At 42.0% G+C, this 61,398-nt stretch overlaps 2 protein-coding genes across 2 annotated transcripts; one reads left to right on the forward strand and one right to left on the reverse strand.

Moving 5' to 3' along the window:
- Positions 1-13,147: 13,147 nt before the first annotated feature.
- LOC117460966 (alpha-N-acetylgalactosaminidase-like) lies at positions 13,148-24,719 on the reverse strand. The gene is made up of 9 exons (XM_034102626.2): positions 24,587-24,719; positions 24,011-24,167; positions 23,156-23,296; positions 16,863-17,074; positions 16,658-16,752; positions 16,228-16,389; positions 15,746-15,943; positions 14,000-14,140; positions 13,148-13,553 (listed from the first exon to the last, which is right to left on the reverse strand). The coding sequence occupies exons 2-9, from the start codon at positions 24,163-24,165 to the stop codon at positions 13,359-13,361; spliced, it is 1,299 nt and encodes a 432-aa protein (XP_033958517.1). The 5' UTR covers positions 24,166-24,167; positions 24,587-24,719; the 3' UTR covers positions 13,148-13,358.
- A 24,548-nt stretch (positions 24,720-49,267) lies between these two features.
- rrp15 (ribosomal RNA processing 15 homolog) lies at positions 49,268-60,413 on the forward strand. The gene is made up of 5 exons (XM_034102630.2): positions 49,268-49,387; positions 52,498-52,826; positions 55,555-55,652; positions 55,741-55,930; positions 59,846-60,413. The coding sequence occupies exons 1-5, from the start codon at positions 49,288-49,290 to the stop codon at positions 59,987-59,989; spliced, it is 861 nt and encodes a 286-aa protein (XP_033958521.1). The 5' UTR covers positions 49,268-49,287; the 3' UTR covers positions 59,990-60,413.
- Positions 60,414-61,398: the final 985 nt, after the last annotated feature.

A 61,398-nucleotide genomic window follows, 5' to 3' on the forward strand; every position in this document is an offset into this window, starting at 1 on the left:
ATTTAATTTAACTGTAAAGTTGGGACACTGTTCTCAACTTGTATATATTATTGGTAGGAGTTTTACCCGTTTTGTTTGTTTTTTAAATCACACTTCCAATGGATTCAAACGGCAGGACAATCACCTACTCAGAAGAAGCGCTCCTCTCCCTCCGGGGCCGAGCTGGATTGCCACCAAGGGATATACCAGCTATTATACGCAGACACAGACGGGGGACACGAGCTGGAGTCCTCGTGAAAAAGAACAGGGAGAATAAAATGAGGAGATTCAAACCTTACCTGCCCTCCGTAATCATGGGGAACGTCAGGTCGTTGACAAACAAGACGGACGAACTTGCGGCACTCGTGAAAACCCAGAGGGAGTACCGGGAGTCGAGCTTGCTGTGTTTTACAGAGACATGGCTACACAGGGATATTCCAGACTGTCTGGTGGAGCCGGACGGCTTCACGGTGGTTCGAGCCGACAGGGACACGCGGAGCGGCAAGAAGAGAGGTGGGGGACTTGCCGTTTTTATTAACAACAAATGGTGTAACCCTGGACACATAACTGTAAAGGACAGTATCTGTACTCCGGACATAGAGCTGTTGGCGGTGAGTTTGAGGCCGTATTTTCTACCTAGAGAGTTCTCACACGCCATTGTTGTTATTGTTTACATCCCGCCGGGTGCCGCAGCGTCGCAGGCGAATGACGTCATCCACTCCTCCGTTGCGGAATTACAGACACAGCACCCCAGTGCATTTATCACGGTTAATGGAGATTTTAACCATGTAAAAGTCTCCAAAAGCCTTTCAAACTTCAGCCAGTATGTCACCGGTGGCACTAGGAAAGATAAGACACTGGACCTGCTGTATGCCAATGTTAAGGAGGCGTACAGCTCCACCATCCTCCCCCCTCTTGGCAACTCAGACCACAACCTAATAAAGCTTGTTCCCAAATACAAGCCTCTTGTCAGGAGACAGCCGGCTACCACCAGGACTGTACAGCAGTGGTCGGATGAGGTCGAGGAGGAGCTGAGGGAGTGCTACAGGTCAACAGACTGGGACATGTTTCTGAGGGTTCACGGTGAGGACATAAATGGACTTTCCCATTGCATCACCGACTACATCCGCTTCTGTGAGGAGAGCATTGTACCGACCAAAAAGGTGCGATGCTTCCCAAACAACAAGCCCTGGATCAATGGGCACATTAAAGCCCTCTTGAACAGGAAGAAGAGGGCTTTCATGGCGAGAGACACTGATGCGGCTTTCACACCAGCGTTTTTCAGTTTCTAGCTCCGAGCGGGAGCTTTTCTGGTTCAGCTCCGGTTTCCCTTTTCAGCTCCCGCTCTGTTCACACCGCCCACTGGCGCCCCAGAGCTGCCCCTGCTGCGTCATGACGTCACCGTTTACATCGCTGATTTGCCCCCCAACGGCAGCTCACAACAACAACTGCGTCGGGTCGATGATCGTGTTGCTTTTAATCACACGAAGCCAGAATAAATTGAATAACGACTTCTCCAACCTTATACTTTTCTCCAGAGTGCCGTGGTTCATTGTTTATTAATGTGTTTCTGCAGCATTTCATTTCATTTCATTTCAAACCTTTATTTAACCAGATTGGTCCCATTGAGATCATAGATCTCTTTTTCAAGGGAGACCTGCAGTGCTGGCTGCTCTTCCACGGGAGTTTATTCTCCCGTTAGCTCCCGGTTAGCTCGCACTGCAGCGGCCGCTCTAAAGTATTCACTGTCCGACTCACACAAGCAGCTGATGCATATCCCCAGTTCCCCTTAGCCTAAGTGAATGTGTGTCAGTCTGAATTGACACTGTTTGGTATCACAACGCTGTTATGAAAGTTTCTCTGGTATAAAACGGGTGATGTTAGCATAGCAACCGAAGCTAAACTGACTACTTGCATCCGATAGCTGCAACAACACGTCTGCCTCTCTCCACAATGATCGATAACAGTGAACGGATGGTCAAAGTAAGGCACAAATAAACAGAATCACACGAAGCCTGGTTAGTGTTGCCTGACTTTATAAAGTGTGTTTATAGGCACTACTGCTTGTAGGCAGGCATAACAGTCGACCCATGGGAGGTGGGTTTAGTTTCCTGCACGCCTCGACGTAAGAGAGACGTAAGCGACGTCACCTCTTAGCTCCAAAGCTCTTGCCTCTGGACCGACAATTTTTTGGAGCTGGAAATGAAGCGGATTCCGGAGCTAAGAGCCGGCGCAGCTCCGGTGTGAACTGGAAAACCCAGCGCTTTTCAGGCTCTAGCTCCGAGCCGGAGCTGAAAAGGCGCTGGTGTGAAAGGGGCATGTGAGGGCTAAGACTGTACAGAGGGAGCTGAAGAAAGAGCTACGGGCAGCCAAGGAGAAATACAGAGATAAGTTGGAGAGTCGTCTGGAGGCCAATAGCTCTAGAGAAGTGTGGGGAGGGGTGAGGAAAATCACCGGGTACAAACAATCAAGCACGGCTGTGCAAGGGACCCCTGAAGGTGCAAATGAGCTAAACCTGTTTTTCAACAGGTTTGACCATCCCATCTCCAGCCCAACAGGACAGCAGGGGTTCCCAAACCCTGGCACCATTACTTCTTCTTCTTCTTCTTCTTCTTCTTCTTCTTCTTCTTCTTCTTCTTCTTCTTCTTCTTCTTCTTCTTCTCCTCCAAACACACCCAGCTCCACTCCAGGGGGGGCATCAGCCACTCCCAGCAGTTTCACACCCCTAATAATCACCACCGGACAAGTTAAGAATCAGCTATCGAAGATCAACGTGAGGAAGGCCAGGGGTCCAGAAAACACCAACCCCCGAGTGCTCAAGGCGTGTGCCGGTCAATTAGCGGGAGTGTTTCGGCACCTCTTCAGTCTCTCTTTGAGGCTGATGAAGGTGCCGGAAATCTGGAAGACCTCCTGCATTGTCCCGGTGCCCAAAAAGACACGCCCCAGCACCCCAGGAGACTACAGGCCTGTTGCTCTGACTTCACACGTCATGAAGATCTTTGAGAGACTGATTCTGCAGCACCTCAAACCCCTCGTGTGTGACTCCATGGACCCTCTACAGTTTGCCTACCAGGAAAACATTGGTGTAGAGGATGCTATCATCTACATGCTCCACAGAGCCTACACACAGCTCACTGAGAATTATGTTCTTCGACTTCTCCAGCGCCTTCAACACGATCCGGCCACACCTGCTGGCTGAGAAGCTGTCAGTGATGCAGGTGGACCGCAGCCTGGTGGCCTGGATCACAGACTATCTCACCAGCAGACCTCAGTATGTCAGACTGCAGGGCAGCGTGTCTGATGTGCTGCTGAGCAACACCGGAGCCCCCCAAGGAACTGTGCTGTCACCTTTTCTGTTCACTCTCTACACCTCCGACTTCCGCTTCAACTCCGGCTCGTGCCACCTACAGAAGTTCTCTGACGACTCCTCCATTGTCAGCTGCATCACAGATGACAATGAGGAGGAGTACAGGGCCCTGGTGGAGAACTTCATAGGCTGGTGTGACAACAATCACCTCCAGCTCAACATCAGCAAGACTAAGGAGCTGGTGGTGGACTTCAGGCGGAGCAGCAAGAGGCCTCTGACCCCCATCACCATCAGGGGGGAGGATGTGGAGGTGGTGAACAGCTACAAGTTCCTGGGAGTGCACTTGAACCACAAACTGGACTGGACAGACAACACCGATGCTCTCTTCAGGAAGGGACAGAGCAAGCTGTTCTTCCTGAGGAGGCTCAGGTCCTTCAACGTGTGCACGAGGCTGCTGCAGATGTTCTACCAGTCTGTGGTGGCCAGCGTGCTCTTCTTTGCCGTGGTGTGCTGGGGTGGAAACACTAGGGACACTGGCAGGCTGAACAAGCTGGTGAGGAAGGCTAGCTCTGTAGTTGGAGTACAACTGGACAATCTGGAGGAGGTGGCAGAGGGGAGGACGAGGAGGAAGCTCGACAGCATCCTAGAGAACCCCTCCCACCCACTCCACGCAGAGCTAGTGAAGATGAGGAGTACGTTCAGCCACAGACTCATCCCTCCACCACAACGCACCAAGCGCCTCGGACAGTCCTTTGTGCCTGTAGCCATCAGGCTGCACAACAAGGGGTTAATGATGAAAAAGAAATCAAATTAAATCACTGGTCATAAATATATACTGTTTTCACAACCCATGTTAAACTTGTCACTTTAACTTATTATGCACTTTATAACTTAGATGATGACGAAATATGTATATATGCTGACAGTTATTTTACTCTTATTTTTATTTATCTCCTATTTTTATAGTCTTTTATTATTATTATCATTATTTCCTTGATTTTATGTTATTTATTTTAGATTTTATTGATCTGTGTGAATCTTTGCTGTACTGTTTTTCACGCTTACCCTGTTGCTGCTTTTGTACAACTGAATTTCCCCTCGGGGATTAATAAAGGTTCATCTTATCTTATCTTATCTTATCTTAATACGTTGGAGCTTAACGGCGCGTAAAACACACGTGATGACATCACCAATGAATCGACGACTGAATAAGTTGGCAACTAATTTGGTAATCAATTTTGATCGATTAAGACGATTAGTTGTTGCACCCCTACTGCCGAGGAGATGTTGTTGTAGCAGATTCAGCCGTTGGTGCACCGAGAAACGGAACATTATTATTATTATTTTTTTTTATTTTTTATTTTTTTTGGGGAAGAAAAAAGAGAGAAATACGATCATTTAGTCAATAATCATTAAATTAATATTGGGAGTGAATTCCTAATTTATTTAGTATCTGGTCGTGTCATAACCAGGATAATGTGCAGCGACTTGTCATTAAGGAGAAGAAGCCCTACGAAACACCATTCATTTCAGGTAATATTGTGTTGAAGCTTGAAACTGCGTTAGTTACTGAGCATTGTAATGGGTAGTAATTACCCGAACTGCATTAGTAATGCATTACGTTCTTCGTACGCAAGTAATACGTTACTGCAACTCCATACTGTAACACGTTACACCCAACACTGCCTGGAACTCACCTTAACTAAAGTAGAAATGTATAGTGTTGAATTTCCTGTCGGCTCCCAGACCGTAGTCGTGGAAACAGGGGGGATTGACTCTGTCGTCTCCCAGCAGAAGCAACACGCTTCGGGTTCAATAACCCATTTTATCGGAAAGACTGGAGAGAGGCGAGCTCTTCTTGGGAGGTCGTTGCATTTATTTAGCTCTTCTGTTTCGCGAGATAGATTCGCAAGATCACAGACCTATCCTTTTTCTGCTGCCTTGTTTACTTCTAGAAAACATGTATCCCGCTCGCTCGCTCTACCATACCCACGCATAGATGCACGCGTCACGCCCCTCTCTAAAAGGGGTAGCGATCTCGCTCTGCATGACCCTAATGTCATAACAATATAACGAAACATCTCGTGAATTTGTTGCAACTGCCTTTTGCCAGCGCTACCCTGACGCCTGTTTTAGAGGTGAGGCGCAGGAGGGAGTAACTTCAATGGGATGTAGCTTAACCCCTGCCTGCCTGCCTGCAGGAGGGGTTGTGGTTGAAGCCAGAATGGGTAACGGCCCGTACACACTACAGGCGTCAGAAAAGCTTGAAGCTGGGCGTGTCCGAGGCTTGGCGCTTTCTCGCGCCCAAGGCGACCAACAACCAATCAGGAATCTCCCGCCCGCCCCCGGCATACAAAGCAAAAAAAAGCCCGGCTCTTCTTTACTATTGCCAAAATGGATGCCGGTTTTGTAGCAACGGTAGCGTTGGTTTATTCAATGTCTCGCAGGAGGCCACGTATAGTGCGTCGCTGTTGGGTACATCCGATACTCAGAAAACGTCTGCAACGGGGGGAATACCACGTTCTTGTCCAAGAGATCCGCCTGGATGGTGTACTGTTTCAGCACATCTGCGACTCGCCATCTGCCTACGGTACGTTTTGTGTATTTCTACTTCTTTAATATGACTCTGTATATAAAGAGAGAGAATGCATGCAATGGATGAATGAAGTCTGTGATTTAGTTCAGATGAATGACATTAATTAAGATAGCTAGGTAAACGCAGTATTGCTCCCCTGTGTGTGTGTGTGTGTGTGTGTGTGTGTGTGTGTGTGTGTGTGTGTGTGTGTGTGTGTGTGTGTGTGTGTGTGTGTGTGTGTGTGTGTGTGTGTGTGTGTGTGTGTGTGTGTGTGTGTGTGTGTGTCTGTGGTGTAATTGTGTGTCTGGTATGTTGGTGTGTCTGTGATGTGTGTGTCTGCCTGTGGTGTAATTGTGTGTCTGTGGTGTGTGTGTCTGCGGTGTGTGTGTCTGCCTGTGGTGTAATTGTGTGTCTGTGATGTGTCTGTGTTATGTTTGTGTGTCTGCGGTGTGTGTGTGTGTGTCTGCCTGTGGTGTAATTGTGTGTCTGTGGTATGTTGGTGTGTGTGTGTGTCTGTGGTATGTCTGTGTGTGTGTCTGCGGTGTGTGTGTCTGTCTGTGATGTGTGTGTGTCTGCCTGTGGTGTAATTGTGTGTCTGTGGTGTGTATGTGTCTGCCTGTGGTGTAATTGTGTGTCTGTGGTATGTTGGTGTGTATGTGTCTGCCTGTGGTGTAATTGTGTGTCTGTGGTATGTTGGTGTGTGTGTGTCTGCCTGTGGTGTAATTGTGTGTCTGTGATGTGTGTGTCTGTCTGTGATGTGTGTGTGTGTGTGTGTCTGTGTGTGTGTCTGCGTGGCGTATAACTTTTTTTTTTTTTAAATCATGTATATTACTTTTTTCTCAGGTACCTGGCAACCGGTGACTCGTACAGGACCATAGCATTCAGCTATCGGGTCGGGCATACAACAGTGGCTGTCATCGTGAAGGAGGTTGCGGGTGCCATCTGGACCGCGCTGGTCGAGGAGACCATGCCGGTACCACAGACGGAGGACTGGAGAGCCATCGCTGCTGGGTTCCAGGAGCGCTGGAACTTTCCAAATTGCGTTGGTGCCATTGATGGGAAGCACGTGGTGATCCAGGCTCCGGCACATTCTGGGTCCCTCTACTTTAATTATAAGTCCACCCACTCCTTGGTACTGCTGGCTGTCGTGGATGCCCAGTACCTCTTCAGGGTAGTGGATGTCGGAGGTTTTGGAAGGAGCAGCGACGGTGGAAGCCTGCGGAATTCTGCATTTGGAGAGAGCCTCCGAGATGGCAGTCTGCAGCTACCACCTGACACCGTCATCCCAGGAGCAGAGCGGCTGGGCCTTCTTCCCCGTGTCTTCGTTGGAGATGAGGCTTTTCCGCTGCTGGACAACCTGCTGCGTCCGTTCCCTGGACGTCACCTCACAGGAGGCTGTTCAACTACCGCCTCGGCCAGGTTGGTGGTTGAATGTGCGTTTGGCATCCTCTCATCCCAGTGGAGAATGTTCCGGCGTGTCATCACCACCAGCCCGGAGGTAACAGAGTTGTGTGTGAAGGCCACCTGTGTGTTGCACAACGTCCTCCGCAGGAAGACAATAGGAAGGTCATCATGCACACCTGTCGTCGCAAAGTCGAGTGATGAAGCTCCAACCCTGCGCGATGCACCTATGATGGGCACCAAACACGCCACACGCCGATCCATCCAACTGCGGGAGACCTTCTGCTCCTATTTGAATGAGGAGGGTGCAGTGTCATGGCAGCATAACGTGGTGTAGGGTCACCATGGCTCCTCCAAACCAAAAGCTCTTTTAAGAGCTACCCATTTTCTTTAAAGAGCAAATATTCCAAATGAGCCATTTTAAAATCAAACATTGCTAATAAACATGTTTCTTGAATTGATATTATTATATTATGATATGACTAACAACCTTTTTCTTTCAGCCCTGTTTTTACTGATAAACCACTCATAATTTCAATAGGTTTTCACATGACCAATTACAGAAGAAAGCACATTATATATTCCGACATACATGAAGCTTCTGGTATGTTGCAACTGACAAACCACATGAACAAGTGAAGACACAGTATAGCCATAACATACTTGAAATAATGTTTTATTTGGTGAATTTGAGTGAAGTGTGTGTGATGAGTGTAACAAAATGTAATGTGGATCAGTATGTGTGAACAAATTATAAAATTATACATTGTTCTCCTGGTCCACCTCAAAAATGAGCTGGTGTACCCCGAGGCGGACTCTTGCCCTCTGTGCCTTTGTCATCTGCCTCATGGTGGGCAAGAGGCTCTTGAAGAATTGAAAGTCCTCGTCCTCCTCCACCACTGGTGGGGTTGGCTGGGCAATTGGTCACAGCAGACAGCAGACTTCTTTCATTTTTTCTTGCAGACGTTCTCTAATGAAATGAAATGAAATAATAAAGTTAATAAATAATAAAGTGAATTTCGTTAATTTACTAAATTATTCCTCCATTAATGAATGCTATTTTTATGCTACATTCCATGCTGGCTAAATATACTGTCTATGCTTGATAGCTGTGAATCAAATCAAGTTTTATTGATATAGCACATTTATAAACGATTTTTGGTCGAGCCAAAGTGCTTTACATATAATAAAATTAGCCTACAGTAAAGACACTTTACAGCAAATACAACAACACAGATTGTTCAGAATATCAGTATGATAAAAACGACACCCTCTGCATGTATTATGTTATATTATATATTATGCTTATACTTATATTATATATAATATTTTTTTATTATTATATTAATATATATTATATGTTATGCTACATTACTAGCTGGCTAAATATACTGCCTATGCTTGATAGCTGTGCATGTATTATATGTTATGTTATATATTATGCTTATAATATTTTTTTATTAATATATATGATATTGTAGTGCCGAGAGATATGGGAGTCGGAGGCGATCGAAGGTGGTCACCACAATATGTTATTATGCTACATTACTAGCTGTCTGTTCAATGCTAAAACGAAGTAAACTGGATATAAACTGTCCAAACAGTTGAAAACCTACCAGTTTCACCAACTGTCTCTGCCACCTCCCGCCATGCCTGGTTCCTCCAGTTTAGGTCCCGGTAGGTGAACAGAGTACAGTCATACAAGACTGGGACATTTGCCACGGAAATGATTAATTTGTCCTCCATTTTCTGACATAAGGAAAATAGTCGAGACCTGCATACACGCGGTTTGATTGGTTGGTGCTTGTAATGACGGGAATTCAAAAACGGGATTTGATTGGCTGACGCCAGCTTCGAGCAAGCCTCGAGCCTCAAAAGTTGAACATTGTTGAACTTTTGACGCCGATAGACGCTCGCGAGGCTTGCAACGCCTTGCCATGCTACCCACAATGCAGTTCGGCGAATTTTGAAAATATCCTACGTCACCCCATTCAAATGAATGGGCGAAGCGTTGGAAGCCTTTTTTGACGCCTGTAGTGTGTACGGGCCGTAAAGCTTCGCCTGCGATGAGGACCGTTCCGCGTGAAGCCGGAAGCGCCGCATTTGAGCCAGTGATGCCCTCTCGAGAGACTGAAGGCGTGCGTCAATTGTTTGCGTGAAGAAGCCCATTTCCATTAAGCCCGGAGGAACTTCCGTGGAGCCCGATTTCCTTGTTTTTTCCTCCCGCGTCCGGGTTTGTGGGGCGGCCGGCTGGACCCGCTAGCCGAACTGGGGAACGCCGTCTGTAGCTTAATCCGCAAGACTGCGGAGCTGATGAATAATGCCTGGAGCTGGGACGAAGCCCTGCTGCTGCTTGCGCGTTGACGCCTGGAAGACAGCTGATAGAAAAGGGGAGAGCATATATAGAGGGTTTAACAGGTGCGATAATTAGGCTTGTGAATGGAGGGAAGTGATATGTTAGCTAAGGAGTGGCGCTCCCTGTCATCCAGTGGAGGGAGCGAGTATTGCCATGACGAGCAATACGGAGTGTTAGGTCTTCCTGTCTGAACTTGCGCTCAGCTTCATTAGTCAGATTGCTCTGAAGATGGGAGGTGATATTCTATTAATATTCACGTTCACAGTCGGTGATTTTTGCGGGCTGTCTTTCCTGCAACGGCAGTTTTTCTGTATTTCCTTTCTCCTGTAATATGACTTGATCGCTTTAAACTCCACACACTGAGCTCTGATTGGTCAGCAGGCAGTGCTTTCACTGAGTTGATCTCTTAGCCTGCAACCTAACCTGGTCCCGACCAGGTTAGCCGCACAGCATAAATTACCATGGAGATCAAGCCCGCTAAAAGGAGAACCAGCGTCGTAGTACATTATAAATGCAAGCTATTACATTTTTTATAATGCTGCCGAACTTGCTCCTGCTACCTACAGTACAGGTTGATTAAACGGTATCACATGACATGAAAGCAGGGCCGGCTCTAGTCAATTTGATGCCCTAGACGAGATTTTTGCCCCCCCCCCCCCCCTATAGAATATATAAAGAATAAATGAAAAATCTCTACACAAGACAGATGCACTACAAAAACAGAAAGTTATTGACATAGGTAATATACTGTACATGTTTGTGTTGAGGGGTGGACATCACATCCTCTAGGGGGGTCCGGGGGTATGCTCCCCCGGGAAGAAATGTTTGAACATTTTAAAGTAAAATGCATAAATCTGGTGCACTTTGAGCACACAATTACTAGAGACTAGATCTAGGGGGTTCAACTCTAAAACACCCATATGAAAAAGATCGGTTTACATTTTAATAATCAAATAAGTATGTGAACATAATAGGGGTGTCACGGTTCACAAACATTTCAGTTTGGTATGTACCCCGGTTTTTAGGTCGCGGTTCGGTACGTTTTCGGTACAGCAGAAAAAATTATCACAAAACATAAGATATATATATATATTTTTTAATTATTATTAAACTGTGAATAATGTATTCACTCAAATAAATACAAAATAAAATAAACATTAAGGTGCAGCATTTCGATGAACTGAAATAATCTGTATTTGAACTTTACTGTACTAGTACTCACAAAACATAAACTATTAATTTTGGATTTTTAATTATTATTAAACTGTGAATATTCACTCACAGATACAGCCAGGTAGCGCTTTGCTAACATGGCAACATAAGGATATTTGGCGTTTGTAATAGCTCTGGCTCGGTCTAAACTTTTTGCGAGTGGTGGAGGCTTAAATGCTAGTGGGAGTTGGGTTTGCACTTCAGTCTTTTTTATTTTGGTACCGGTGATATTCACATTCGGTGATGCCTTTTCAAATGAGTGTGCAAGTTTAATGTATTGCCAGCCGCGTAACCAATTTTAGTTGAACAATGCCGACAAACAGCTTTGATTCGGTCCACCTGTCTTTGTCCGTCATCCTTGTACGTAACTGCGATACCAAAATGTTCCCAAACTGGAGACTTCAATGATGCTGGAGGATTTTCGAGCTCAACTTTATCTGCGTTCGCCATTTCCTCAAATTACTGACTAAATTTGAACGCATCCCTGTGACCAGCTCTCATAGTATGCCTCTCGTCCAATGAAATGACTTGCTCGCTCTATGACGCGTTGAACCCAATGTGAGCAAATTACTCTGAATGCTGCAACGCAGCACCTGAGATTACTTCCAAAAAGTTGTTCACATTCTCAATTTTTTACGTTTAACTTTATATTCGTTCGGTACACATGTGTACCGAACCGAAGGGCCCGTACCGAATAATTTTGGTACGTGTACCGTTACACCCCTAGAACATAACCAATAACTTACCATAGCCAATAACAAATAAATGTAACTTTTTTTACCTAGTTAACATTTATTTAGTAATGCACATTTGTATTTCTCCAGTTTTAAATGATATTTTTGGTTGACTGTCCCTATAGTATGCCTATACATTGAAATTATTTCAAACCTGATTATCCCAATAATTATAAAGGAGTGCCTTTGAAATAAATTTGTGTTTACATAAATTGTGATCAAAACGTTTGTGACCCACTGAGATAACTTAGAGTAAAGTTATACTCTATCTAAACACTGAGAGAGTCCTTTACATCACTGAGCTGTAGTTATCAGCCTCTCAGTCTGTCAGGAGAGAGCTCCCCTCCACCTTTGTTGTAGAAACATCTTTTTCGTATATCCGTTAGCGCAGCTAGCACCAGGTGCTAATAACAACAGCGCCGGTACCTCGCTCCCACGCTCACTTGCACTTTGGCTGTGAGCTGCGGGCACCAGATAAGCCAACATCCCCCACTTTCATCACTTACAGCGCCCATCGTACAGGGCAAATTAAAAGTGTAACCGGGGTGAAAAGGGTGTTACATTTACTTAATTATGAATGTTGTTACATCAAGGCTGAAAATTAGGATGAGCACCAACGGTCAAAAATGTTTTTCCCCCTCCCAGAGCTGCCAGCGCAGCACCCCCTCAGATCTGGCACCCTTGGCGAACATCTATACCACCAATGCTAAGGACCGGCCCTGCATGAAAGTGAGCAAGGTCATTGGACAGACAAATGACAAAATAATTTAGGTTGCTTGGTTACTTTGAAGACTGTGTGAACCGGTCAATGCCATTGGGACCCCAAATATTTTTTTTAAATAAATAAATATCTTTAAAATAATTTTTTGCTTGGGCCCCTGGCCGGCTCTGAGCCCCGGTGCGTTGCTACAGCTGCACCGTCGATAGTTACGCCACTGGATAGAACCCACAACCTTCTGATCGGAGACCTCAATTTTTGGTGTCCAGCAATCTACAAAGCAAAAAGGCTCTAGACTTGCGTACTTTACTGTGTACGAGCACATACATCTGAAGGACATGTGTATTATTCTCAGAACATTTGGTGTCATTCTCTGTGGATTAATCCGTGAGTGATAGCAGCCGGCAGAAAGGCACTGACCCCAGGCGGACCAAAAAGGGTCTGTGTGGGAAAGACGTGGGTGGACATGGACCACTTCCTCTGCCGATCCCAGGGCACGGAGAGCCCCAGGAGCCCAGCTGGGGCTGCAGAGCAGATACGCAGCTTAGCAGAGACGGTGATATAAAACTACCATGTTAAAACTTGAAAAACGTCTGTAGCTACTGACATAAGACATCACTGGTCAGGATGTGTATCCGCCCTTGTTTTGCTATATTTACAGTATTATTACATTTTTCTTAATTACATATGAACATTTGTAAACACAATTTGTGTCCAGCAACAATTAAACATAATAATAAATGTGCATTTTTATATATATCATCAAATCTGTTTGTTTAGGCAACCTGGTGGTGTCACAGTTTATCTAAATAAAATAAAAACTACTTGAGGCTACTTCCTGTTAGAAATATCACCAACAACGACAAAAATGAGTACATGTTTATTCAACTGAAGAAAAAGGCACTTCTAAACAATACAAAAATACAGAATTCAAAATTATTATGTTTGGTGTCATTAAAATCAGTGCTGCATAATATCTATTCCATAAACCACATTAAGCTGACAATGCTTTGTTTGAGACTTTCAACATTCCAATTATTCCATACAATTTGAGCTTAGCATTTACAGCAGTTACTTCATAACACAATCCTATGCCTCGGTACAGTTTTTTGCCATGTGAGTTTTGAGGTTTTCCTGAGCATCTTCGTCTGTTTGGATGCTTTTTTGGGGTACACGTACCACATGACTACACCTGAGGGGTTGATGGAGAAGGTAAACTCTGTGGTGGTGTTCAGACCCGTCACTGTTGCGCCAGTAAACACATCATAGGCCTAAAAACAAGAGAGGATATTTAGACCTGAAATGGAAAATATAACTTATATTTGATTGTTATATATTTCACCAAATCATTGTTGAACCACTATAAAACAGATAGTAGTACGTTGTTAATTCAAGTGAGAAATGTCACTATTGCAAACAGCTTAGAGATACAAAAACAACGATAAAGAGTAAAACAATCTATACAATATTTCTCAACAAAATACAACATTTAAAAATGATAACTTCCAAAAAGAGTGGGAGAATCTTTACTGCAAATATATACATGTTTGCCTACAAATGCCAAAGGATTTCTCCATAATTCCGCAAAATGAATGAACTATCATAATTTTCCAAAGAATAATAAACTTTTTCTTTTTTTGAAAATAGAGATAATAGAGAACAAATAATTTCAGGACAAATATGATACATAGGATAAGACAAGAAAGGGTGTACGAACCTCATAGTTGCCCGCATCGTAGCTGAGTTTACCCAGAGAGCTGTGGTAGAGGTAGGGCATGTCTGTCCGTCGACTCAGGAACACGAGGGCACTGGCTGACTGAGACAGAGGCCTCCAGTAAACTTCAACATGACTCTTCTCCTGTGAGACAACACACACAGAAAATACAACATCTGAACCTGTTTTTTAGACAAGACACCCTGGTTGATTTTTCTGGGTGCCAAACTTTGACTGCAAATCCCTAAAGGTCCTCACACCTTTTGTTGTTCTACATCATTAACATCAGTGTATTATTGTGAACCGTGTATTATACGGCTTAGTTGAATACTCTATTCCAAATTTCAATTTGGACATTCAAGTGTTCTTAATTTTCACTAACATACCACTGCTAAGGAGAACTGACCGTTGCTAAGAAAGATAAAGGGTCTACAGCAGGGGTGCCCAACCTTTTTTGAATCGAGAGCTACTTTTAAAGTTGCCAGTCTGCCGAGATCTACCAGTCCAAATAGAGAGGCGTAGCCATTACTGACAGCCTATGCCAGGTAAATACACACTTCTACTTGTATAAAACTGACCTTTGTGCGATTAATACTTCATAAAATACTGCAGATCCTTTATCTTACCTCTTTCTAATCTACACACATACAAGTATGTAACTGAAGTTACACAACAGTGTTGTTGATACAGAGTTGGAGTTTATTCACACGTCACTACAGTGGGTAATGTTTAAGAAACATTAAACAGTGCTGCCACATATGACACAGGGAAAAAAGAAAAGACACTGAACCCTTTCTTTGCCATTATATAAAATAGTGTTGCTACAAAAGTATAAATTAGGCTTACTAATAAGACAACTCAGATCTGAAGCTACACAGGAATCTGCTGCCAACGTGCAATAAAAAAGACAACATTAATAGAATCAAACCCTTTTTTGTTGAATTTTTGTAGAGTATAAAAATAAATGCCTTTAAAATAGGATGCAAGCAACACTAGTTTCTTAACCTGAATTGATAATAGACTATAATCAATTTAAGTTTGCATTCTTATACCATTTTGTACAATAATTATAATGAATAAGTTCAAACAAACTAAAACTTACAGCTGATTAATAACGGTATCTAACTTGAAATTTTATTATATCAAAAACCTGTTGAAATGCTTCTGTTATTTTTTTACTGTCCCCCAAAAGCGCGTCGGCAGCCTCCAGGAATGCTTCTTTCACAACTTCGCCATGAAAGAAGACAGACAGGAAGTAAACACCAAAGGGAACAGCAGAAGAAAAAAGACAGGAAGTAAACAGTAACACCGTATGGGCTCCTGCAGTGTTTAAACTTTAAAGACTAGTTAATTAACTAGTCTTTAAAGTTTAAACAAAGAAAATGTGAACAGACTTGGACAGTTACAGAAAACCTGAATCAGTGCTGCTGTTATTTTAAGTTACTTTGCTGTTGCCACAGTTCCAGCCGTTGGTACACAATCTTTCTCAGCTGTAATATGATCATTTTGAAATCCATTAAATCATTTTTAATCAACATTGGGATTAAAATGGTCGGATTCATTAGTATGTAGCGGTGTAATAAGCGGGATAATGTGCAGAAGGGCGATCATTATTGAAATAAGAACACCCACCCCTTCGTGTCAGGATCACAGTGGTCTTTTTTCATTAAAGACCGCCCTTCTGCACATTATTCCTTACTAAGCCTTGTCATTATATATAATCCGATCTGTCTCAATAATGATATTGACCTGCAATAGGCGTCTTCCCTGGATTCCCATGGGGTCCTGGTTTATTGCAATAGCCATTTTGTTTTGCAGGATGGTCCTGGCGCTGTTGTCCAGGTTTCGAAGGTCATTGGACATGATGAGAGGTGCAGCCATTATAGCCCACAGAGCCATCTGAGAGCGGGCCTGGTCCACACTGAGACCGAAGTTTCCAATGATGAGCTGAGGACAGATATCAGAGGTATAAGGAGAGAACAACAATACAGTAAGGCAAAACATTTCGGCCACAAGGCAGTAAACTCATCTGTGAATGCATTCATTGTTTTAGCCTTGTTTTACGTACGACACAAGACTCGACTTCAACAGCGTTTTGAAAAGCACCATCTTCAATTTTAAAAAGCAACATCTTTCTGTGGTTAAAAGGCCTACACAGTGGAACATATTCCAGGATATGTTGCCTCATTATCAGTTTTGTAAAATCAATAATGAAAACAAACCCATCATACCATGTCAGGGTCATTCCACTGTCCAGGCCCCGCAGCCGGCTGCAGATCATCCTGGTTGTTGGAAAACCAATCAACAATACTAAGCACACTGTCCCATGAGTCCTGGATATCATAGTAATTCCTCCACAAGTGACAAATGTCACCAAGGAAAGTGTAGTTGACCTGGTAGGACCAAGGAAGTATAATTTACTTTAAAGCTGTGCACAAAAATATATTGTGCATTTTCCTAAAGAACGATGAAAAACCTATACCAATGCTTATCATTTGATCAAGAACAGTGAGTAAAGTTTACATTTTTTGTCTGTTTTTCATTTTATAGTTTAATTGCAGCAACTGCCTTTAGCATGTCTTTGTCAGAACATTGTCATGGTTCTATTCAAGTCCAAGTGACCCCACAGTTTGAGTTGACCATCATTGGAATGACACTCACATTAGGGGGAAGGCCTCCTACATAGACAGGCCAACTACAGGAGTATGCCATAGGTCTGCCTGTAGCATTCAAAGCCTTGGACATCAGAGGGTAGCCTGTGACACAAGAAAACACTTGCTTAGTGTACGATCTCTTGTGGCTTCTGTACTTTTAAGGTTTTCAAAGATTGCAGTCAATGCTATTCAATAGGTTAGTATGCTCTTACCTAGCATTTGTTCTACAGCATTTGAGGAACAGCCGTCAAACTTCAGATAGTCTACCCCCCAGCTAGCAAAGGTCTGGGCATCAATATCGATTTTATCCAGCGTGGTGCCAGGGTATCCCATACATGTGTGAGTGCCTATGTCTGCATAGATTCCCAGCTTCAGTCCACGGTCATGGATGTACTTAGCCAGTTGTGCTATGCCCCCTGGGAACCTGGAAGAAAGCAAGCACTCACATTGTACATTTTATTGAACAATGGAAGCTGATCATGTAGTGTACAATCAAGGCAACATTTTGCAAATCCAATATAAGCAAAGTAACCAAAATAGCTTACTTCCTGCTAGGTAATATTGCCATATTGTGCCAGTTTCAAATATAATGTGCTTTGAAGCCCATCTATTCTGCACACATGAGTCACCAAGCCCACTGTGCTCCAAGTGAGGGACCATGAAGCACATCCTAAGCTGCTGCCCAAAGGCACTTGGTGAAGGACGATAGTCAGGTCCTGAAGACGATTCCTGAAGCAATCAGTGCAGGAGTTGAGTTGGCAAAGTGGGTCAAATCTTCCAAGCATACCATCACCTTTATCAATGCTGGGTAGGAGCTGAAAGCCGCAACAAGAATATCTGTAGGCAACGTGACCTCTGGCATCTGCTGGTTGACCTTGAGCACATATTGAAGTTTCTAAACCATATCACAACCACCACCCTTCCACCGGGCATTGCCCTTATACTTGTTATGGGATTACTTTGGTTTTGGAGGTATATCCCCAGTACCTGCAGTCAAATGTACTTATTGTAAGTCGCTTTGGATAAAAGCGTCAGCTAAATGCAATGTAATAAAAATACTGATTTTGGTGTGTCCTTGGGCATCCCAGCTAGCAGTTTCTCACAACTTTGGCTAACGTTACCTACAGGTTCTAATAATGTTTTAAAGAAACGTTTGAATCTGATGTTCAAAGAACCTTTTGAGGATGTTTATTATTTCAAATAATGTTCCTATAAAGTTTAAGGTTAACTAAGACATAACGTTTTAACTGCAACATTCAGAGTGAATATATTAAATGCTTTGACAATAAATACATAAAAAAATGTAATCTGTGGAAGCCGTAGTGCTGTAAAAAGTACGACCAATCATTTTAGCCGGCCCAGCTAAAATAACTGGATGGCCTACCTGCCTGTCAGCCTTCCATCTGTGCACAAACTTATCTCGTGCCCTCATTGGTCATGTGCGCGTTCGTGTGTGTTGGAGGAGGGGCTCTGTAAGGAAGTAGCAGATTTTTTCCGGTTGTGAATTTTCAAATTCTAGCGCACTCGAGCTGGTTTCTCCAAAATTACCTGCCCCACCTTTAATGTAATATGTGACCCGCTCGAAATCAGTCGGAAGTCGCAACGGCTCATTTAAAAATAAACGTGGATTTACGTAAAAAACTATTTTTTCGGGGTTAGGGTGTTTTGTTTGATTTTAAACAAACAAAATCGTGGCTTTCAGAATATGAAACTTTTATTTCCAAAATCACACGATAAATACATTTTTGAAGCTTGTAAAGGGACGAAGACAGGCACCTCTCACTCGCAATCTGCTCTTCCGCAGCGCCACCCCCCCTCCCTCCGACTGACATTATGAATGTAAGAGTATAGTAGTCATAGATAACACGGCAGGGTCCGTTACAGGTTGTTTTCATCTGATTTCAAATAAACAAAGTCTTGGATTTCAGAATATTAAACTTGTTTCGGCAAATTCAGATGATAAATACAACTTTGAAGCTTGTAATAATAATTACAAGCGGAGAACGGAGTAACTTAACGTCACTGCAGGCATAACAACAGACGGTGTTTCTCGTGAGTGTTTTCCCCGGGAAACAAACACAATACACACAAACGCAAAATTACACAAACAAACACACACACATATACACACACACTCGTGAGCTTCCCCTCCAACGAAAATATCTTCCCTCCGTAGTATTTTGATCATTTGCTCCACTAATAATCAATCAGATCGATGGATTCCAGAGAAGAGAAAACTTTGAAGGCCTTTTTCTCAAAATGATGACTCTGTGACAGTCATTATATAATGTGACATATTTTGCTTAATATTTGGAGTACAAAAACAATCCTGATATCATTAGAAAGCTAGGAATATCCTCTTTCCAGCAGTGTATACAACTCAAAATGTGTCTTCAGGTCAATGCGACTGATTTCGATAGAGCAGGTCACATATGTTAACAAAGGTGGAACGTTTTGCCTGCAACATTCTAAGGATGTTTTTTGGACGTTGTTGAGGTAACACATTACAGATGTTCTTTTATAAAATATTCCCTCAATGTTACATGTTAACCAAAGAAGAATATTTTCAAAGCAACATTCAGAAAATGTTTTCAGGAGGTTATTATTTTTTTATAAAAACGTTCCTGTGATGGCAAATATTAACACGGTCATGGTCAACGTCAGATTTATTTCTAGAGCGCTTTAAAAAACAAACTTGTTGCATTTGTTTGAAAAGGATGTTTTACAAAATCCGATGTCACCATATTTTCCTTTTGAAAAAAACAAACAAGCACGTAATTCATGATAAGCTGTAAGCAGATATAGTTTGCTGTGGCATGTGTGAGTTCCCAGCTAGACATTTATGGTTCTAAAGTTTGGTTCCCAGAATGTTCTTCTGAAAGGTAGGATAACGTTCTGTTCAGGAATAGTAGGGCATAATGTTCTAACAATATTATCAAAAACATCTTAAGAAGGTTATCAAAAACATCTTAAGAAGGTTATCACCAAACATTTTAAGAATGTTTTTACGTTTTCAGCTGCAAGTGTTTTTGTTGTGTATGCACATGACTCTATTGTCATATTTAGTGTATCTTTATTTAACCAGGATAGCTCTCATTGAGATTAAAAATCTCTTTTTCAAGAGAGTCCTGGCCCAAGAATGGTAACGGCACAGTTTCAGACAGTTTTACAGTTACAGACAATTAAAAAAAACACACAATCACAACACAGTCATACACCAAGTATAGCCAAAGCATTTACAGACACAGCGGCCAGCTTCAAGGTCACTTAAAGTGGCTTTGAGTGTGTTTAATGAGACCAGCTCTCTGAGTTTCAGCTCAGTTTGAAGCAGGTTCCAAGCTTCAGGGGCAGCGTAACTGAACGCCCTTTTCCCAAGTTCAGTACGGACCTTTGGTACAGTTAAAAGGAAAAAAGGAAAAAGTTCTCGGAGCAAAGCCGATAAGATCCTGTGCATTTTCTATTGATGTACATCCTTAGATAAGGGGGAAGAGCACCAAGAATAGCCTTATATATAAGGATGTACCAATGTTTTAGTCTACGCGTGGTCAGGGAAGACCATCCAACACGAGTGTATAGATTGCAGTGGTGCGTCAAAGATTCGAGGTTTGTGATGAATCTCAGTGCACCGTGGTAGACGGTGTCCAGCGAGTGAAGGCACTGAGAAGATGCATTCATATAAACCACATCTCCATAATCCAGCACAGCCAGAAAGGTTGCAGACACTCTCTTTTTGGCCTCATAGGAAAAACAAGACTTGTTTCTAAAGAAAAACCCTAATTTTATTCTTAATTTTTTCAAGAGTTCCACAATGTGTGGTTTAAAAGAAAGCGAATTGTCAATTATAATTCCAAGATACTTATACTGCAACACAGATTCAATCTCCGTCCCCTGCAAGGTGGTGATAGGAGGAAGGTTCAAGACCTTGGGTTTTGCTTTCGAGAACATCATTAGCTTTGTCTTGGCAGCATTTAAAACAAGTTTCAAATCACACATGTTGGATTGTACAATGTTAAAAGCATTCTGGAGCTGACAAAGAGCCTGCTTCGGGGTGGACGCAGAACAATAAATAACTGTATCATCAGCATAAAAATGCAAATTTGCATTCAAAACATTGTTATTAAGACTGTTAATGTAAATAATAAATAACAATGGTCCTAAAACAGATCCCTGTGGCACACCCTTGGATACCTGAAGAGATGTTGAAGTTAAGCCTTCTGCCCGCACACACTGTGTTCTGCATGATAGATAGTTCTCGAACCAACAGACAGCCTTACCTGAAAGACCGATACTAACATGTCTTTGTAACAGTCAGGGTGGGGTTGTAACGGAATACATGTAACGGCGTTACGTAGTGAGAATACAAAAATTAAGTAACTGTATTCAGCTCGCGTTACATTTGAAAAATGAGTAATCTGATTACAGTTACTTTCGTAAACCTGAAGTGAATACATTTTGGATTACTTATTGCAATTATTGGTTGAAAGATTTCCTCACAACATTTAATATTCATTACTAAAGGTACAGCCGAATCATCACAGCGCACAAAACCTATTACCGCCTCAAATGGACCTAAAAAGGGAGCGTTTCAAAAAAAATTGCGGGTCCGCTCAGTGAAACAATAACAGCGAAACATGGAGGAACACAAGTCTGCGTTTAAATCATGTGTGTGTGTGTGTGTGTGTGTGTGTGTGTGTGTGTGTGTGTGTGTGTGTGTGTGTGTGTGTGTGGTTAAAACACATCAGCCACACCGCTCTTTAGCCTTTCTAATGATTCTGAAGGTAAACACAGTGAAGGCGGTGCGTGAAAGGCGGTGCGTGAAAGGCGGTGCGTGAAAGGCGGTGCGTGAAAGGCACTGCGCGCTCCTCTTCTCAGAGGCTGAGTTAACCCTCCCGCTGCCTCCTGGTGCTGCAGAGATTTCATGAAGTGAAGGAGGTTTTCCTTCTATAAAACAGCTGTGGGCAGCAGATACTGTGAGTGTCACGGACATGAATTCATAGATCAAGGCAGACTGGTGCACACACTCTCCTGTTTTGCCAATCCGGTGCTTAAACAAATATAGCTCTACACCCCTGGCCGACATGTCCTTAAAATGAAGTCTGAGTTCGAAATATATCTCAAATAATGTATGCACTGTAATTTCCCAAATAAACATAACAGTCTGCAATGAAATGGTTGTCTCCTGTGTGCTCCACTTCACTTCCTCCTTGGCGCACCGGTAACTATCTCGAAAATAAATAAATAAGTCGAGATAACGGACTTCATATCATTCATATGGAGTGGGGCCAGACTAATGTGAAAGAGCAAATGAAATGGCAGGACAGAAGGCGACACGCCCGTTCTAAGCCGTGTCCCTAACTCCTCACACCCCAAGCTGCATCCCCAAAAAGTGTGTTACATTGTTTCAGATGTGATGTTTCAGTTGTGCTCTTGATACGCCATTAAAACAGTAAAAACACGTTCAGTTTCCTTTTGCTTTTTGTGTCTCCTGTACACCAAAACATACCCATCTGTGATGGAAAAAGAAAGTAATCCCAAAGTAATCTGAATACAGTTAGTTACGTGTATTTTTTAAGACACGTAACTAACTGTATTCGGATTACTTTCAGAGCCATGTAATCAGTAACTGATTACATTTACAAAGTAACCCTCCCAACCCTGGTAACAGTAAGTTGGGGACTGGCTTCAGTAGAAGCTGCTGGGAACATACTGGTACTGAAGCCTTCCGAGTAAATCGCCAGAAGCGCCGACACCTCCTCATCACTCAACCGCTCCCATGTTTTCTTTTGTGTTGCCATAAGTTAGTCTCTCTCCGTTGGCGCGCTGGGCTAATGCTAATAATGCTAATGCGAGCAAATAAAATGGCGGCTTCACAAAAACTTTTCAGAGTTTTACGGGCCGTGGTTTGCAATTCGCCCAGCCAATCAGAAATTGGAACCTTTTACACCCCAGGAAAGTCCCTGCTCTCTAGCAGGGACTAAAAATGGGTGAAAAGGTTCGCAAAAAAAGTTCTAGTTCCAGATCTTTTTGGTGTGAACGCAAAATCCCAGGAACTATCAGAACTATTCCTGGGAAAGTACTCCGGTGTGAAAGCGCCTAATGGCATGGCCAATGGTGTCTGCAGACTTGTATATGTAAAGCATTTTGAGGGGGACAAGGACTGGAAAAGTGCTTTATAAATGCAGTTTGTCAAGAAGCAAGCTGTGCTCCTCAAGCTTACAGTCCAATTGGAAGATCGTCTTGAAGAGGTCTTTGAAAGGAAGCTCAAGTAAGCAAGACTGGTCAGAAACTGTCAGCAGGCTAGATGAAGAACGAGGTGTCTCCCAGTGGAGGATCAAGCTCGCATCCCATTCTTTGGTCAGAGCCCTCAGTGTGGCTTCAAGATGTGGCTAGGATGTGGACCTGTTAACTACATCAAAAGCCCCAATTGGGATGGCCGATTCGGTCTTTTGTAATACTAGATGAAACACAGACATGCTTAATCTCCAATAGAAAAAAGTAGACCAACCTGGAGGGTTCAGGTTGCAGCCTCCCTTGTTTGTCTCTCAGCCTGGACATCCAGCAGTCGTCTATGATTACATACTCATAGCCCAGCTCCTTCCAGCCATCCTCAGACAGCCGGTCAGCCATGTCTCTGAACAGACCCTCGCTGTGGACACCATGGACAGAGCAAAGGAAGATTTTTACAGATTTCAACTGAATATGGTGGAAGGTTTAGTAATTTAGTACTAAATTAAGTACTAATTACTAGTAACTTAGTAATTAGTTTAGTTAAAAGTTGGCCATTCATTAAGGACATTTTTCCACAGTAACTCCATTAACAAAGAGGCACAGACACAAATATGTTTTACTGTTCCTGGATTTTTTGGTTTATACATATCTCACGTTGCAATTTCCAGGAGGAAATTGGCTTAGTAATATCTGTATAAACTTGTTTAAAAGATTTTTTGTCACACCAATTAATTTGCAAAACACAATTTTCCTATGCTGTACATATTTGGTTCATAACTAAAACATTGTCCATCATTTACATTTAGAATCAGATTTAAATTGATTGTCTATTTTTTATTTTATTTGATTATTTAGGGTTATTTTGCTGTTGTAATATTTTACTAAACCCAAAATCTGTGTGTAACTTTTCAGATGTCATTCTGGGAAAGATGTTCAAGCGTTCAAAGTAAACGGCTTCAACAGCAAAGTTATGTCATAATGTACTATGTTCATTTTCAAAACTTTAGCACTCTTACTAATTGAAGGACATTTATTGGTGTGTACTTCAGTCATTTATCCTTAAATAAAAAAGCCTTCAATATATGTTCTCAGAATATCTGGAGTAATCCAGACATGTCCCTTTTGATCACACCTGATGCAGTTTTTTGGGTCATCTATACAGGCGATATCACAGCGAAAGCGTTCCCAGGCCATCCATCCCATTGGTGGAGTCTTCAGCAATCCATTGTCCAGGGCAACGGTCAGTGAGATCAGGGCAAGGAGCTGAGTTACCGCTAAGGGCCCCATTTCTAAAGAAAAAATGTAAATGTGCAAATTACAGATTTGAACATTTACTCACACACAGAATACACAATACATGTTTTTTTTTTTGACAAGGTAGTAATGATCTATGGTACTGTTTTTGATACATTTCAGTTTGAGTTTTACTGTTTTTTTTCCTATTGTGCAGAACGTTCAGAATTGACAGCTTGACTACTTGCAGTGCTTTAGCATCAAATAACATTTATCTGCTTTCATGACTTAGGCATTAACTGACACTGTAGGTTATTTTGCGATTTCTAATCAATGTTAAGTTCAACTACATTCAGTGTTGCATAGGTTATCATATACGTTTTTGTCTTGAACCTTTTTTTTATATGTAGCCTACACACAAAAACACAATTATTTACACTTCTGAAAAGCCATGTTTGAAATAACATGATCCTACCTGTGTAGCTGAAGCTTCAGCTTGCTGTTGTGAACTCTCCGTGTGTGTGTGTTTTGTTGCTGCAGCATATGACTGCTCTCTCTACTTTCTGGATTTTCCCCTGAGCTGCAACACTTATCTCTTCCTGGTAAGGTTAGCTAAGTGTCATGTGACTGCTCAATGTCACATGATAGAACAGGAAACAGGCTTACACTAGTGTTGTGGAGGCATACGTTGCATATTGTTTTATTTCCATACTTTTGTTGTTTTTTAATCATTTGTATTTTTGTATTTTTCCTTTATATCACATGTATCCTGCAGTCAGTATGATGCAGGTGTTGCTTTAATGCTTTAATATCAATGGTTGAAATTAAATATCAGTGCTTTCTAAGGGACTTCTCACAAACAAGTGACCATAAAGTCCATGCTTTTCATCAAGTTAATATGTATATACTTAAATAACACATGACACTAGTCTACACTAAGAAAGAGGTTTGTTGGGAACATCTAAAGATAATTTTATCAGTAACTTGAAATTAATTATCTCTTCAGACGACACAGGAGATGGTGAGGATTACATTCCTTTGTATATTACAGTTGGGTTTTCCTTTTCCTCCCCTGTAGCTGGAGGTGCAGACATGCGGCCGTTCACCTGGAAAAACAGGTTTTGCAGCATGCACATGTGATTACTTGTCTTTATATGCCATTTGTTTAAAAATAACTCCCATGCATTTCATATGAGAGAATGTATTTAATTTGCACAGAGAGCTTATCCTCCTGGGAACCGAGGGGGAAAAAAGTGTTTTCCTTTAAAGTCCAATCTTATTTTCTTTCTACCTATTTAAATTGCAAAACATCTTGCAATTTAGACTTTTTTGATTTGATTTTTATTTTTAATTTTACAGTATGTCCACTGTCGAGGACGTCAAGACCATTTTAGTTTGAAAAGACAGCCAACATTAACAGATAGACTATGTAACGTATTATGGTTATAGAGTGATATTAATACAATAATACATTCACCTTTATTTTAAATATAAATAAGTAATTGATCTGAACATTGCTGTTTATTTGGTGACTAAAAAACTAGTTTGGTTTTTGGTGAATCTTTCCAGATCTTCAAAGACTTTGTAGTCAATGTACTGGGAAAAGTACTAAATTGGACTCCAGTCTGCACGGGCTATAGCAGGGGTATGCAACTAAAATTCAACGAGGTCCAGTTAGAGAAAATGTCCCCATGCAAAGGTCCGGAACATCAAAATGTCTAACATGTTTTATGAATTAGTGTGATATATATTGAAGTAGCCTGTAGCTGTATCAACGTCTGCATGTAATCAACAACTGACTGCCAATCAAATAAAGAAAGTACAATTAAAAAACAACTATTTATTGTCTATTAACATTGAACTATACAGATATGGGTCATTCCAGAATTGGAGGACAATTTAGACATCGACACTTTTGAAAAATGAACTTTTTATTTGATATATTTTTGTTATGTAATTGAGAAAAACACGTATTAAACCATCAGAAAAAAAGTGATTGGCCCAGCTCAGGCATCAAAGGTATAGTTTTTATTAGATGTTTTATTGGTTGTGTGCCATGCTTTGTTCAACCCTGTTACCAATACTCATTAAACTGAAAATATTGTTAAATAAAATCCTTTTCTATTATGTAAAGAAAGTCACATTCAAGTTAAATACTCATGTTATTTTAAATCTGTCTTGCCCAACTTTTCAATAGTCACATGTTTGTTTTTACACATTTCTGTATTTAATTAAAAATATTTGCTCAAATACATTATATATACAATTACTCAAACTATTAAAAGGACAATAGTTGTAACCCTTGGGTGCTGAGAAAATAATTTAAGGTTATTTTAATAGAAAATCATATAGTAACAGGGTTGAAATTAGAGTAACAGGGTTGAATGTCTACATTGCTTTTGATTTATAGATCATGACATAAATGTGACAAATAAATACTCAGGATCACAGAAACGTTGTTTGATCATATTTTGTAGATATCTTTTAATAAAAGATGAACAGGATGAGAATCAATGATAAACATCAAACATGTCAACACAACAACAAACTTCATATTTCATATACAAATATTCATTGGCAAATGTATAAACGGGCTGTTTGCCAAGTTTTAAACAGATGAGATTGTTCTCACTCATCATGTTGCCTGGGAACAGATTTACTATGTAACATTGATTTATTTAATTAATTTATTAATGTTCAGGGCTAAAATGTGTCATTTAAATTCTTTAGACGTTTAATTGATGCAGTTTTACTGATTAATGTTACATGTTCTAGTGTAAACAGATAATTAACATTGGCTGATAACATTGTTGCTTCTTAAGATATTATTATATTATTTCATTTCATTTAGCTGATGCTTTTATCCAGAACGACCTGCAATAAGTAAAATACATTCTCTAATCACAGCATTGGAATAAAAAAATGTTTTGTCCACTTATCAGAAAAAAAAAAGAGTCAGGAACTGACCAATCTTTTAAACTAAACATGAACTAATCAAGAATTTGATGGGTCCCCCCCTGCTGCAGTACACATTTTCACTTTTCGTGGCTGGCCCAGTATCCCATACCTCCCTTGCAATGGCCATGTGGCGTGATGTGACGTTCTCTGGTGGAGGAATAAGGGTCAGCACATCCTGTCGGGATACCAATGAAGATCTTCCTTGGACGGCCAGAAAAAACAGTCTGAGCCCACTTTGTGCATACATTTGACCTGGCAGTGGGTCTCATTAACCTCTTGGATGATCCCTGGGTAGATGATGTGGTCGTACACCAGGGCACACCATTTCCCCACAACCTCTGGGCTGTGCCACTGCACCACTTCTGGTGTTATGTGGTTGGGGTCTTCAGTTGGGTCATCTGTGGCATTGAATGTGAATGACTTGGTTTTTTGGCAATCACATTCAAGATTCCCATTTGAGGAACACATGCTACTGACGTCGCGGTAGCGAATCTTACCAGGAGAAAGAGTGACAACCTGATGCATCCTCATTGTGGTTGGTACGGCTGGGATGTCAGATGCCATTTGTTTTACTGCATCCTCCACAGCTTGCTCTAGAATGTAAAACAACTTTACCTTAGATGTCCCCTCACTCAGAGCTTGGTAATGCCGTTGGGATATCAAATCCTTGACTGACAAGCTTGTCTGCCCTTCTCTTTAATGTTCCACCCACACCGTCTGGGGCACCTTTCCCACGACTGGCTTCAAAGTAGTTCCATGTTCCTCTTGTGAACCCTTTTTGTAGATCTCGGTGCAAAAGAGGTAAAAATTGCCACGCTGCTTGTACTGTGTGCAGGGACCGTCGCTAAAAAAATGGATGGTTGATACATGCGGCCAATCCTCTCGAATTTCCTCCAGGATGGGCTCCAGGTGTTGCCAGATGGCAGGCAGCCCCTTCCGTCTAGATTCCGATATAGTGCAGAAGGAGGTAGGGGCAGACCCCCCCCCCCCCCCCCCCACATAGTAAACCCCAGTGTGCAAAGTGGCCTGTTGGTGTGATGCACCAAAATGGACAGCTTGCACTTCTCTCTCTAGGTCGTCCTCAGACGAGCCCTCCATCGTCGCTTCCAGTCATCCCGGTTCTCCATACATCTGGCCAGTTCATTGGTACTTGCTCCTGCGTCGTTCTTGAGTATGCCCACTTCAGCACTGTATTTGCAGCCGTAGTTCTCAGAGAAGTCAACATGGACTACACAATCATTTACAGGGAGGTTCAGCTTCAGGGCCCGTAAGAAAGCATATTGCTGCCTGAGATTGAAGAGATGGCGCCTGAAATTCTGAAGAAGAATGGCACATTTTTCAACCAGCTCTTCTTGGGAGCATTCAAATTCTTTTGTGAGTTATTTTAGAGGATACTCCAGGATTATCTTTATGGTCTTTGTCCACAGTGGCCCACTGAATATAGGAGACACGAACAGTTGCTCGGTAGTGGCTTGTAAGTTCATTTTTCACACTCCCCATACATGCAATGCTTGTCTGTAGTGTCACATGTGATGACTTCTGTAAGGCTCTCCAGATTATATGTATCAATTATGTGCATCTGATGAAGCTTTTTGGCAATGAAGCCTAGATTTTCATGTTGTTTACACATGCAAGTTTCACGATCCGCTAATGTTGGATGCACAATCCAGTAGGGGCGAAGTGTGCAGAACAGAGAGTATGACAGACGGTGGTTGGAGTGCTCAGCCAGGTACTTCAATTGGAGGTTCTTCATTTTCTTTTGTCACTGTTTGTTTTCTTCCAGGTGTGATCCTGCTGACATCGTCACGTGAAAGAACAACCTCACTGTTGATCTCAGCATGGCAGCTTTCCCCTTGTGTTTTTTCCGTTGGTACAAGCAGACATTTTCATTTGCCAGTTTCGTCCACCTCCTTCTTGAAAAACCAAAAACTTGATGCGCCAATCTCTGCAGCCTGTACTTCTTTAATATTTAGTTGGTGACAATTCCTGCAATGACTTGTCTGTCACTCTCTCTTCTTGAATGTGTGTACTTGATACGCTCTTCCTCAGCTACTGCTGTATGGAACAACAAGGTTATATATTCTGAATTAACTTGTTGACTTTGGATCTTGGAGATGGATGGTCATTTTTCAGTCTTTGGAGGCGTTTCTTGTATTTGTCTGCCTTCTGTTCGGCTTTTCTCAACTTGTCCTGTAGTTCCTGAAATTCTCTGTTTATTTTTGCTTTGGTAGCCTTCCTATTCCTTCTTCCAAGATCACGTTGCCTAAAAGAAACATAATACATAAACATACGTGTATTGTCACTTGACCATTTCACCTGGATGGACCTTTTCACGGTAACACTTGCATTCCTCAATAACCTCAACTTATAAATATCCTAACCTTAAGGTCCCAGGTTGAGGGTCGACTGGAGGATCAGGGCTGACTGGGCGGGTGTTAATTCCCTCAAGTACCTTTTCCATGGCATTACTCCTCTGCTCTCTCCATTTATTTCGCTGGGCACGCTGCTCTCTCTTACTTCTGTCTTTTTGCCTTTTCTTCTTTCCTGTCTCTACATCTTTCCTCCACTTCTCTCTCTCTTTTCCTAAGTACTCCTGTCTCTGCTGATCATTAGCATCACGCCTGGCATGATAGCGCCTTTGTTTTCAGCAGCACTCAATGGTGTGCTAGAACTCTGTAGAAATCAATTAAAAAAAATTCTATTAACCTCTTGATCTAACCATGATATAAACACCATCCATCCATCCATCCATCTTCTCCCGCTTATCCGTGGTCGGGTCGCGGGGGTAGCAGTTCCAGCAGAGAGCCCCAAACTTTCTTTTCCCTGGCCACATCAACCTGCTCTGACTGGGGGATCCCAAGGCGCTCCCAGGCCAGCGAAGAGATATAATCCCTCCACCTGGTCCTAGGTCTACCCCTTGGTCTCTTCCCAGCTGGACGTGCCTGGAACACCTCCCTAGGGAGGCGCCAAGGTGGCATCCTAACTAGGTGCCCGAACCATCTCAACTGGCTCCTTTCGACGCAAAGGAGGAGCGGTTCAACTCCGAGTCCCTCCCGGATGACCGAACTTCTCACCTTATCCCTAAGGGCGACACCAGCCACCCTGTGGAGAAAACCCATCTCGGCCACTTGTATCCGCAATCTCGTTCTTTCGGTCATGACCCATCCTTCATGACCATAGGTGAGGGTAGGAACGAAAATGGCCCGGTAGACAGAGAGCTTTGCCTTCTGGCTCAGCTCCCTTTTCGTCACAACGGTGCGGTAAAGCGACTGCAGTACCGCTCCCGCTGCTCCGATTCTCCGGCCCATCTCACGCTCCATTGTTCCCTCACTCGAGAACAAGACCCCGAGATACTTGAACTCCTTCACTTGGGGTAGGGACTCATTCCCTACTTGGAGTGGACAGTCCATCGGTTTCTTGCTGAGAACCATGGCCTCAGATTTGGAGGTGCTGATCCTCATCCCAGCCGCTTCACACTCGGTTGCGAACCGATCCAGTGAGTGCTGAAGTTCGCAGACCGATGAAGCCATCAGAACCACATCATCTGCAAAAAGCAGTGGTGCAATCCTTAGTCCACCGAACTGCAGACCCACTCCCCCATGACTACGCCTCGAAATCCGATCCATGTATATTACAAACAGGATTGGTGACAAAGCGCAGCCCTGGCCGAGGCCAGCCCTCACCGGAAATGGGTCCGACTTACTGCCGAGGACCCGGACACAGCTCTCGCTTTGGGAGTACAGAGATTGGATGGCCCTGAGTAGAGACCCCCTCACCCCATACTCCCGCAGCACCTCCCACAGTAACTCCCTGGGAACTCGGTCATACGCCATCTCCAAGTCTACAAAACACATGTAGACCGGATAAGTGTACTCCCAGGCCCCCTCCAGGATCCTTGCGAGAGTAAAAAGCTGATCCGTCGTTCCACGACCAGGACGGAATCCGCATCCTCAATCTGAGGTTCGACAATCGGCCTGACCCTCCTTTCGAGTACCTTGCTTAGAGTAAACTTTCCCGGGGAGGCTGAGTAGTGTGATGCATCTGTAATTGGCACACACCCTCTGATCCCCCTTTTTAAAAAGGGGAACCACCACCTCGGTCTGCCACTCCTTCGGTACTGTTTCCGACTTCCACGCAACGTTGATGAGACGTGTCAACCATGACAGTCCCTCAACACCCAGAGCCTCCAGCATTTCTGGGCGGATCTCATCCACCCCAGGGGCTTTGCCACTGTGGATGATTTAAATACATTTAAGTTAATTTAGAGTTAATAATTCCAACTACTAAATGGTTAGGAGTTGGGGTTAAGGTTAGGTAACCCTAGGGTTAGGGTTATGGTTAGGCTAGGGTTAACTAACCCTAACCCTAGGCTATCCAGTGGCAATACATAAAAAGTTAATTTATAGCCTGTGCAAATACAGTAATACATTTAAAACATGCTACAATATATATAACTCATGTTACAGTAGATTATAGAGTGAACAGAAGGAAATGCAACCCTGTTATTCTAATTAAAGCAGTGCCTATGCGCAGAGGCATGCCTGGGGGGGCGCGAGAGACCAGGAGGAAAAATGGTTATATACAAACAAAAACAAAAAAAAATCATAATTTGAAAAATGATTGATTCGAAAATAATATGATGCAGTACAGTACTATTACGTCTGGGTCTCTGTGTTTCATTAAAGCTCGGCTCTGTGTGTGTGTGGAACGAGCCATTTTGTGTGCGCGAGAGAGAGAGAGTGCACCGGTACCGGAGATCGTTGTTGTTAGCTTCTGGTGCTAGTGAGCTACGCTAACGTATATAAGGAGTTTTTTCAACAACAAAGTGGAGGAGAGTCCTCTCCTGTCAGACTCAGAGACTCAGTGAGCTAAAGGACTCTCTCAGTGGGTCTCAAACGTTTTGGTCACCATTAATGTAAACAATTATTTCCGAGGCACACATTTATTTGATCATTATAGTTTTAAAAAACAGCTATGAAATACTATATGACAGTAAAACAAGAATAAAGTTTAAAAGGGGAGTGATTTGTAAAATATCCATAAAGAAAAAGTAAATCTATTTACAGTTCTGTTTCAAATGGGTGTTGAGAGATGTTTCCATAGATCTCCTCATTTTGCTCTCAAAGTGCACCAGATTGATGCTTTTAACTTAAATATTTAAAAATCTTCCCGGGGGAGCATGCCCCCGGACCCCCCTATGTGAGGTCCACACACCACCTATAAAAACAGCACTTTACCCCTGCTTACACCTATATGCCGTGAGCTGATTATCGTGCATTCATTGCAACAGTCGCGGGTACACTGTGTATTTGCGTGGGGAGTGTTGCAGAAGAAAGTTCCACTGTTGCGCCCGGTGCATTAATGGGAAACCCTAAATGTTTGAGCACCCTCTATGAAACGTCAAGCTACCCCACAGCACCCCCAAAATAAATCTCTGGCGCCGCCACTGAGCCTGACTATTTGTGTTGGGGGGGCCCGACTTTTTTTTTTCTCCAAAGGGGGGGCCTGACAGAAAAAGTTTGAGAACCACTGAATTAAAGTAACAGGGTTGAAAGTAACAGGGTTGAAAATCCATGCTAATGTTAGCTTTAACCTCAGGAATTATTGCTAGATGTAGCATGTAATGCTACTTTCAAGGCAAGTACAAACTTGGATATTTAATGAGAGAAAGATAACTTTGAAATGAATATGCTTTATTCTGATAATATCAGTAACAGGGTTGAGTGGGTTAGAGTGGCACACTCTTTTAAGACCGAAAAGATTGTAAAAATATGAAAAATAAAAGAGAGGACTTACCTTTGGTCTACCCATGGCACTAGCACATGGCTTGCCGATGTCACTTCCTGTGTGTCATTTGACTTACAGTTTTTCACTTCCTCTGCCAATCTAAAAAGGTTTCGGTAACAGGGTTGAGCGCATGTTGAGGGACACACATTCTGTGCAAAATTACTGTAATCTAAAATATGTTTATGATTTAACAAATTGATTTTGCCATTTCAAGAGACATATATCAATAGAATAATACCAAAAAAAGTAAATAAAATCCCTATTTTAAATGTTATATTTGACGGGACAAGAGAAAACAGCAATTTTAGGGGGTGTTCGAGAGCTATTTGATCATTTAAATAATATTTTGAAACCACTTTTTCTACAAGTTGATATACATTTTGTCTCAAGACAAGTATGTTAAACACAACAAGTGCATGTTTTAGCTTTTTGGACATGGATTATTAGATTTTTTATATGGGGGACATGAATTGTCCTCCAATTCTGGAATGACTCATATACAGTAAATACTGTGGATATGTGTAATGTTCCTCTCGGGCTGCATTTAAAAATAAAATAGAATAAATAAATAAAATAGCTTTTGAAAATATGTGCATCTTAAAAGTGCTTAATTTTAGATAAATAAAATAAAGTGTAGCAGCAGCTTGAGTTTCCCTTTATCTTTGTTAACCGTTTACATTGCATTTAGCTGACGCTTTTATCCAAAGCGACTTACTCACATCATGACTTAACTGTTTCAGACGATTATGGAACAATATCAGTCTTTACACATCATAACAATTGAACAGTTGTAAAGTTTCTCTTTCTTTCCCTCTTATATTGTAGTCCCTCACTCACTTTTTTTTACTCAGTGCGAGAATTGAGCTCGAGCTTGTCCTGCCAGAGTTTAATTCTGGGCTGAAATGGTGTCAGGGCCATTCTCATACTTACACATGCAGGTGATCATTGGTTAGCCTCGGTTAGCCTGACCTGGAACGATATTTAGTTTGAATTTTGATCCTGGTGGACTGATCATATTGGCTCTGAGACTGCTTATTTTTTGTGACTTCAGTTCTGACTTGAGAGGGAATGTTTGGTCAAACACTTTGTGTTTTGTCTCATAGTGGCGTTTTGGCACTTTTAATGAGCGCCACGGTCTCTGAATGAGACACACTGGTTCTGTGCTCCCAGTGGGCAGGATGAATGAGCTACTAACCTTTCTTCTTCATGTATTGTGTTAGTTTTGTTCTTGTTCTTCATTTGTTATTTACGGGCGGCTGACTTTTAGGCGCAATACCGCCCCTGGATTATATATAGTGTAATACTGCCCGGAGTGACAGACTTTTTTCCCACTCGTAAAAAAAGGCGTATTCGCCGTGTGACTGCATGTGCCGAACCGTGACGTCCGAACCGTGACGGTACGGGACGAATACGGATACCGTTACACCCCTAAAGAACATATTTGATTTTCATGTTAAAAAGAACAATTATTCAACAATATTTGACTTCTCCTGCTTCTATAACATTTTGTTTTTCGTATGCCAGCCATTTTGGATAAAAAGAAAGAGGAACTTCCCATCATGCACTTTTAACCAATGACATATCACTGGAAAGCCCAGGATGTCCTTTGTACAGTGCAATATAGATTGATAGAGTAGCTTCAAAGAGTAAAAGGAGATGCATGTTAACAAAATGTCCCCTACAGTGGACATTTGTCAATGGGCTGGGTCCCAGGAGGGACACAATGGGCCAAGACAAAGCAAAAATGAAAAGAGTATTATACAATACATTTCTATGTACTAGGCATACAAATACATTAATCTCAAAGAGAAAAATGCTATGTTCCAGATTATAGCTACACTCTCATTTCCATCTGCACTCCCTGGGCAGGTACTCAGCTAGTGGAGAACGTTCTCACAACTTTGGCTAACGTTACCTACAGGTTCTAATAATGTTTTAAAGAAACGTTTTAATCTGATGTTCAAAGAACCTTTTTAGGATGTTTATTATTTCAAATAATGTTCCTATAAGGTTTGAGGTTAACTGCAACATAACGTTTTAACTGCAACATTCAGAGGATGTTTTGAGGATGTTATTGAGACCTGAGATGACAGAATTTTTTTTTATAAAACGTTCCGTTAATGTGATATGTTAACAAAGGTGGAACGTTTTGCCTGCAACATTCTAAGGATGTGTTTTGGACGTTGTTGGGGTAACACATTAAAGATTTTCTTTATAAAACGTTCCCTCAATGTTACATGATAACAAATGAAGAACATTTTCAAAGCAACATTCAGAAAATATTTTCAGGATGTTATTGTGGCCTGAGATGACAGAACGTTTTTTATAAAACGTTCCTTTAATGTGATAAGCTTACACAACACGTTCTCACTCCCAACCCGTCACATGTTGACGGTCGGTCAGGGCCCCTCCCCGTCACTCTATTACGGACAGGGTACCCCTTGAGAGTCAGTTTTCAACGGGCAGGGCGTCCCATAGACCTTCATAGAACTCCCATAGCGTTGATAATAGACGCCATGAAAACGCTCCCCGGCGGTCGATTGTTATTGTCAATATTAATATAATAATAGTCAAACTCGATTTCGCCGATTTTCTTGTTGCCCCAGCTGGTCGACACCTCTTTTAGCAGAAACAAAAGGCTACATTAATGTATCAAATCGATGTTAATCCATGTGTGTGGTTGTGGAATTAATGCGTTGCCAAGCAACGCAATAATTTACAAACTCTTCAACTACAACCCTAATTATATTTTAAAACATTTTAGGAGGCCTCAAGAAATACATTAATGTAAATGTAAATGTAAATGTGAAGGGATGTGTGTAATGTGGTGGTTGACATTATTCACCCACGGATCAATGGGTTGGGTTATTGTTCCGCACGGACATTGAATAACCAACCAAGGTAACACCCCCAGATCTTATCACCTGAATCTCCTCCTAGAGCACAATTGTGTTCTTTTTAACCAAATATCTCGCAGAGCGATGTTAGGAGTGGCAACCTATTTTTATCTAAAGTAAAAGACAGAGAACCAGCACTTTTGAAACAGGGCTGAAACAGAGGGGATTATGGGATGCTACAATGCATGATCTGTTTGGTATTTCGAGCCAAACACTTCAGAGACATGTTTGTATATATCTGAGGCCTATAATATATTGGTGAAAAACAGTATAAGAGGGGACCTTTAAAGGACTGGCCTGTTGTTATTCTATATTTTTCAAATTCTTAAATGTGCGTCTGTCAATACTTTGAGTTTAAAGTTGAATTTAAATAAAAAAAGGTCAGACGTTATTAAACAGATGTTCATCTGTAGTTTGTTACAAACGTTACTGGGGGACTTTTTACAGATTTAGGAACAATCCACATTTGGTGCTGTTGTGAGTTCTTGGTGCAGTAGGAGGGTGTGTGTGGTTTGTCCCAGTGTGTGTTCATGGTAATTAAGAAACGATTCTCCCAGTGCAACAGTGAGGCTCATTCATGTTTTTTTAATAGTGTTTGCACTACAACGGAGCTCCATAGCACACAGGAAAAATCTATAACAAGCAAAGTCAACATTTTTTAGCACTTTCAGTGTTCGTTTGGCTCTGCACATTGGATTTTGTTATTGTTAGAATAATAAGGAACTAAGCAAAAAGTCATCCTTTACAGTAGAGTACCTAAAGTAAAAAGGCAAATAGTGAAAATGACACTGGTAACATATAGTGCATTGACAATTTTCACAGCAGACCTTTGGTTTCTTAATGTGTTAAAAAGGATTGGTCATAGCAAAGACGTAGGCCACAGGCACCTGCAGGCCGATGTTGACAATGTGCCATTTCCCCAATACTAATGCTCCTAACACCAGCCCTGCTATAGTTCCTAAAGTTCCTGCCCATGAGGACCACCTTCCAGCTACAGCCGCCGCTGCCCCCACAGACACCCCTGCTGCCCCCACGACCCCCAGCAGTGCCCCTGCTTTTCCCCCTTCTCCTAGAATGGGGGTTAAAACCTCCACCCCGGCCAGTAAAACCCCCGCCACTAAAGCTGCCCCCACTATTACCTTCACCTCTCCTGCTGCTCGTCTCACCAGCGGACCTCCCACTGTAGCCCCCAAACCCAACTGGCATAATTTAGTCACGAAGAAAGCTGCGTTCAAAGCTTCTAAAGAGGACTGCTGATTCAACACGAGCACTGATTTTTTCTCTGGACTGCTTCTGCTCCGCCTGTGGCAGCTTCATGGCCGCTGTTACCACCACCTGCCCGGCGTGTAGTGTTAGTATGGCGACGACGAATGTAGCAACCATCCCCATACAGCCTATCAACATCCAGAACTTAAAGTCCGTAGATTTCATCAGAACGTAGGCTATGACTGCAACCAAAACTAAAAGCACTATAAACACAGATGGGTGTCCTCCGTAACCAAACACCCCGAAACCGGATGTCACCACGGCAATCACCGTCATTGGTATCCCAGAGAAAGCCAGAAAGTCCACGTATTTCACCAACACAGTGTTGATCCACTCATGGATGGTTCTCTGCTCCATCTCTGCTTCTTGACTTTCCATTTTCTTTCTCTCTATCTCCTCTCTCTGCCTCTGCTCAGTGGCCCATGTTTTCCTGTGATCCGTCGTGCTGCCTCCCTTCTCCACCATCAGGATCCTTTGCTCTATCTGTACAGCCATTCTGTTTCTGTTTTCCAAGTCTGTTAAATCCACCTGTTCCCTCCCCTTGTCCAAGAATATAGAACCCAGAGTGGAGCAGGCCTCTCCCTGCTGCCAGAGGATCTTAAATATATAGTGCAGGGGGGGTTTGAGCATGTTGAATAGACATAGCGCAAACAGAAGGCCCACCATGCCATAGTTCTTCACAATCCATTCAATAGAGATCCCCAGCGTGGCTCCGCTAAGAGAGGTCCCGAAGGCCCCAGCGACTCCTGCGGAGATCCACAGGCCAGCAGAGTCCTTAAGGGTGGGGCCGCAGCACCTGGTGGCCACAAACACTGAAGTTAACACTGCAGACAGAATCACACCAGCTACTACTGAGGTCATCGCTGTGGTCAGTGCTGTTGCCCCCATCAGGGTCCCCAGCCCCAGAGCTCCCACAGTCCTGACCTCGTCCATCAGTGGTTTCAGGGGAGCGGCTGCAGTCATCACAGTCAGGGTCTGGTCCACTGGGTCCTCTGTCAGTCCCAGAATGCATCCTCCCACTGCTCCCAGTGCAAACCCGACAGCCGCCTCCATTAAAGGGCTCCTCGATCCTGAAACATGACAACAACAAAGGTAATTGAAGAGGGAGTTCTGTGCAATGTGATAGTTAGAAAGAACTTTGTTTATTTGGTGTTATGAATCATTTTGAACTACTTGTTTATCATGGTGTAATGTTTGATAAAAGTTTTGTTTTTTTCATTGATTTATTTTTTGCTTAATGACGTGAATTACTTTTTATTTTGTACAGTCCACAACACATCATAAAAATCTAAAACATTTCAATATATATATGGAGTGCAGAATGTACAAAATTGGTTAAAATGTTTTGAATAGTAAATTGTGTACATTTTAACGTTCATATTTGTATTTTGTTCCTACTGTGACATGTCTCCATGCTTTAATGTTCAAAAGCTCTTTATTTTTCTCATACTGCCTGTGCTGCAGCACCTCTTTCCACCCTCTGTCTGAAACGATGGGTTACGTATTGTAACCCTAGTCATGTAAGCACAGGCGGAGCCCTCTCCTGGACTCTATGGGTACTGCCCTTGACCTCACTATGCAAGCGTTCACCTACTGAGAAATCTTTAAATGTAGCCGGCCCCCAGGGGCGGGCCTACCTGAGTGCGCGCGTAGGCCCACAGTCATAGACTGTATATACAGTTGCGAGAAAAAGTATGTGAACCCTTTGGAATTACCTGGATTTCTGCATAAGTTGGTCATAAAATGTATTCTGATCTTCATCTAAGTCACAACAATAGACAAACACAGTCTGCTTAAACTAATACCACACAAACAATATGTTTTCATGTTTTTATTGAACACACCATGAAAACATTCACAGTGCAGGGTGGAAAAAGTATGTGAACCCCTAGGCTAAAGACTTCTTCAAGAGCTAATTGGAGTCAGGAGTCAGCCAACCTGGAGTCCAATCAATGAGACGAGGGTTAGGGTTAGACTTAAAGAAATCTCTGGCACATGCTAACATCTCTGTTGACGAATCTACGATACTGAACAAGAATGGAGTTCATGGGAGGACACCACGGAGGAAGCCACTGCTGTCCAGAAAAAACATTGCTGCACGTTTGAAGTTTGCAAAAGAGCACCTGGATGTTCCACAGCACTAAATATTCTGTGGACAGATGAAAGCAAAGTTGAGTTGTTTGGAAGGAACACACAATGCTATGTGTGGAGAATCCAAAGGGTTCACATACTTTTTCTTGTAACTGTATAAATGGACGTAGGGTCCGTGACGTCACCCATAGGATTCTGCAGAGTTGCCGAGAAGCCCTTAGTAAGGCAAGGCAAGGCAAGTTTATTTATATAGCACTTTTCGACGCAGGGTAATTCAAAGTGCTTTACAAAAAAGAAATGAAAGACATTAAGCATTAAAAAAGAAAAGCTAATAAAATAAACATTAAGGAAAAATACATGGATAAAAGTTACAGTGCAGTCTAAAATATGAATAGTTCAATTAAACATTACAAGAAAAAGTACATGGATAAAAGTTACAGTGCTAATAAAATAAACGTTAAGGAAAAATACATGGATAAAAGTTACAGTGCAGTCTAAAATATGATTTAATTTAGACAGACTTTCTTCACCATATTTTGCTCGCATGACATCCACAATCGGACCCTCAGGAGGCTGTACACACCCCCTCCCCTGCTTTGCTTCCATAACAAAGTCTTTAAAGTGTTACCAAAACACTCCGTGTTACCAAAGTTAGTAGGCGGAGTCGGCCACTAACGGCTCAACAGTGACGTCAGAGTTAAACTCCCGCCTGCTCCAAATAAGGGCAAAGAGGCGGGACCTGCTGCCACTGAGCTGGAAGTTCCAGAGCTAGCTGAAGCTATCATGCTAAGCTAACATGCTCCCCATCTGCACACTGCCGTGGCATTTTACGTTTCTAAGGTAAGCGGACATGAAACTATTCAGCAAAACTATAAATAATAATCTAAGTTATTGAGTTTTTAGCATAATACTTCAGAATCTTAAAATCCCTTAACGTTTGTATGCAATTGTGTTAATTTCAACAATGGAATCAAGCAAATATTAATATGTTTGCATGACATTAGTTATTTATATTTTGATATCACTTAATTATACGTTTAATACATTTAAGTCAAGCTAAGGTACATGTGATGGTAGCTAGTTAGTGCTCTTACCTGTGAGGCCTCCTTCAAACAGCATAATAACCAGACTGTATCATTAAATCTAAGTACCAGTTCTAGATCCTTGACTTTAGACAAACAATTACAAAGACAAAATGTATATAAAGACCAATCTGTATTTGAATGTGCCTCTTAACCTGAGATATTAGTTATACAGTAATAGTATTGACAATCTACAACAGTCAACTTTATATTTCTTATTGTCTAAAGCATTTATTATTTTCATTTCCCCCCGCTCATATTCAGTGTGGACGGATTGAGACAGCATGGTGTCCAGAGGGCTGCAGAGACTTCAGGGAGAAACCTCTGTGTGATGGACGTCCTGTCTGTTGGTTTGGAGAGGACTGAGGGTCTTTCCTCTGCGAGGAGGACCAGGCCTGATGGAGGAGCCCATGCTGGGCAAAGCTGATACCAACTGCACAGGCTTAGTCTGTCACTTTATTTGACTAAATGTGTTTACTTATACATTTAATAGGTTTACACCTTCTATCCATATTTGCTTTTTATTTAAAACATGTTTGATTAACTTTTGGTTCACATTTCAATAAATTGTATTTGCACTCCTTTCGTCCATTATTCTTACTGAAAATGTTAGATTACACATTCACATCTGACTGAAGGCAGGCCAAACCCTTGGAAGAAGAGGAGAAATTTGGACATTCAAAGGAAGATGGGTATTTTCAAGGAAATGGAATACTGTACCGCCAACAGGGGTCAACAAAGCAGCTGATGGTACCAAAGTCTGTTAGAGACCTTGTCCTTGAGCTGGGTCACTCTATTCCCTGGGCAGGTCACCTAGGGAAACGCAAAACTGTTGACCGAATCCAGAGACATTTCCACTGGCCTGGTCTACGCGCTGATGTGGCGCAGTATTGCAAAAGTTGTCCTCAATGTCAACAAACCTCAGCCAAATACCCTTCAAAAGTCCCTCTTCAACCATTGCCAGTCATAGCTACTCCATTTGAACGATTAGGTATGGACATTGTGGGCCCGGTAGAAAGAAGCAAGTCTGGAAATCGCTTCATGCTAGTAATAACTGACTACGCTACAAGATATCCTGAAGTTTTTCCGCTTAAAACTGTCAAAGCAAAGTCAATTGCTTTTTGTTTGGTGCAGTTCTTTGCGAGAGTAGGGTTTCCCAAAGAAATTCTTACTGATCAAGGGACTAACTTTATGTCTAAGTTAATACAGGATGTGTATAAACTACTGGGGATTAAAAGAATCAGGACTACCCCCTACCATCCTCAGACTGATGGTTGGGAGAGGTTTAACCAAACACTGAAACAAATGCTCAGGAAGTTCATCTGTGAAACGGGATCTGATTGGGACCAGTGGTTACCCTATGTGCTTTTTGCTTTCAGAGAAGTCCCTCAAGCATCAACTGGGTTCTCCCGTTCAAACTCTTATATGGACATGAGGTAAGAGGCCCACTTTCCTTGCTCAAAACTCACTGGGAAAAGGATCCCAAACCAGCTGAGCCACAGAGTGTCATTGCCTATGTTGTCCACATGAGAGAGAAACTGAGCAGAATGACTGCACTGGCCCAGCAGAATGTGTGGGAGGCCCAAAAGAACCAAAAAACCTGGTATGACAGATCTGCCAGGAGAGGAGTTTTTCTGCTGGACAAAAGGTTTTGGTTATGCTTCCCACACAAGACAACAAACTCCTTGCAAAATGGCAAGGGCCTTATGAGGTAAAGGAAAAAATAGGTGCAACCACATATGTGATTGCAACCCCTGGCGAAGCACGGTCCCAGAGAATTTTGCATGTTAACCTATTAAAAGAATGGTTTCCCAGGTCCAACAAAAAGGAAGTGTTGTTGATTAGACATGTGGAAGAAGAGGATGACGAAGATGCGCAGTACCTTCCTCTACCTGTCGCTGCTTTGCCTGATCTCAACCACCTAACAGCTGATGAACAAACCCAGGTCAGTGCCCTCTGTGTCCCAGAAGTTTTTAAAGAAAATCCTGGTTGTACAAACGTTATTGACCACAACATTGTGCTAAAGAAGAATGCTTCTGTGCGAAGATTGAGCTACAGAATCCCCGAGCGCCTCCTGGTGTCCCTTAAAGAGGAAGTGGATCTCATGATATCCCTGGGAATCATTGAGGTATCAAGAAGTGAGTGGTGCAACCCCATTGTATTGGTACCAAAGAAGGATGGCACCCTACGGTTTTGCATAGACTTCCGTTATCTGAATGCAATTTCTGAGTTTGATTCCTATCCAGTACCTCGCATTGATGAACTCATTGATCGGTTGGGCAAAGCAAAGTTTCTAACCACGATTGATCTATGCAAAGGCTACTGGCAGGTTCCGCTGACTCCACAGTCCCGTGAGGGATGCCGTTTGGACTGCATGGTGCACCAGCTACGTTCCAAAGATTAATGGACCAGGTATTGTTGGGATTGTCAGATTTTGCTGCAGCATATCTTGATGATATTGTCATTCACAGTGCTACATGGGAGGATCATTTGGACCATCTGAAAGCCGTCATTGGACGTCTAAAGGAGGCTGGATTGACTGTCAACCACTCAAAGTGCCAGTTTTGCAGGACTGAGACAGAATATCTTGGTTATATTATTGGCAACGGAGTTATCAAACCCCAGACCCACAAACTACAAGCCATCCAGTTCTGTCAGCCTCCGCAGACAAAGACCCAGCTGAAGTCATTCTGGGAATGTCAGGTTGGTACCGTCGGTTTGTGCCTAACTACTCCTCTCGTGCTGCTGTTCTAACAGATATGACCAAGCGGATGGGCCCAACTTTGCTGCAGTGGAGTGAGGAGGCGGAGTCTAGTTTTAACGACCTCAAGGATGCACTGAGTAAGAACCCTGTTTTGTGTAGTCCTGATTTTGCTAAAGACTTCATATTGCAAACTGATGCTTCAGACAGAGGTTTGGGAGCGGTGCTTTTGCAGGGAGAGCCCAATGACCTTCACCCCGTGGCCTATATCAGCAGGAAGCTGTTCCCAAGGGAGACTCGCTACTCAACTGTTGAGAAAGAGTGCCTGGCAGTGAAATGGGCCCTAGACTCTCTCAAGTACTACCTCCTGGGAAGAGAGTTCATCCTACAAACGGATCATAAAGCCCTGAAGTGGATGGCAGGGATGAAAGATGCCAACAGCCGCATCACCCGATGGTACCTGGCAATGCAGCCATATAACTTCACCATCCAGCACATTCCTGGCCGGGACAACACTACTGCAGACTTCCTATCACGCTCTCATGGCGTGATTCCAGAAGGAGGGGAATGTGTGAGGGCTACAAGCCTCACAAACGAACACACATCGTAAAGGTTATGATTTTGTTTACATTACAGAGATTAAAGTATCTATTGTGATTTGTGTTGTGTGTAATCCTATTGTCAGTGTCTTACAGCTCACCTTGCTCCTGGCAAAAGGCTGAGCTGATGGAAAACACCTGCCTTTATAGACGTGTCAGCTAATTGGACTACACCATTCCTCTCAAACCCTGAGGGGTGTTTGAAGAGGCCACTCCATTTAAGCCACCCCTTTTTAGAGCCTCTTTCCCCTGCATGCAATAATGGACTGATCAGTAGTGCTATAAATTCCTGCAGTGTGGAGATGAGGGGGGGTATGTGAGTTGCTCTTGGACAGAAGAGCACACAGGATGTCACCCATTTTTGTGACGTTCTGCTTATGCGTACATGCTAGATTGTGTCTGTTTATATCTACACCTTTTTGTTTAAACCTAATTGATTTTATGACCCATCTTAAAACTGTACATATATTGGGTCAATAAAATCCGTATTTTTGCACCTCAACCTGCACTCCTGTTTTTTCTGTACCCTGGTCCTTCACATCAGCTTTTAATGTTCCTCTTGGATGTTCTTCTTGACTCTCAGAGAAAGAGAAAATGTTGAGTCGTGTCTTTCAGGCATGTCCTTTCCTAACAAAAATGACAGGAATCATAAAACATATTATTGCAGAACAAGTGTGTTATTTATGAAAGTGGTGTGTTTGTGTGTTTAGGGGCTGTAGATATAATCATTTTGTAATTGTAATGTTTTTTGTTTTATTTCAACAGAGCTACAAAGACAATCAGATTATGAATGAACAGTATGAAGTTCATCAACATTGAAATATATGTTATTTTCAAAAATAATATTTAACTGTTATCAAAACGTAGTGCAACTGTAGAAGCTTGCTCTGTTGTGTCACTGAAAGAATAACTTTTACCACGTTTTTTACAGACAATATTGAGAGATAAATAGTAGCAGTTCTCACTATGTGTTAAATATCTTTGCCTTCAATACATTAAATTAGAAAGCTGACAAAGTCATATTGCTAAATATCTAAATGTAACTTGTTGCATGGAAAAAAAAACCTCAACTTCACTGATGTGTAGGTGATCTAGTATTTAGTATTGTTTAATGGAATGTATATCAGTGTATTCAAGTCAACCAATATCTTTCTTGATTATTTGTACAGTATGAACAGTATTTGTACCTGTGCTGAAGTTCACTGCTGTGAGGAGTCCAGTTCTGTCTCTCACTCTCTGGTCCAGCCTGTCTGCATCACCTGGACACCTTAAACAAACAGATATATATATATGTAAAGTACCATGTGTACAAACAATATAACTGATTCTCTTCTGTTGAACATGTTGGATTGTGTATTGTCCGAGTCAGGGTCAGGGTCCTTTTTATTTTACTGTAACTTATTTTACTGGTAATGCAATTAATAAAAACAACAAGGTTTGGGTTCGTTCTTCAGATGACTGACGTTAACGTGTAAGCTCAATAATGCTCCAGCTCAACCAACCATATTGTAATATCTAAGTAATCATCTTGAAATATGACATTATTATTTGTAATATACACACATCTTATTGTGAGGTTGATTTCACATACACTACTTCGACGTTAGCTTGTCTACATACTTGAACATGGCCAATTTAAATTAACCTTAGCGATGCATACAGTTCCTACCCACATAATAAAATATCTCTAAGTTACAAGGATGACCTTATTTTATCAACCTCAAACAGAAGCCGATTGTTCTACAGTATTATCCCACTTAACACTTGTCTATTTCGTTTTTAACCTTTATATATATAGTCTATGATTTTAACTTGGAGGCTACTATTAGCATCGTTAGTACCGATGTAGCTACCACTCGCTTACACGCTAACCCAAGCCTTAACATTCATTACGTAGCTGATTAAAATCATTAACACATAAATAAAGTACTCGAATTTCACTTACCGCAAAACCGCATTCATGCACCGTCTGTTTTAACCTTAGAGCGAGTCACAATAGTCCGATATATAAGCATGAAGTAAATTCCAAGTGTAATTCGTGGCACAATTCAAACGGGATCGAAAGATAATCTTTCTCTCTCCATTGACTTCAATACATAATTTTTCCGAAATAAGGTCCCATACAGGTCCACCGGAAGGGGAGGGACTTCGCCACTCTATAGAGCTTTAGCATTTCTCCCCCTGGCTTAAATGGTGTATTATAGAATTATCCCACCGGTGTGACAGTACTCTTCAAAGGGTTCAATAAATATGACTACTACTCTTCCTGTTTAACATTTTGGGTTACTTAATGTTACTTCATGTTAAGGGCAAGGCTAATAAAAATGACAAGGCTAAGGCTGTAATGCTAACTAACGTGCTTGCTACTAGCTAGGTAGCTAACTTGATCCAGCCACTCCTGGTCCTTTCATCAGACGGGAAGCGAAAGAACGAGCAAGACCCATTGCTGGTATAATAACAACCTGGTACTAAGCACACAGGCATCTTGTTAAAGTTATCTTATCTTAGCTATCTCTTATATTTAGCGGAGGAAAACAATTGTGACATCAGTTATGACATCACTTACGCGACTCTGGGATTTGTAGTCTTTCTAGTTGCGTATTTTTCATAGTCTTATATTTCAACAGTTTTACGACAAACAGTGATTTTGTTGACATGGAAATGATTTTTTAAGATTGACAAACATCATATGTGTAATTCGTGGCACATTTCAAACGGGATCGAAAGATACGTTTTCTCTCTCCATTGACTTCAATACATAATTTTTCCGAAATAAGGTCCCATGGACCGGAAGTAGATGGGCGTGACTTCTAGTGATGTGTCGGTCGCGAACGAGCTGGCTCAAAGAGTGAACGACGGGAGCCGGCTCGCGCCCGTGAATGAGACGTTTTTTTTTGTTGTTGTTGCTGTTAAGTAATACTTAATACTTACTTTGTTATTAAGTGTCTTGCCGTTGTGTCCTTGGGCAAGACACTTCACCTGAACTTGCTCCTGTGGGTATTGTCCACAGTGACCATTGCATGTATAAAAAAATATGTGTAATGTGTATCTGTAAAGCGCTTTGAGCACTGGAAAAAGCCCTATAATAAATGTAAGGAATTATTAAGACAGAATGATATGATGATCTCCGCGCTACAGCTGCTCCGTGCATGCATGCAGTGACATGTAATATCCAAGGATTAGAGACTGTTGGATGCTGCTGTTTTGAGCATTGCAATATATTTATTTGCACTATGTTATTTATTTATGATTATCCTTAGGCTCAGCAAAGATTTGATGTCAGATGTTGCTGTCTTTTTTTCTTTAGTTAATACTGAAATAGAGCCCTGCTGTTTTGTCAGGGCCTTTTCTTTAAATATAATTTTAAAATGTCAATACTTTAGCCCCTTTTTTTAAATGTCTATGCTTAAGTTGTTATAGTTGTTGCTATCTGTTTTGTGTAGGGTGGTTCTACAAGCAATTCAGTGCATGCATTGGGTGGTATCAGAGAGTTACACGGGTCTGTAAATGCAATGAAAACATTTGGCCACAGCAAATCATTTATATTAAACATGACATTTTTACTTTTGAAAACTTCAGTACAAAGGATGTATTGAATAATTTAAGTGATATATGTGTACACATATAAATCATCAGGGCTACATTTGATTGAATTATAAAAGGTATAATATGTGGTAAACTGAAGAGCCGTTTGGGAGCCGAAAGAGACGGCTCTTCTTGGTGAGCCGAGCCAAATGATCCGGCTCACCAAGAAGAGCCGGAATTCCCATCACTAGTGACTTCGCCACTCTATAGAGTCCAGTAGAGGGCGGAGCCTGTGAGATATAACCAGAGCCCAGTCTGCTCTGATTGGTTAGCTGACCGGCTCTGTTGTGATTGGAAAAGTGTGTGTTACAAAGTGATGTTACAGAAGCAAACAAAGGAGTCCAATGGTGGCGTTTCAGGCAGGGGAGAAATTAAAAGAGAGAAACTCCCTCCGGGATGAACTTTGGTTTTTTAGCTTTTGCAGACCATTTACAAAACGTGTATAACACTCTACACTACAGGAAAGGGAAACCCCCCAAAAGCATAATAGGGCCTCTGTAAGATTTAACATAACTATATATAACATGTTGTTTTATTTGCATTTTTTTCTCAAATGAGAGGAAATGAACTCAATGTGAGCAAAGGTTTACTTTCTAATGTTTTAATGATATAGAAAAGCATAAATTATATTTCTACCTTAAAATGTACCAGTAACCAATGACTTAGATGACATTCTGTTGATGTGTGTTAGTGAGTGAAGCCACTGTGTGTCTGTAATGTGTGACCAGCCTCCAGTCAGAGAGAGAGAGAGAGACTGGTTGATCAGGTTCAGCAGAGACGCATGCTGCTATGATTCCTATCAGTTCGCACTTTGAATGACTCCAACGCTTACTTTTAAGCTATGACTGGGATAGTAAAGATATAAATAAAGAACAATAGAAAAGCTACTGTAATAGATTTAATTTGAACACCCCAAGGACATTAAAATTGTTCTTTTCTATTTTCTTAGCATGTAGAAAAAGGAAGCATTTTACACTGCTAATTGTGTTTTGTTAAGCATAGTTTACACTAGTGAATCGGCCAACCACACATGCAAAGCAACGTCCAGTCATCAACACAGAGATACAGAGAAAATGCAGATATGGAAAGTGGACATGTCTTTACCCAATTTAATCCGTGCCATGTTGTTCTGGTGGGCAGTAGACAGCAGTAATGCCAGGCTTTCTCCTGGTAGTCATGAAATACAATTGAAGGTGTTCTTTTCCCCTGTTTATAGGACAGCAGCACATACAGGACACACCCACTACCGGTCTGCCTTTCTGTATCCCTCCTCCAGGTGATCCCAAGTGATTACAACATGACAAGTGTGTGTATGGTATCTGCACATTGGTTTGATTGTGTCCTGTGTGGGATCTGAATAACTAATGTGTGAGAGGTGTAGCCTAAGGCCAAGTAGTAAATACAATACAAGGATTGAACATGTTAAAGTATATAGGTGTGTGGTTTGATGCTAAATGAAACTTGCATCAAACTACCGCTACATATACTAAGCAGTTAAGGATGCATTACTGGGCAAATAATAAAGGGCTTTCTTAATATCGACTTTCGACTATCAAGGTTCTTCTACCTTTTTGAGAGAGAGAAAGGGTCAAACAGGATATTTGATATGGGGTAGTGAAAAAGAAGATGGAAGCATAACAATAAGTCAGGAATAAGAATACTGTAATATTATGTATGTGGATACCAGCTCACAGAGAGATTAATTGAAATGAAATTGTGGATACATTAGCCAAGCAGTCAAAACAAACAAGATGACATCCTGGACATTAGACAGTAAATCTGAAGCAAATTAATATAATTAAGGGTGGCAACATAATAAATAAATAGCATCTTCAATATATGAGACTAAATAAAACACTGCATTTAATAACATCACTCAGGATTATGTAAGCACTGTCAGGTGGATAATGTAGTGGAGCATGCCATTCAGCGCTACTACCTAGTATCTATACTATCTAAAACAAATACAAAAACATTAAAGAAAGACATGAGGAAGTCTTAAACATGTCTTGGACATTGGGTTAGGGAGGCAATTAAAACATTTTAAAATAGAAATTAAGCAGGGCAAGATAGTAATATTTTTAACAAAATGTTGTTATTTATTTTAATTGGTTATATATATATATATTAATAATTTAGTAGAGTTGTACACCTACTGGGTTGGTCCCCGCCCCAACCCAGTAGGTGGCAGTAATGCACCTGATCGGTTCATGTGCAGAACCTTCGCCGTTTGCTCGTGGTGCTCTACGGACCCGTTTCAGTGTAACTCCACGATGGCAGCTCTGGTGAAAACACATGTGCAGTTGTCTGGTAGGTTTTTTTCTATACAGTTTAATATTGTTGCGTCTCAAAACTAGGACAAGGGGTGTTTTTCACACCTTATGTTAATGTTATAAAGATAGTAGCTAGCTGACTTCCTTAGCTCTACTGTGTGTTAGAAGCAAACATGCTGCACAGCTAGCTTAGCATTAGCCCTGTTTCTGTTGGTTAGCTACCCAGTTTAAATAGAACTGAAGCTGTGCTCAATGATATTTGTTGTTAAAAGGAGAAAACAGCACTGTTGTGTGTAGTGTGTTTCAGACTAGCTAAAACCTGTCTGTCACAGGAGAAAGAGTGTATTGAATACCGTTAACGTAAACTAATGTAGTGTGCTGTTCACATTCATTTACACTTGCATTACAATCACTCACAACAAACCTCTTTCCATACTCTTACAATACACTTTGTTACAGTTGTCAGAAAACCCTTATGGTTTGGATGCTTTTCTGATAAATGTTGACATCGCAGAGCAGCACTGAAACTTTGGTTTCACTTTAAATGTAGCTGTTGGTTTTAGGGTTAGGTTTGAGTGCTCGATCAGGGGTTCCCAACCTTTATTGTGCCAAGGACCGGCAGATACATTAAAAAAAAAAATCGCTGACCTGTTGTCAATTTTAACTGATTTTAATATTTACTCACCACCAGCAGGTAGCAACAGAGGCTAATTGTAGCCTATGTAACAGCCTGAACAAATACTAGAACAATATGCATCCAAAACATATTAATGTTTAAAAAAGAACCGGTGTAAAAACCGACGTTATGGTTTTGTTTGTATGATTTACGGATAATCCAGTGATGAGAAAACGAGGTGTGTGTGTGTTTTCAGAAGATATTATGATAGTGACGTTCGTTCCGGTGCACGTCCGACAGCATTTAGCACTACATCGAGATTAAGATTCAACTAATTCATTTTGGGAACACCCGCATATAGGCTGCCTATGGAGTTAGCCAGATGTGTGTAAATTACTGTTCATGGTCATTTGAAAACAAATGCCGGTGTCGGACACACACACACATCATGCGCCTTGGTGACTGGACATCTCCTTCATAAAACTAATAAATGGGGGAGTAATCGGGCAGTTCGATGTGTGTGTGGTTAACACGTAGCAGCCTGCAGTCACTCGCTGTTCTGATCAAGGTAAACACAGTGAAGGCGGTGCGTAAAAAGGCACAGCTCTACCCGCTGGTGCTGCACTTCTCAGAGGCGGAGTATATTGCGGCTTTCACACCAGCGCTTTTCAGTTTCTAGCTCCGAGCGGGAGCTTTTCTGGTTCAGCTCCGGTTTCCCTTTTCAGCTCCCGCTCTGTGCACACCGCCCACTGGCGCCCCAGAGCTGCCCTTGCTGCGTCATGACGTCACCGTTTACATCGCTGATTTGCCCCCCAACGGCAGCTCACAACAACAACTGCGTCGGGTCGATGATCGTGTTGCTTTTAATCACACGAAGCCAGAATAAATTGAATAACGACTTCTCCAACCTTATACTTTTCTCCAGAGTGCCGTGGTTCATTGTTTATTAATGTGTTTCTGCAGCATTTACCGACTGCTGCAGTGCAGCTCTTCCACAGGAGTTTATTCTCCGGTTAGCTCACACTGCAGCGGCCGCTCTAAAGTATTCACTGTCCGACTCACACAAGCAGCTGATGCATATCTCCAGTTCCCCTTAGCCTAAGTGAATGTATGTCAGTCTGAATTGACACTGTTTGGTATCACAACGCTGTTATGAAAGTTTCTCTGGTATAAAACGGGTGATGTTAGCATAGCAACCGAAGCTAAACTGACTACTTGCATCCGATAGCTGCAATAATACAAAACAACACGTCTGCCTCTCTCCACAATGATCGATAACAGTGAACGGATGGTCAAAGTAAGGTACAAATAAACAGAATCACACGAAGCCTGGTTAGTGTTGCCTGACTTTATAAAGTGTGTTTATAGGCACTACTGCTTGTAGGCAGTCATAACAGTCGACCCATGGGAGGTGGGTTTAGTTTCCTGCACGCCTCGACGTAAGAGAGACGTAAGCGACGTCACCTCTTAGCTCCAAAGCTCTTGCCTCTGGACCGACAATTTTTTGGAGCTGGAAATGAAGCGGATTCCGGAGCTAAGAGCCGGCGCAGCTCCAGTGTGAACTGGAAAACCCGGCGCTTTTCAGGCTCTAGCTCCGAGCCGGAGCTGAAAAGGCGCTGGTGTGAAAGGGGCATGAATCCCGCTGCCTCCTGATGCTGCCTGCAGCCATTTCATGAAGTGAGGGAGGTTTTCCTTCTATAAAACAGCTGCGGGATACCGTGAGAGTCCCGGACATGAATTCAAAGATCAAGGCAGACTGGTTTACTCTCCTGTTTTGCCAATCCGGTGCTTAAACATATAGCTCTACACCCCTGGCCGAGATGTCGTTAAAATGAAGTCAGTTTGAAATATATCTCAAATAATGTATGCACTGCCATTTCCCCACATAAACATAACAGTCTGCAACGAAACGGTTGTCTCCTGTGCGCTCCTCTTCCTACTTGGCGCACCGGTAACTTTCTCGTGCGCACAAGAGGCTGAGCCGCCGAATCCCTCGGAACATCATAAAAGCCATTGCATTTTTAACAGTTTTCTAGTGAAAGTTTAACCAGGCTACTGGATGAAATAATATGACTGGTATAGGTGCGAAAATTAAACACTTTTTGAAAAAAAATATTATGATTTATATATTTATAATTCTGCAAATATTACGATAAACTCACAGCTATTTCGCGGCCCGGCAGTAACACCTCCGGCCCGGTACCGGTCCGCGGACCGGGGGTTGGGAAACCCTGTGCTAGACAACAGACATAATGTGTGAGTGTCATGGGCCTTTTTTAAGGGGTTTTCTTCTAAGCAAACTATCAAGAACAATGTATACATTGGGTTTCTAAATTAGGCCAAATGTAACAAAATGAATAAATGCTGTAGCACCGCTCAATATATGAGAAAACACGGCGCTGAGATATTTGATACAGTAATCTAATACATAAATTATTTTACCTGCACTAAAGATATTCTACTATCAGTGTAGTGATAGCTGTCGCAGTAATAATCATATAAATAATAATGTGTATTTTTGGTGTCCTCAGCGGACGATGCACAGTCTGAGTCAGAGGAAAACGAGGAGCAGAGTGATTCTGAAGAAGGGAGCAATGATGAAGGCTCAGATGATGGAGAGAGCGATGGAGGAGAAAATGACCAAGACGGGGACGAGGCAGAGGATGAAGACGAGGGTGAGGAAGGAGGAGAGGGTGAGGACGGAGGTGACGGAAACGCCAATGCCGGGTGGGCAGAGGCCATGGCAAAGATCCTGGGGAAGAAGACCCCGGAGACAAAAAGCATCATCCTGGTGAAGAACAAGGAGCTGGACAAGATTAAGGAGAAGGAGAAAAAGGAGCTGCTGGAGAGAAGGAAACAGGTATCAGGCGCACATTTTGAAACTCCTTCATGGTGTCTGTTTATTCTGTCATCCCATTACTAACATCTGAATTATTTTAATGAAAGAAGTCCAAGGGTCCGTGTCTGCCTGAATGCTGAGTCACCCTGTGGCTCTTTATGTTTTGCTCCTATTATGAACACATTTTGATTTTATTGTCCTAAATGAAATGTTGTAAGTGTATCCACACAAACTCCGCCCTTACGAACCAGACCTCGGTGCCACATTTAGATCCTACTGCTCTGAATTCATTGTGTCTAATCTAAGGACGCAACGATGGCAGTTTCCAATGTTAATGTTTTAAATAATGATGAACAAAATCTGGAGTCCACATGTGATTTTGAAATATTAGAACACTGACCCTTACTTTCAAGTAACTTGCAGCATGTCTTGCACCGTCGTTTGTGTTCCCGAAAGAGAGTCAGTGTGCGAAAAAGTACACGTCCCACCGTCCGGGACGTGTTATTTACAATATCGGACAAGTCGATCTTTCAATTGACTTGTCCGGTGGACAAGTGACGTTTTTCGCCCCGATGTATTGACAAATTATTGATAAATTCAGTTTACAAAAGGAAGAACTCATTCGCAAATTGTCCGTGTCCGCCATTGTTCGTTTAGAAATGTTAGTTTCGGTTCTGCTTGTCGATTCCTAAGGAAATGCATCTCGCCGCTTTCTGTACAGTTAGACGGGGCGGGCGGGAAGTGTAGCACAGTGGCAGGGTTGGGAAGCAAAACTCGGTTCCGAGTAGGAACAAATAACAATTGTCCGGTCCCGGGATTAATAAGAGTTGTGAGGACAGGAGGCGAGGCCGAGCCCCGCGGCCCGCAGCTCTCTCTCTCTCTCTCTATGCTCCGTGATCGCTGCACGGTGCAGCTCAGCGTCTCTCTCTCTTTCTTTCTACACACAGCGGATCCGCTGCCCGTTTAACAGCCTCATCTTTGTCAAACTTTCTTATGTTCTTTCTCTAACACGTAATGAAGGTTATTAAGCGTTTTAGCTCCTGTGTTGTTAATATTGACGCCATTTCCTTTATGAAGTGAAGCAGCCTCCCTGTCTGTGTCCTCACGCTGTCCTCACATCCCCGGACCCCCAGACTCGGAGGAGCACAGGGATGTCAGTATTGTTTATGAAGCAGGGTATAGAAAGTACATTATTGAAATGCTATTTATACTATTTATTAACTTTTACAAACAGCGAGTAGCTGGGGAGCTGCCAGCATGTGTATTGCAGGACATGTGTAAGCGTGCAAGTGTCTTTGAGTTGTAGAAAAGCGCTAGGATAGGCTATAAATATAATAATAATAACTATTTGTATAGCACCTTTCATACAGGGGATTGCAGTTCAAAGTGCTTTACATCAGTAAAAAATAAGACATAAAATCTGTGTAAAACAAGCAGCAAGAGCAAAGCATAAAGTGGGATAAAATAATTAAAAATAAAAACATGGGGAATAAAACATAGAGAAATAGTGCAATGTCAATCACAGAGAATAGTGCAGTATAATAGTGTAAAATCAGTAAAATGCTTTGGTAAAGAGAGCCTTTTAAAAATGCCTAATGTATTGGCTTCCCTAATATTGTTGGGTAACGTGTTCCACAGTTTTGGGGCGTAGTTTACAAAGGCTGCATCACCGATTTCTTATGACTCTTTCTGGTGACCTCTAATGGACCTGCATCTGATGATTGCAGTGTTCTGGCAGGTGTGTAGTTCATTAGAGAGTCAGCAATGTAGCTGGGTCCTTGTCCATTTAGAGCTTTGTATATGAGGAGAAGCACCTTAAAATCAATTCTAAAAGTTACAGGAAGCCAGTGTAGAGTAGCTAAGACAGGACTAATGTGTTCCCTCCTTTTGGTATTCGTTAGTAGTCTAGCTGCAGAGTTTTGAATGAGCTGGAGTCTTTGTACATTCTCAAACTGCACCACTTGGAACTAACTAAACAATGCAGAGATTATTTTTATATAATTGTATTCAATAACCGTAAGAAATTAAACAGTATGAAGTGATTTGTAAATAGGAATACAGATTTGACTTAATGTTTTCATAAATATATTTTTCTCCCAGTTTGTCATGGGACTTATTTTGACCCTCTCAAAGAACCGGAATCGAGAACCAAAAATAACCGGAATCGAAAAGCAGAACCGGAATCGTTAAAATCCAAACGATACCCAACCCTATGTGTGATGCAGTAAAATCTTACCGCTCACTTACATTAGCGGTGTTGTAAAAACCGTGGGAAAATGTAAAAAATACGATGACGAAGAAGAAGATTCCAGTGGCCCCAATTTTTGTAAATTCTGGACAAGTGAACAATTTATTCGGACAAGTAAATTGCCAAACCCACTTGTCCATGGACAAGTACTCTCTAAAAACTTTTTCTCACACTGGAGAGTACTCTGCAACTTGTCACAAAGATGGCAGGGTTAACGGATTTCCATTTGAATGATGGCGCCTTGCAGGATGCATCGCATTGAGGCAAGATACTCCTGGTGAAACATTCCTGTGGGGTTTTACTTTTTAGCTTGGTTCCCTCGCTGAATGAGTTGCGTGTTTTCTCACAAGGCTACATGTGGAATGTGGCCTTAATAAGCACATTCATAGGTAAAAAGCGTTGAAGGAATTATTTGTAGGAATACATATGCAGACAGATTGTGTTTTTCCCAATATGACAAGTTTGTGGAACTAATTGTGAGTTTGTTTTTGTGACCATCAGGTGGACAAGAAGAGAGCGTGGGAGAATCTGAGCAGGGAGAAGCCGGACCTGGTGAAGGACCGAGAGAATGAGAGAGCTATGCAGAGGATCGCTACCAGGTGAGGACTCTTTTTCTCTGAGGCTGCTTTGTTAAGCATTCTCAGAAAGCACGTTGAATTCCTGACTCCAGTGTGTTCTGGTGCTCAGAGGGGTGGTGCAGCTGTTCAACGCTGTGAGGAAACACCAGAAGACCATAGATACCAAGGTGAAGGAAGTGGGAGGCTCGGAGAGGAAGAAGGCCAAGCTGCTGTCGTCCGTCTCCAAGAAAGACTTCATCGACGTGCTGAGGAGGACGGACAGAGGCAGCGGATCAGCTGTCAAGGCTGAAAAGGAGGCGGTGAGTTCAATGATGTCCTGTCCACGTGTTCCTTATGAGAGTTACATGTTAGGATTTTAGAGATATGGTTACACTTTTGGTTCTGCCTATCGATTTCAGTTTGTATTGGTTCTTGATTTTAGTTCTTTGAGAGGTTAAAAATAAGTTGCATTCCTATTTCACGGCAAATGTGTTGGTCTTATTAAATATAATGATTTAATATAAAGATCTATGCCTTGTTTTGGCCTTCACAAGTTTTAGGGATGCTCCGATCGTTATGTAAGGGATAATGTGCTGCGACGCGGTCATTATGGGGAAAAGAACACCGACAGGCTGATCAGGAGCCCGACGCGAAGCGGAGGGATCTAGATCGGCATGAAGGTGTTCTTTTCCCCATAATGACCAAGTCGCTGCACATTATCCCGCTTATTACATGGCCACATTCTCAACAAAGTAACGTTATGACTCCCAATATTAATTGAAATGCTTTTATGGATTTAGAAAATGATTTTATTGATTTAAAAAATAGTTGTATGTATTGATTTAAATTGACATGCATCCGCGAAGAAAAATAGTCCGATGTTACTGTTTGAACTAACGTAGCAACGGCAGGAACTGCTTCGATAGCGTTTTTGAGGAGCTTTCTGATTACAGATTTGAAAACATCGCTGCTTGCTTTAAAAGTAGCACAATTCATTATGTCAAACCTTGGAAAGTATCTCGATATCCCTGCCCTGATGCCAAAGTAACTGCACACTGTATGTTTTGCCATTTGATGTATATGTCTGGACCGCTGCGTAAAAAGGAGGGTTTCTGCCCGTTACTTCTCCGCTGTTTTCTTGTCCCTCTTGTCTTTTTCTTTTCTTCACTGGGGACTCATCAGCCACTAACTATTACTCCAAATTACTGTGCTCTCCAAATATATTAAAATGAATGTTAAAATCCTCCATGTTGCTATCACACGACAGCGGAAAACTAAAGACAATCAGACAGTTTGCTTGCTTTTCAAACTGTTACATTTGAAAAACAGTGAGAGCGTCTCTTGTCAGTTTGAAAAGCCAACGGTAGGACCTGCTTGCGTTTTTGAGGAGCTTTTTGATTACAGATTTGAAAACATCGCTCCTTGCTTTAAAAGTAGCACAATTCATGATGTCAAACCTTGGAAAGTATCTAGATATCCCTGCCCTAATGACAAAGTAACTGGCAAGTGAATATGTGTCGCCGTTTGATGTCTATGTCTGGACCGCTGCGTAAAAAGGAGGGTTTCTGCCCCGTTACTTCTCCGCTGTTTTTCTTGTCCCAGTTCGAAAAGCAAACTGCATGCAGTTTGCTTTTCGGCCCAACTGTATACAGTTAAATCGACCGGACTTCTTTCTGAAGATGTGAGCGTCCTTAACAACGGTCAATAAGTCCTTGACAGCGGTCTGTCTGTTCGGTATTAACAACGTGTCACGTGTTCTGAATTGACCAATCAGAATCGAGTATTCAACTAAGCCATGTAATAATGGCCGATATTCACTCTTAATAGTTCGATCGGTGCTCTCTATAAAGGCCGATCAGGAGACCCGATCGCATGACGTAAAATATATGACACTTTTCTCTGTGCGCGGCAAAACAAGCTCTCTGGCAATATTTTAAGGTGTCCGAAAAAGACAATAAAATAGCGGTATGCAACGTGTGTGAAGCGGAAATCCTGCAGCTCCGCCCGCTGTGACGGACCGGTGAGCGAAACACACACTAAGAGTTCAGGGTTCGTACGGTCATTGAAAACCTGGAAAAGTCATGGAAATTCAAAATGCAAATTCCAGGCCCTGGAAAAGTTATGGAAAACGATGTTTTTCCCAAAGTTTTGGAAAAGTCATGGAAATGTAACTAAAATTGCGTCAAATATAATTTACATTTTATCTAATCGCCAAAATAATCTGCGGTCGCGAGTTGTTATGTGCCATCATGATGCGCATGGTGTTATTTTTTAATATATGAAGCGCGAGCTGTGTGCTCGAGTCTTCCTGCCTGTCGGTTGAACTCTGCTGCTCCGGTATTAGGGTCAGCTACGGTGCGTTCGTTAACTGTGCGGAGTCACTGTGGCATAGACTGCACCGCTGGTGAACAGCCGTTCAGGTGTTCAGAGCAGAGCGGCAGAGCGTGATGTGAACTGAAATGTTTTTCTGTCACAATATCATTAAGGAATCGTTGAGCTAGCTAGCTAGCATACATTGTCACTATCTGCTAACGTTAGCTTGAGCCTTCGTTTTCTAATAGTTTTTTTCATAGGCTATAAACGGAGGTGGTATAAGTATAGATATTGTGCTAGAGTAAAAGTAGAAGTACTCAGATGTTGTTCTTAAAAGTAGAAGTACTCAGATCTTGTACTCGAGTAAAAGTAGAAGTACCAGAGTGTAGGAATACTCTGTTACAGTAAAAGTCCTGCATTCAAAATGTTACTCAAGTAAAAGTACAAAAGTATTATCATCAAAATATAGTGAAAGTAGCGACAGTAAAAGTAGTCGTTGTGCAGATTGGTCCATTTCAGAATAATATATATGATATGTTTTTTAATGATTGATCATGAAAGTGTTCTCAAAGCTGGTGAAGGTGCAGCTAGTCTGAAGTACTTTGTAGACTGCAGGGTAGCTGGTGGATTTACTCCAGGTGGAACTAAAGTCTGATTTAACACTTGATTATATTTCACATCATTCATCCACATCTGTGAAGTAACTAAAGGTATTAAATACATGTAGTGGAGGAAAAGTACACCATGTACCTCTGAACTGTAGTGGAGTAGAAGTACACCATGTACCTCTGAACTGTAGTGGAGTAGAAGTACACCATGTACCTCTGAACTGTAGTGGAGTAGAAGTACACCATGTACCTCTGAACTGTAGTGGAGTAGAAGTACACCATGTACCTCTGAACTGTAGTGGAGTAGAAGTACACCATGTACCTCTGAACTGTAGTGGAGTAGAAGTACACCATGTACCTCTGAACTGTAGTGGAGTAGAAGTACACCATGTACCTCTGAACTGTAGAGGAGTAGAAGTACACCATGTACCTCTGAACTGTAGAGGAGTAGAAGTACAAAGTAGCAAAACATTGAAATACTTAAATAAAGTACAAGTATCTCAAAATTGTACCCACGTATAGTACTTGTTGAGTTTATGAACTTAGTTACTTTACACCAGTGGCTATAAAGATAGAAAGACTAAGCCTTGCACAGAGGCATGACAATACATTTTCAAAATGCTCAACAGTGCTGCCAGAATTATAAACTGACTGCTACACAATTAAAAAAAATGCTTTTATATATTTCTATTAGATGTGACTCTTTGGCGTTTCTGTTATTATTGACACTGCTGCTTTCAGGGGGTCAGGGGTCGGGTCCTTGCCACCTTTTTCATACCTGATGACTTTGCCTCCCTGACTACAGTTGCTTTAGCGTGTAGAAGCTAGTAAGCCTACTATTTGATTTGTTTTAGATAGGCACAACATGTTTCATATGCAGACCTTATTTTCCTGTTCCATGTTCAAATAAACCATTTTCAGTGGGAATTTTTTTTTGGTCATGGAAAATGAGGTAAAGGTCATTGAGAAGTCATGGAAAAGTCATTGAAAATCATTGGTGAAAAAGTATATGAACCCTGAGAGTTAGACCTGCAGTAAATATCTGCCAGCTGCCGGATTGCTTTATTGTTTGCAAAAGTAAATGAATCATCATTTCATTTAAAAAACATTTAAACATTCTAAACCCTGATTTACAAACGGACTTCCCCACTGAGTGCACTCAAGGTGTCGCTGTTGCCTCATGAAGGCATCGGTGGGACAAGGCACAGCTAGAAGCACATAATAAACTGTGTGTGTGTGTGTGTGTGTGTGTGTGTGTGTGTGTGTGTGTGTGTGTGTGTGTGTGTGTGTGTGTGTGTGTGTGTGTGTGTGTAGGCTGCAGAGAAGAAGCCCGCCTGGAGCGTCCTCACAGACGACTTCATGATGGGAGCCACCATGAAAGACTGGGACAAAGACAGTGATGGAGAGGAGGCCGATACAAACCAAGGAGCAGGGGGGGAGGACAGTGACTCAGACTGAAAGGACTGCAGGCTGTGATGCCTTCAGGGACATGTGTGTGGACCAGAGACCCTGACCCCTCCTGTCAGTGTGTGTGACTGCACAGAGAAAAAACCTGGAATGTGTTTATACTGACTGTATAAACATGCAAATATTTGTATGGCCTCTCACACTATGATGTTTGTTGCTCAATATGTTGTGCAGAGGGGAATGATGAGTGACAGTACAACTCTGAGGGACAATAACTGATACATGGGAACAGGATGTGACGGGGAACTGAGGGAAGCTCCTTGCCATGTGGAGCTCCTGCCCTCCATCACACTCGGCATCGGTTTGCTTCCATTTCCATCATCATCTACATAATGTTTTTTTATGAATGACCTGTGTTCTGTAAATATGAGTGTGTTGTAGAGTGCTGGTTAAATAAACAGCTAGTTCATGTGTATATCTGTGGTCTTCTGTCGACTGGACATGTGTCTGGTGGTCATAGTAACAGTATTTTTATAAAGATTATTTTTGGGGCTTTTTTGCCTTTTTCAGTCATTTTCACAAGATGACACAAACAAACAGTTACAGACTTAAATACAGATACAGTGTCCCCGCATTTTTACTGTTCAACTTCAATCTCTGACTTAAAGAGGACATGTTGTTCTCATTTTTAAGGTTCATATTTGTATGTTGTGCCCCTACTGGGACATGTCTCCATGCTTTAATGTTCAAAAAGCTCTATTTTCTCACACTGCCTGTGCTGCAGCACCTCTTTTCACCCTCTGGCCGTTTCTCAATGTCGAGTAAAACTGCCATTTCAAGTATACTACGTCATCGAGTGGCGCCGAAGGACTGTTGAAATGCCCAGCATTCGGCGCCACTCGATGACGTAGTATACTTGAAATAGTGGCTCTGCAGCAGGTATACTCCACATTGAGAAACGGCCTCTGTCTGAAACCAGAGCCCAGTCTGTTGTGATTGGTCAACGGCTTAGCGATGTGTTGGAAAGGTCCCCCCCCCCCCCTTTCATTTCACATACAATGTGTTGGAGTGCTTGCCAATAGAAGCGATAGAGTTACTTAGTGATGTCACTATGTTACTGAAGTAAACCAGGGAGTCCAATGGAGGCGTTTCGGGTCCTTAAAAAGACAATGCAAATGAATATTTCCTTAAATATTCCAATTTATTCACCTGCCAAGTTTGACAAAAAATATTTGGGTTAATCAGGCCCTGGTTCAAGTTTATCAACTGCCCTTGTCAGCTCAATTTTAAACGTGCTTTTTTTCGTTGGTGTTCGGATCAGGGTTCAGGTTCAAACAGGTTCAAACCCCACTGCAGTCAGCATGTTGTGTCCCTGGGCAAGACACTTCACCCCAAATTGCTCCTGTGGGGATTGCCCACAGTATTGAGTATGTTAGTCGCTTTGGATAAAAGCGTCTAAC

Source organism: Pseudochaenichthys georgianus, chromosome 16 (assembly GCF_902827115.2).
Source record: "Pseudochaenichthys georgianus chromosome 16, fPseGeo1.2, whole genome shotgun sequence".
NCBI lineage: Eukaryota > Metazoa > Chordata > Actinopteri > Perciformes > Channichthyidae > Pseudochaenichthys > Pseudochaenichthys georgianus.

Bases quoted from the DNA above. Each gene is read 5' to 3' on its own strand.
- LOC117460966 (XM_034102626.2), bottom strand. From the start codon at position 24,165: ATGGGGCCCTTAGCGGTAACTCAGCTCCTTGCCCTGATCTCACTGACC. The intron at 15,944-16,227 runs GTATGATGGGTT...ATCTGTCCTCAG, and splicing joins AGTGGAATGACCCTGACATG to CTCATCATTGGAAACTTCGG. The intron at 14,141-15,745 runs GTCAATATCATT...GTTGTCTCACAG, and splicing joins AGGGAAGACGCCTATTGCAG to GAGAAGAGTCATGTTGAAGT.
- rrp15 (XM_034102630.2), top strand. From the start codon at position 49,288: ATGTGCAGAACCTTCGCCGTTTGCTCGTGGTGCTCTACGGACCCGTTT. The intron at 49,388-52,497 runs GTAGGTTTTTTT...TGGTGTCCTCAG, and splicing joins AACACATGTGCAGTTGTCTG to CGGACGATGCACAGTCTGAG. The intron at 55,931-59,845 runs GTGAGTTCAATG...GTGTGTGTGTAG, and splicing joins TCAAGGCTGAAAAGGAGGCG to GCTGCAGAGAAGAAGCCCGC.